This window comes from Magnolia sinica, chromosome 13 (genome assembly GCF_029962835.1).
Source record: "Magnolia sinica isolate HGM2019 chromosome 13, MsV1, whole genome shotgun sequence".
NCBI classification, from domain to species: domain Eukaryota; kingdom Viridiplantae; phylum Streptophyta; class Magnoliopsida; order Magnoliales; family Magnoliaceae; genus Magnolia; species Magnolia sinica.
Window position 1 is genome coordinate 1,521,330 of NC_080585.1, and position 72,089 is coordinate 1,593,418.

General features: G+C 40.2%; 3 protein-coding genes and 1 non-coding gene across 4 annotated transcripts; all 4 read right to left on the reverse strand.

The window, feature by feature from the left end:
* Positions 1-4,995: 4,995 nt before the first annotated feature.
* LOC131224473 (small nucleolar RNA R71) lies at positions 4,996-5,102 on the reverse strand. The gene has a single exon (XR_009160954.1). It is a non-coding gene; the product is annotated as a small nucleolar RNA R71 (small nucleolar RNA).
* Positions 5,103-26,720: 21,618 nt separating this feature from the next.
* LOC131222353 (uncharacterized) lies at positions 26,721-47,097 on the reverse strand. Its single transcript, XM_058217394.1, has 4 exons — positions 46,571-47,097; positions 46,393-46,467; positions 46,206-46,281; positions 26,721-27,093 (listed from the first exon to the last, which is right to left on the reverse strand). Exons 1-3 carry the CDS (start codon positions 46,733-46,735, stop codon positions 46,228-46,230), a joined length of 294 nt encoding a protein of 97 aa, XP_058073377.1. The 5' UTR covers positions 46,736-47,097; the 3' UTR covers positions 26,721-27,093; positions 46,206-46,227.
* Positions 32,476-33,561, reverse strand: LOC131223951 (uncharacterized). Its single transcript, XM_058219548.1, has one exon. It carries the CDS (start codon positions 33,559-33,561, stop codon positions 32,476-32,478), a length of 1,086 nt encoding a protein of 361 aa, XP_058075531.1.
* A 16,303-nt stretch (positions 47,098-63,400) lies between the features above and the next one.
* On the reverse strand, positions 63,401-69,309 carry LOC131222354 (3-hydroxy-3-methylglutaryl-coenzyme A reductase 1-like). Its single transcript, XM_058217395.1, has 4 exons — positions 68,298-69,309; positions 67,467-67,648; positions 66,357-66,703; positions 63,401-64,075 (listed from the first exon to the last, which is right to left on the reverse strand). Exons 1-4 carry the CDS (start codon positions 69,218-69,220, stop codon positions 63,833-63,835), a joined length of 1,695 nt encoding a protein of 564 aa, XP_058073378.1. The 5' UTR covers positions 69,221-69,309; the 3' UTR covers positions 63,401-63,832.
* Positions 69,310-72,089: the final 2,780 nt, after the last annotated feature.

A 72,089-nucleotide genomic window follows, 5' to 3' on the forward strand; every position in this document is an offset into this window, starting at 1 on the left:
TTTGAACCATACATGGAAAATATCATACCAGCAGGGTCGGTGTCGCACTCCGAGATTTGGGTCTCGGATCTTCTCTTCATCCTGATTAGTTATACCTAATTAACATGTTGGCCCACAAGAAAACTCATGGTTTTAATCCATCCCTATCGTTCCCTGTGGTGTGGCCCATTTCAGTCGTGGATCTGGATGAATTTTCTTTCTAGGGCCTAGGATCGAGGATGGAACCTGATGGGCAGAGTGGATTTATATATATACAATATACAACGTGGTCGGCTATCCTGATGGACGGAGTAGATGCCACGTGGACGTTGCAGTCGCCTCACAAAGCAAAGGGTTAAAGGGGCTACCGTTGACCCGGAAATTCACGTCCTAATCCAACAATCAAATGAGCATTAATTACTTTTGGTTCATGGCACATCTAATTAAAGTGTGACAAAAGATTTGTGCAGTTTGATTTAAATTACCTGTGGACCACAACTTGTAAGTGACTGTGTATCATCCGCACTGCCAGAGTATTAAAGCTTTTCCGGATATCATATATGAAAAGACACACATGCATGCACCTACACGAAAACATGAAGATGTTGATGTCTTCGCTTTGTCCTCAAAGTTTGCAGACGCCGCCGCGTGTGGACTGTTGCTCATACACCCACAATCACATGGCAAGTGTACATGAGATCTGAGCCTTCCATCATGTAGACTACACCTTTTTTGGGATCCTCCAGCGAAAATAACATGCCATTCGAGTCTAGTGGGCTGCAGTGTACAAAGAAAATTTATGGTTAGGAAAGAGTTGTTTGAACCGTCCGTTTGTTTTATATATTGTGGGTCCCATGAGGGACGAAGCATTGTGATCTTGGAGATAGAAAGGTCTAACCAGTCTGTCCCACCGGAAGGATAGCTCAAATGTGTCACACGTATGCCAGAGTAGTACACGTGCCTGCATGTTGATGGTCAGTTTTCCAGACGCGTGTGGACATAGCAATCTTCCGTTGTCCTGTCTTCTCTCTTGGACAAACCATCTCTTCTTTTGTCAAAGAGAAGCTTTGATACTCCAGCAGAGTGTGATGGATGATACGCAGTGACATAGAGATTACTTAGAAATTTCACACGTGGCATTACATAAGCAGTCAAATTAAACCAACCAAATAATGGTACATGTAGCATTAACTAGAAATCAAGCTTATTTTATCATCTGACCATCAGACTAGTGGACATTTATTGGATGGTTAAAAATGAAAAATATCCAACGGTCCTGTTTCCACAAACAAGTGTCCAGGAATCAGAGGTTAGCATGTTTAAACAATCTGATCTTTTGATTATGACTTGGGTACAGTGGGATGCACGATCTAGTCTGTTTTATTTGAGTTAATATGGGCCATGTTTACAATTTCTGAGTCCCGCATATCAAGTGTCACCGACAGCTTGAGTATCATATATAACTCTTACACATATACATACCTACTTTGCTCCTTTAATTATTGACCAGAGCCCTAGCTTTCCAAAGCTATGACCTAGGAGTCATTGGAAATTCTTTTTATATTAGATAGAGAAATGATCCTGTTACACAATAAGTTACAGTGCCCCAAGTTGCAATGCACCGAGACACTTGGACATTCAAATCAGTCGATCTTAACTGTCCATTAGGTGTCCCACTCATCTCATGGACTACCATGCAAAAATCACAGTGTTTGGATGGTCCAATCAAACCACAAGTTGGCCTTCGTTTTTCACAACCATCCATTAGGTGCGCCACATGAACATCGAGCAGGTCTCAATTTTCTTTTTCATTGGACTAGTTTTATTTAAATAATCTTGACCGTTATCTTGTGGCCTTTTGACTGGAGCCCACCACTCGACTCAATAAACAGCTGAGTTCGACAGACTCGAAGAGTAGAACTGAGTCTTTATTCAACTTGACTCGGTAATATATAAATCTAAAAACACTTCAAGAGTTGGTACTTAAACTGGGATAGAAGTATAAAAAATAGGTAAAGTCGTGAAACGGATAGGGCTTGGCTTGCCGGTGGCAGGCTTCATTTACACCTTATTAAAATAAATTCTCGCAGGCTAATGACTTGAGCCGAGTTGCTCCGAGGTGACTGAGTCATTCTTAGACTTGATGAGTCTTGCCAAGTCATGTTCACTAATGATTTTCCTTAAGACTCGGTTCAGATTCTTATTGAGTCCAATTGACTCACCCTAGTTTCCAGTTAAATAACCAAGTTCTAAAACCATGGATGGGAGGGCGTGCGATTTTGACATTGTAGCTCATGAAGCACTTAGGAGACCTATTGGACGGTCCAGATTCATTTACTGTGGAAAGAGAATGGGATTAAAGAGACCCATTCGACACTTCCCCCACAATCATGTGTTGAGACTCAAATATTGTATAATTTTCTCCATTTATATCTTGGTTTTATGAACATAAATCATCTTAATATTCTATTTTACTCATGTATGTGTTGCAAGGTGAATTTAAGAGCTTGGATTGAAAAATGGTGCTAAAAAGTAAGAATTTGATGCTCAAAAATCACTAAAGCAAGGGATGGATCTTAGGAGATCAAGATTGAAGAATTCACATGCCAAAGATCCAAGAAAACCAAACGAGGAATGAAGAGAATCGAATATTTGAAGTGAAGAATTCTGAAATCGTCCTGAAAAAGTGTATTCTGAAGCTGTGAAGTTTATTTTGAAAAACTGCGCAGCAGGAAGTCTATTTTAAACGAACTATGCAGCGAGAAGTCTATTTTGAAAAAATACATATATTTGAGGCGTTTTTTAGGGTTTTCTACTTTATACGAAAATTGGAGTTCCCTACTTATAAATAGGGCCTCCTAGGACATTCTTAAAGATCATTAGAAGCATTCAAGAGCAATATTTAGGGTTTTTAAAGAATTTTTAGTTTTATTAAAGCTTTATAAGTTATTTTTTTTATTTTAAATCCTTTCTATTTACATTTTTTTCTTCTTTCTTTCTTGTTGCTTTTTATTTTTGTAATTTAATTATGTTTTTCTAAGTTCCCTCTAGCCCAAGCTAGAAGGGAAGCACATGGGTTTATTATTTCTTTAAGATTATGATGATTGATTGTTTTAATGATGAGAAGAATGATGTATGCATGTTATCTATTATTTAGGTTTTATTTTTTATCCTCTTGTAAGATCCATATGTTTCCATCATATGAGATCCACATTGATGGATAAGCTTACCCTAGATCAATCAGATTTCCTAGATAGGAGATGTTCTCAACCTGTTATATTTCTTTGATATTCATTATCCTATAGATTTTGAATACTTAAAATCACTGGCCCTTGAGAATATATGTCAATGGTGCAAATTCATTATTTTCTAATCTTTTATATCATTTATTAAATATTTAAACTGTTTTATTTTTCGATTAGGCTGACCATAGTGCTCAGATCCTAATTGTGTTATCCAAGTCATCATGATTTTGGAACATTAACCTATGTGTGGAACTTTGAAGCTTGGGTGTTATTTTATTCAGTTGAATTACATCCATTCAAAAATTCCAAAATCAAATCATCAGATTAATTTTTATTACCTAGTTTGTTTTGCATTTGATTTTTTTTCTTCTCACAATTCATCTCCCTGTGGGATCGACCCTGTATTCACAGGATATTACTTATGAAGCTCTGCACTTGGAGGCAAGCAATCAAGTTTTTGGCGCCGTTGCCGGGGAAAGACTGAGATAGATCAGATCTGTGCAAGATAGCTAAGGTAAGTTTTCTATAAATTTTATTTTATTTATTTTATTTTTTTTCTTTCTTCTTTTCTTTTTCTTTGAAAATAAATTCAGTTGGGTCTTTCAAGCACTAACTATGACATAAGGTTGCCCTGCTTGGGATTTTATCACCCAAGTGTTATGGTTGTCCTATAGTTACTGTTTGATCACAAAGATCATCCGCTGAATCTATTTTTCAAATTATCATAATTTAATTTCTACATTAGTTTTACTTTTATTTATTTATTTTTATTTATTTTTATTTTTTTTGTGGACTGAACCCTCATGGTTGGCCCTACCACCTGGGTTGTTGATTTATTTTGCTTTGTGGACTGAACCCTCATGGTTAGCCCTGCCACATGGGTTGTTGATTTATTTTGCTTTATGAACTAAACCCTCATGGTTGGCTCTGCCACCTGGGTTATTGATTTATTTTACTTTGTGGACTGAACCCTCATGGTTGGCTCTGCCACCTGGGTTGTTGATTTATTTTGCTTTGTGGACTGAACCCTCATGGTCGGCTCTGCCACCTGGGTTGTTGATTTATTTTGCTTTGTGGACTGAACCCTCATGGTCGGCCCTGCCACCTGGGTTGTTGATTTAAGTTTTTATTTTTATTTTAAGTATCATACTTGGTATTTGAATTAGTGGTTTTTATTGTGTGGTGTGGATGGTTTATGTCCCGTTGAAGTAGGGATCAAAACAATCGACTCTCCTCTGAAGGAGGACTAGTTCCAGGCCTTGATCATTCACTTAGAAGAGGCACTCAACATCACTTGGATTCCATGACAAACCCAGTTGATAATCCAAATCCAAATCTGCCAGATCCAACTATAAATCAAAATAATCCTCCTCTTGAGGATGAAAATGAAGTTCATAGGAATGTGTTAAACCAACCACGGACTTTATGTGAACATTTACACCCTGAGAGATCAACTTTACCATCTTGCATAGTATTCCCTGCTCACACAGGGAACATTGATTTTAAACCAGGTGTGATTCAATTAATTCCTAAATTTCATGGCTTAGATTCTGAAAGCCCCTACTTGCACCTCAAGGACTTTGAGGAAGTAATTGCAACATTACAAGTAAACAATGACAATAAGGATGTACTTAAGCTTAGGTTATTTTCATTTTCTCTAAAGGATCGGGCCAAAGCATGGCTCAACTCTCTAAGACCTAATACCATCACTTCATGGCAAGCCTTAAGTAGAGAGTTTTTGAAAAAGTTCTTTCCCAAGTACAAAACAAATGCACTAAAACAAGAAATCATGTCATTCTCCCAAAAGGGGAATGAACTATTTTTTCAAGCTTGGGAGCGCTTCAAAGACATTCTAATTACTTGTCCACATCATGGTTATGAACCATGGCACGTGATTGATGCTTTTCGAAAGGGGCTCACCATGGATACCCGTCAGTTCATAGATATGATGTGTGGTAGAACCTTTCTTGACAAAGATCATAATGAGGCTTGGGATTCTCTAGATATGTTGGCATAGAATGCTCAGACATGGGATGTCTTTGTTAAATCAGACCAAACTAGACCCATTCCTAGAGAGAAAGCGGGAATGTATGTCCTAAGAGAGGAAGACGACTTTAATGCAAAATTCGCTGCATTGGCTAGAAAGGTCGAAGCCTTGGAAATTAGGAAGGTTGATATGGTTAAAGCAAACACTTCCTTAGGTAATTTTTGTAGCATTTGTGATGGTACAGACTATGACATAAAGGATTGTCCAATAATCTCAGTTGTACAAAATATCACGCATGAGCATGATCAAGCAAATGCTATAAATAATTATCAAAGGTCAGTTATGCAACCATTGGGAAACACGTACAATCCAAATTGGCGTAACCATCCTAATCTTAGTTGGAGGAATGGACCACAAATTAATGTGCCCAATGCACCTCAAATGCCTCCACAAAATAACTTATTTGAGGCACCTAACAATGCACCATATGTGCCCCCACCAAAGCGATCATCTGTGGAGGATGCATTGACTACATTCATGAACTCTCAAGCTCAAATGAATCAGTCTCTAATCCAATCAAATCAGGAATTAAAGACAGCTGTGGCTAGGATTGAGACTCAACTAAATGCTAGGAAAAAAGGCACCCTTCCTTCTCAACCTATGCCAAACCCTCGAAACACACATTTCATTGGAAACTCAAATCCAAGTGAGCTACATCATGAACAAGCTAAGGCCATCATTACCTTGAGAAGTAGAAAAGAGGTCGATAACAAGATAATGCAACCGGTAGAAATACTGGAGGATGAGCCACTGTCTCAAGAAAACGATGAACCGGCTATGGTTTAAGAGCCGCAACAGCAAAAGGATAAAGAGATTAAGTCATATGAGCCTCCAGTTCCGTTCCCATCTAGACTTCGAAATCCAACTGTCCCCATGAAATCTCAAGAGGTGTTGGATGTGCTCCAAAAGGTTACTGTCAATATTCCTCTACTTGATGCCATTAGACAAATTCCATCATATGCTAAATATCTCAAGGACTTGTGCACTATAAAGAGGAAATTAAATGTGTACAAAAAGGCCTTCCTTACTGAGAAAGTGAGCGCTATCATTCAACAAAGGATTGTACCCAAATACAAAGACCCGGGAAGTCCTACTATTTCTTGTATTATTGAAAATTTCGAAATTGAGCATGCTTTGCTAGATTTGGATGCAAGTGTCAACTTAGTGCCTTATTCAGTTTACAAACAAATGGGGTTAGGCGAGCTTAAACCAACCATGATTATACTCCAACTCGCTGACCGTTCTATTAAGGTACCAAGGGGAATTTTAGAGGACGTGGTAGTCCAAGTAAAGAAATTCTACTTCCCCGTGGATTTTATTGTACTAGACACTGAACCATGTGTAAATGCTAGCGCTCAAGTTCTCATCATTTTAGGCCGCCCATTCCTAGCAACTTCAAATGCAATCATAAATTGCAGGAATGAAATGATGAACTTGTCTTTTGGTAACATGACTCCAGAGCTAAATATTTTCAATCTATATAAGCAGCCCATTGATAATAATGAGATCCATGAGTTGAATTTCATGGACTGCTTGATAGAAGAAGAGGAATTAGAACCTAGTCTGACTAAGGAATTGATTCAAGTCATTGGAGACTTGAAAAATTCTGATTTAGAAAAAGTGCTTGCTGAAATTTCTGATGATAATGAGAGCACTACCACCCAGGACATTGGTATGTACCAATGGAGACCACGCACTCAAATCATATCTATCGAGGACTTGCGACCTCTGCCATCACCAACCAATGATCCAAAGCTTGATTTAAAACCACTACCAAATGAGCTTAAGTATGTATACTTAGGTGAAAATAAAACTTATCTTGTAGTGATCTCTTCATTTTTAAAGAATGATCAAGAGATTAAATTGTTGAAAGTTCTAAGGGACCACAAAGGAGCCTTGGGCTGGACCATTTCTGACATTAAAGGTATAAGCCCTTCCATATGCACCCATCGGATCTACCTCGATGATGACCCCAAACCAATTAGACAACCTCAAAGGCGTTTCAATCCAAACATGATGGAAGTTGTAAAAAATGAGGTGATCAAATTATTGGATGTGGGAATCATCTACCCAATATCCGATAGTGTTTGGTTGAGTCCAACTCAAGTAGTCCCAAAGAAATCTGGAATAACTATTGTGTAGAATTCTAATAATGAACTCATACCAACACGTGTCACCACTGGTTGGCGTGTTTGTATTGACTGTAGAAAATTGAACCAAGTCACAAAGAAGGATCATTTCCCTCTACCATTCATTGATCAAGTTTTAGAGAGGATAGCAAGTCACTCCTTTTATAGTTTTCTTGATGGATATTCTGGATATAACCAAATAGAGATAGCCCTGGAAGACCAAGAGAAAACCACGTTCACTTGTCCATTTGGCACGTTTGCTTTCAAACGGATGCCATTTGGATTGTGTAATGCCCCAGCAACTTTCCAACGGTGTATGTTAAGTATTTTTTCAAATATGGTTGGAAAGTTTCTTGAGGTTTTCATGGAGGACTTCTCTATATTTGGGAGTAGTTTTGAGGAATGCCTCAACAATTTATCTCTTGTCTTGTCTAGGTGTGAAGAGAAACACCTTGTCTTAAATTGGGAGAAATGTCATTTCATGGTTCAAAATGGAATTGTTTTGGGCCATGTTATCTCCAAAAATGGAATCGAAGTAGATCGCTCAAAACTCGACATTATAGCTAATCTACCTATCCCCCGAACTGTTAGAAATATTAGATCACTTATAGGGCATGCTGGTTTTTATACAAGATTCATCAAGGACTTTAGTGTCATTACTAGACCCTTGACTAATCTTCTTCAAAAGAATGTTCCGTTTAAGTGGACAGATGAGTGTGCAAGTGCCTTTAATAAAATTAAATCATCCTTTACCACTGCACCTATCATGCGTCCACCAGATTGGACACTTTCTTTTGAACTAATGTGCGATGCAAGTGATTATGCCATAGAGGCTGTTTTGGGCCAAAGGAAAGATAAACGGCCCTACGTTATTCACTATGCGAGTAAAACTCTAAACTCGGCCCAAGTGAACTACTCAACAACTGAAAAAGAGTTACTTGCAATAGTTTTTTCTTTGGATAAATTTAGGTCCTACTTACTGGGATCCAAAGTAGTAATTTTCACGGACCACTCGGCTTTGAAATATTTGTTATTTAAGAAGGATGCAAAGCCAAGACTTTTGAGATGGATCCTCCTACTCCAAGAATTTGACTTAGAGATAAAAGATAAGAAAGGAGTAGAAAACGTAGTGGCCGATCACCTTTCTAGATTGTTGTTAGATGATTCCACTGAGGAGATACATATCCAGGACACTTTCCCTGATGAACAATTATTTGTAATCTCTAAATTGCCTTGGTATGCGGATATAGTGAACTATCTTGTAACAGGAAAAATGCCATATCATTGGAAGTCACAAGATAGGAAGCGTTTTGAAACCGAGGTTAGGAACTTCTTCTAGGATGACCCGTATTTATATAAATATGAGACTAATCAAATTTTTAGACGTTGTGTCCCAGAGGATGAAGTTCGAAGTGTTATTTCTTTTTGTCACATGGAAGCATGTGGTGGCTATTTTTCTCCTAAGAAACTACTGCAAAAATCCTACAATGTGGTTTTTACTGGCCCACCATGTTTAAAGACACCCATGCTTTCTTTGTTGCTTGTGATAGATGTCAAAGGTTAGGAAGAGTCTCCCGGCGCAACATGATGCCTTTATCCCCAATTTTACCATTGGAGATTTTTGATTGTTGGGGTATTGATTTTATGGGTCCATTTCCATCTTCTTTTGGATTTCTTTATATATTGGTTAGTGTAGACCATGTCTCAAAGTAAATTGAGGCAGTTCCAAGTAGGACCAATGACAACAAAGTGGTCATACGATTCCTCAAGAAAAATATTTTTGCTAGATTTGGAACTCCAAAGGCTATCATTAGTGATGGCGGGTCTCACTTTTGCAATAGAACATTTGAGGCTTTGATGAAGAAATATGGCATCAAGCATAAAGTGAGCACCCCATACCACCCACAAACGAGTGGGCAAGCTGAGATTTCTAATCGAAAAATCAAACACATTTTAGAGAAAACTATAAGGCCAGATAGGAAGGATTGGTCCCTCAAACTATCCGACGCTTTATGGGCTTATAGGACTGCTTATAAGACCCCGATTGGAATGTCTCCATATAAATTGATGTATGGGAAGGCTTGTCACTTGCCTGTGGAATTGGAACATAGAGCCTACTAGGCATTAAAGAAATTAAACTTTAATATGGATCAAGTAAGTGGACAAAGAAAATTAGAGTTAAATGAATTAGAGGAGTTGAGGAGAGACTCCTATGAAAATTCTAAAATCTACAAAGAGAGGATCGAAGCTTTTCATGACAAAAATGTCCTAAGGAAGAATTTTGAACCTCAGCAAAAGGTCCTATTATACAATTCCCGTCTCCAGTTCTTTCCGAAAAAGTTAAGATCAAGATGGATAGGTCCCTTCATTGTGAAGAATGTTTATACTCATGGGGCTATTGAAATTGAGAATCCACGTAATGGCAATGTGTACAAGATTAATGGTCAGAGATTGAAGCCTTATGTGGAAAACTTTCATTTGGGAGAGGAGTCCGTCCCTCTTCGTGAGCCAGAATATTCACAATGATGCTCCTGGTCTGACGGAACATTTGTGTAGGATTTGTATCATATTCAATTTTTTTAGTGTTACATAGCAGGCGAGTTTTTCATGGCAGGTACTATCCACCCTTTCTTTTATTTTTATTGTTCTCTGCATTACATTATTATTACATTGGGGACAATGTAGATTTTAGGTTGGGGGGTGTGGATAGTCATCCATGTAAATTTTTATTTTTATTTTTTGGGTTTCAGTTTATTTTATTATTATTTTTATTATTTTTAGGTTTTAGTTAGGTTTAAGTTTATTTTTATTTTTAGGTTTATGAAAAAAAAAATTTCAACATTTTGAAAATAATATTTTTTTATACAAGAATGTGAACATGATATTTTGCGAATTCCAAAGGCAAATTTAATACTTAGTCTAGGTTGATAGTAGTCATAAATCTGACAATTGAAAATTATAAACTTGAGTTCAATTATCTAATCACTAGTTTAAAGTGAGTTGTAATTTGATGTACTGAATTCACAATACACCCTAGCTAACTAAGTGAGGAATATGATATGTGAACTAGAATGACAACTTTTGATTCAAACAAGGTTGAATGAACTAGTACCATTGATATATGTTTAAAAGAAAAAATATTAAAGGAAAAAAAAAAGTGATGGAAAAAGGAAATTTTTATTATAGAGCATGAATGCAATGACCATAACAATCGTGTCAGTAATCCGGAGTAAGGATACCTAAGTATCCATTACTGTTACCATTACAAGTACGATACCTTAGGTTATGAAGCAAACTCGATGGGAATCTTCATCTAAGGGTGGTCTATAATAATAAGGATATGATGATAAAAGAAGAAATGTCATAAAAAAATGAGATAACTAGAGATTTCATATTCTTGGGATGATTGAAAAGAGTCAGAATAGAGAACATGCATATTTCTCAAAGTTAGACTAGTGTCACAGAGCGCCTAAGGATATTGGATCATAATTATTCTAAATTTTGATTAGGTTTCTGAACTCAATGATGTAATGGATTAGGAAATTGAGATTCTAACTTCAAACTTAGAGTAAGTATTGTTTTGTTTTGAAATTCATATGATGAATGGAGGCATAATTGTATAAATTTCTGAGTGTTGAACTGTTTTTCATGTTTTCAATGTTTGTGGGTAACATTTCTGGAAACCCTCACGAGACTATAACTCCTCCACTAGGAGAAACCTAGGGGTTTAAAGGCTTGTTGCATATGCTAAATGCAATCGAGATTACTTGCGAAAGGGGTGTAGTTAGAATTTTGTTTTCATTTTAATTTTGTTTATAGAATTATTTCTTATTCTTATTCTTATTTTTCTTCGCTTATTTTGCTCGGGACCAGCAAAATGCTGGTTACAATCATGAAATGGTTAACTCCTTTTGGGTCTAATATATATATATATATATATATATATATATATAGAGAGAGAGAGAGAGAGAGAGAGAGAGAGAGAGAGAGAGAGAGAGAGAGAGAGAGAGAGAGAGAGAGAGAGAGAGAGAGAGATGCTTTCGTACTCTGGGAGGCTGTAATGGATGATAGGCATTCAGTCTCTGGGAGGGTGTAACGGATTATAGGCATTCAGTTAGAAATTACTGAGAAATTGCACACTTGGCATACAAGTAATTCAAACTAAACTATCCAAATTATGGGTACCACTATAGATGTGTAATGAGTAAAAAAATTAGGCTAATACAGTTACATAACCAAGAAATAGTTGGACATTTGTTGAATGATTATTAATGAAAAATATATTTTAATTAAAAAAAGTGTCCATGAATAAGAGATTACGTTGTTCAATGAATTTAATTTTCAAACCGTAGCACTGTAATAGTGGGTTCTGCAGTTTACTCACGGCACGTGTACCATCTACTTTTGCTTGTGTAACAAACATCACACACAGCCAGAGTATCAAATAAATCTTTTAGAATTAATGTATTTCTTTTACTTTTTTTAATGTGTGTAGAATTTACCGACTTCTTTTCATATAGTTTATAGCCACTTAAAGTCAAGGATCTGTGAAAAATGGTTCGATCAAACCACCCAATTAAATGACCATGTGATGTTACACCTAAAAATTAAACAGATAGTAAAACTATCATATGAGTCATCTATTGTTTCTCTATCTTTAGCATATTCTTGTGTGTAGCCCTACATTTCCCTTTGGCTCTCTTTCCTCTCCAAATACCTCTTTCTTTCTCTTACAAGCCCCTCCTAACTCCACATACATTGCACTTGCCATGTCACCTAGTTATTCTTTAAAATAAATCTCATTTCTTATATTTAATTTAAAGTCGACGAAAGAAATACCTTGTTCCAACATGCATGACAAGACTCACAATATCTCTCATCATATTAAAGGAGTTGATTGCTTGACTTCCAAAGTGCATTTGTTTTCCATTTTAAATGTTTAAACAGAGATATGGTTGTATTCAAATTGGACCACTAATTTACCATCCAATTAGTGGAAAAGATTAGCCCACTATAAAAATTACCTTATGTGGAAATCAGCCCAATTCACTTGCCAAGTAGGCCATACCTGTATTTTTATTATTTGAGCGGCTATATATTGTTTTCTATGGTATGGACTACGTGATGAGTGGATTAGGCCAATTTTCTGCATTATTAATCCTCGTGGTGTGGTCTAACCTTTTGGAAGGGTTGGATGTTGTGCATATTTCAATGAGTGGAGCTTGTCCGCTGGTTGGATGGCAATTGATTTATCAAGATGTTGGACCTGAGCATCATCATTTATATCTTTTATAGTAATAAATCACCTTTCGATGCGCTTCGGAGGCTACAAAAGGTAAAGACGATGTGAATATTAAATGGTAGGGAGTTAAAAGAATAGAAATGGGAAAAACATGGAGCTTGCTCATCAGTGCATATGGGTGCAGCTCTATACCCCACCAAATATGCCTGTGTGCTAGATGGATGTGAGATCAAATCAATTCATCAGGTGGGTCCTGCCGAGAAGATGTCCTGGCCCAAAATTCAATCCACTCCATTGATCAGGTGGGGTGCAGTTTATGAACAGATTTGAAAGGTAGAAACAATTGGTATTTTTTTTTTTTCAACAGCAGAGTTCTTGGGTTTGGAGCCCATCTTACCTGTGAAACAAACAAAAATATATGATTAAAAAAAAACAAAACAAAGTGGCCCTTGTGATGAGTGGAACAACCTGATTTTTTGGCTGGGAATTTCAACAGTGGGGCCCACATGATGGATGTTTTGGATCACTTACATGTGTGCTACTTGGCACATGTTGTGGCATGTAAATGGGTTAGCCTTACAGACCAGTGTGGGATTAGCAAAACTCAGAAGAACACATAAACTAACCCCTCTCTCTCTCTCTCTCTCTCTCTCTCTCTCTCTCTCTCTCTCTCTGGGTTTCAACCGTTCAAATCACTAGTTTAAAAAGTGGGATACTGTCCACCATTGATTGCATTTGAGAGTGGGACACTCGACTTTCTGATATTGCTACAACATACAACTCAATCATCCACCCATTTGTACGTATTTGCATTACGGGTTCCATGAAAATTGGTTCTATGTCTTTGCATGGAACACATTACTCTTATGTTTAAATTGCTTTAAAGCATGAAACGGAAGCTATGAATGCAGACTAGAGAATGAACGGGACTAGAGAATGAACGGCAAGGATCTGTTGCTAAGCGTTATCTTGGTCATCAAGCACTCAGTCTTGGCCAAGCATGCATATTCGAGATCTGGACCATACAGATCAGGGGCCTACCTTATGTAGGCCACGCACCAAAAAATACTCGTTTCACTGTTGGATGTTGGATTTTTTTTTTCTATTTAGTTGGCCTACTTGATTCAACAGTGTGGATTGGATCTATTATCGTTTGGCAATTGAATTTTATATATGGACAAAGCTGTGGGCTCCACTGCATTGTGATTAGTTAAGCAAAGAAAATAAGGGTGGAAACTCCACTACCGTGTTGACCGTCTACATAGTTTCTATGACATTTGCATGAAGTTTTTGATGCGCCTATGTCCTCTGCCACCATGAAGTTCCTGTAGGTGAAAGATCTGCGGGGCCCAGTACTGCAATGTCCTTGTCGAGCTCACATTAGGGCAGGAGTCTTAAGATGGGGCAGATCCAAACTCAAGTGGGCCATGCGACGGGAAACAGTAATGATGGAAATGCTCACCGTTGAAACCTTTCTAGGGCTCATCATGATGTTTAAATGTCATCCAAACCATTGATAAGGTTATTCCAACTGGGCCGATCTGAAGACCCAATATTCCTGAGCCAAATTAACCTTTTGTGGCCCCACAAAGGTTTCAATGGTGGTATTTCCATCTTACTATTTTCTGTTGTGTGGGTCCACTTTTCTTTTTTTTTTCAAGAGTGTGGGTCCACTTGAGTCTGGGATTTCGCTCATCTTTGGGATCTACCCTAATGTAAGCTCGCAAGGTGGAGCCAAGGAGAAGATATGTTGTTTATGATATAATCGTGCCCAAGCCCTAGTAAGGCCAACGAACAAATGGTCTATAGATCTTGCACATCTGTACTAGGTGGATGTAAGATATGGTATAGATACATTCCTAGCACAGTTGGACCTAAAGAAAGCTAAACAGAAGTGAAAGTAGTACGTTATATCTAGGCCTAGTCTTACCTAGGGCATGATGTAACTGGGACTCATGTGTCCGGTTTGGAGAAATTCAATCTGAAGTGTGAACCATAAATCAGTCATAATTAACTTTTGATCCATGTATTATTATGGGTCACACGACCAACCAATCTTTATGTAGCAGGCCATCCAGGATCAACCCACTCACATGGCGAATTGCATCCATTTCACAAGAAAATGTGCATTTTAGAATTTTAAATTTTTATCCTTTTAAATTTTAGAAGTAACTGGTGAATTAAAGGTTTTAATAACTTAAAGAAGACCTATCTGGCAAGCACAAGTGCCTATAATAAATGTAGATATTATCTTTGGCCTCATATACTTCCTGGACCTTCAAAGATTGGCTGAGGCCGCATGCGTCCACTCCACCAAATGTGCTAATAGCACACATGTAAGAGGGATCCAAGTTGTCCATCAGGGGGTGTTTGGCGCATGGGTTGAAAGGGGATTAGGTGGGAGTGGATTTTAATATCCTATGGATCATTGCAACGTCCTATTTGGGACCCGGTTGTGAAGCCTCTTCTTAGAATCCGTGCGGGATTTCTGCATTCCTACTTTGGTTGGTGTTATGTGGACCCCACCATGATATATGTGTTTTATCCATGCTGTCCATCCATTTTGAAATATAACTTTAGGTTTGATCCCAAAAATGAGGTAGACATAAAACTCAGGTGGACCACACCATGGAAAACAGTAGTGATTGAATTCCACCATTAAAAACCTCCCAGGGCAAACTGTAATAGTTATTTGACATCTAACCGGTTGATTAGGTCATAAAGACTTGGATGAAGGGAAAAATATATATCAGCTTGATCCAAAACTTTTGTGGCCCCCAAAAAGTTTTTAATGGTGGCCGTTCAATCAACACTGTGTGGTCCCCTTGAGATTTGGATCAAACTCATTTTTGGGTTCTTACCATAAAATGATCTAAAAGAATGGGTGAACGACACGGATGAAACACATACATCATGGTGGGGCCCACAGAGCACCAACCGGTTGTGGTAGGGTGATTTGCCAATCCGTTTCTATCCCAGGCGTCCAAGCCACGGGATTAAACAACAATCCCTGACACTAAGTAATTATTATATTTTCCTAATTCCATCCCACTTAAACCCATGTAATCCCATGCACCAAACACCCCCTCAGATAAGTTGCACACGTGTGGATTCCCTGGCCAATCCACCTATCAGGTGGGCCAAAGTTTAAACAGAAAACTTGGCAAAGCTTTTGTTTTTTAAATGATGCGCCTGTTTCCAGCTAACACGGTAGACTAGGCTACGTAATCGAACTGACCATTCCGACCTCATGATGAACGGCATGGATCTTGCATTTTGTGCCAAGGTGGTACGTGGGGCGGCATGTAGATGATATAATTATACACACGTGTGTCTTGGTAAACCTCTTCAGGTGGATGCTACAGAAAAGCTACATGCTCCTTGGCTTCGCGCAGAAATTGAGATGCTTGAGTCTAATGAATATCATTAAGCCGGTTGCACTGCGGATTTCACCTGGGGTCCACAGTAGTATGCGCATGGCATCCTACCTGTACATCTAGATTGCCTTACTATGAATTATTCATTATTTTCTTTGGTGTGGCCCACTTAATGATTGAATAAGCCTGATTTTTGGGGCATCTCATTATCATCATGTGGCTCACGTAATGTGCAGGTTGGATGTCATACACACAACATGGTGGGCCATAGATAGGCAATGTAATATAAGCAGGTGTATAATTTCTACACAAGTGAATAACTTGTAGAAATATTATTCTAACTTTCTAATGACTTGGAGTACTGAAATTGGCCTGCTAATGATATAAAAAAGAGTTGGCATATGGTAGAAGAGAATGTGATCTACTTCTAAGCATGCTTGGTTTAATATAAATGGTTAAATCATATCTTGAATAAAGATATAAAGATTATTGGTACATGTTTTTGCCCATTCTTAACGCTCATTGCAACTTATGCATCTAGATTCCTACTCTATGTAGCTAAGGAGTTTTTGAACTATGTCGAATTTCAGAAAACTACTTGTTATCACATAACTTCCCTTATGATAGAAGAATTAATCTTTTTATAGCAATCCTTGTAGATTATTTATTAGCCAATATTACCTATAGTATACTTCCTAATTACGTTAAATTTTTTTTACCATATCAAACTATTAGAAAAGATGATAGATTAAAGCACCATATCAACATAAAAACTTTAAAAAAAAGAAAAACAGGAATTTAAATATTGAATAATCGATTATTATTTTATTGAGAATAACTTTAAATTTATATAAGAAGAATGGCCTCAAAAGGAGAAATTTATAATTAATTACAAGCTATTCTCTCCATGATAAAATCTTGACTAAAAAGGATAAAAAAAATATAAGGAGAATGAAATCTATCCTAATATGGGAGAGAAATTATCATTTTTCTCAATATAAACTCGTTCAAACAAGCGTAGACATTTTCTCTTATAAACCACACGTGGATGTCTATTACCATCATATCTCATACTATCATAAACATATCATTTTATTACCATCATATCTCATACTATCATAAACATATCATTTTACATATGGCTTGAAGACTCATTATTATAAGGTTCACTATATCTCCATGATGGATCAATTCATTAAAAGCTTTGATTTTATAAAATCAGAGGGATGATATTTTGAAATGAATTGTTTAATAAAAATAATTACAAAAGCAAGTTTGGCCAACAATGTTATCAATCATTCCAATTTCTCGTATGAGATTAAAGCCATTAGGATGGTAGATTTTTTGTTGAGAATCATCATCCTTGAAGGAAACTTGATTGACCACTTCACTCACTGTGATCCACTTAAAAGGCTCACATGTTGGTAAATTAAAACAATCAATGAAATCTTCACTAGTGCCCAAATCCTTACAAATCTGGGGACAAGTGTAAGAAGCATAGGAAGACCATGCGCAGTGGCCTATAGATAAGCTACCTTGACTCGGTGTACATGTTGGCCCACTGATAAATTATTCCAACTTATCTTTTGGCGATGACAATGTTTTAAGTCCATGAAGAACTGAGCATGTTAGGCCTCATAATATATTTTATATAGGATTTGTCCTGTTTCTTTCCCTAAGGATACATGGACCTCATAAGTCTCGCATCTATAACTAGAGAAAAAAAGAAGTATCAATAGATAAAAGATATACTTCAATAGACTAGAATGGCGTACATTCCAACAATGTCATGCGAGAAATGCCGAGATGAGGTGATTTGTGGCTCGTGTGTTACTATTCCACATTTATGTGAGATCCCAACCACTCATCAGGTGGTGCCTACTATTGGAATTCCCTAGTCCGAAGAACAGTCTAGTCCGTTCATCAAGTGCTCACATTCTTGTGAGAAAAATGATGATTGCAAAAAAAAAAAAAAAAAAAACAAGAGGAAGAAGGAGAAGAAGGAGAAGAAAACACTCCTTGGAAAGCCATTAGTGTTTGTGCAAGGAATTACCTTGATCGTCCACACCTTACACATTTCAGGAAACCGTTTCAATGGCACTCAGTTTTCACATGTGTTGGTGAGGAGACCAAGACCGTAAACACAAAGGTAGGAAGAAGTTGAACACATTACAACTTTTTCCTTACTCAAAAGTCTCACACAGTTAAGAGTTTCATGGCTATTCAAATTGGTATAGATAGTAACACAGCATTAGCGTAACCATTCTAAACCAATCTTTAACAATCACACATATAGTAGAGCCCACTGGTATACTCATCATAGAAAACCAATCATACGATCTAGCCCCATGATTACGTGGAGAGCCCACAAATAGAGGTCCTACGAAAAGTTCTATATTCATCATACATGTGTGGCCCAATGGAGAGTGAATACTACTAGGTTTCGGAGTAGATGATCTAGACGTGCCACTCTTGGGTCTCACGCACCTATGCCACTTTGGCACATATGCCTTCAATGCAAAAGGAGATTCCATTAAGTCATCTCTCCTGAAAATGTGAGATATCATTGCCTTTATCCAATACCTTAAAAATAAATAAATGCATAAATAAATAAAGATTTATATAATAATAAACTAATTAATTAAATTAAAGAACTATTTAAATAATAAATACATAAAAATAAATAAAAGCACTGTGTTAAACAATCATATCAGTAAAATAAAAAGATGCCTAAACTATGCTTATTTTTAGAATCTTTAAAGAGGTATTATACAATGCTCCGCTTGTGCAAGTATATATTACCACTCGGGTTTTTGGTTAATTGATATGGGGCATGTGGATCATTGATCCAAACCGTTTATAACATGGGCCCACTAGAAATCCACAGATAGAAGAATATATAAATAAATAAATAAATAAAATCCTCAACCATTGAATAGACGCTCACAAAGAAACGGTTAAGAAGGAAATGTTCAACAATAAGAGGCCAAATATTCTGGAGCAAGGATCTACCAATCCAGGGGATTTTTTAATCCATGAGCCATCGAAGGTGGGCCCCACTAATTCCCAACATCACCTTCTGCCCTTGCATTGTATAATATCTCATCTTTTAAAATATATGTAAAAGTCAGGGAAGATGATGCTTACGCTCTTTGAGTACATTGCTAAGCTCAGGTTTCTCATCTTATTTTGAAAGCAAGATTCCAAAATGTGAAATGAAAGCTCCAAATATAAAACATCAATAAATACACACACATACAACCAATTTTGAATATTATAATATAAAAGAAGTTTGTGTGCTATATATATACCAAGAATTAGTGTACCCTAGCCTCCGATGGTACATGGGTGGTACCCTTAATAAGCATTTCAAAAATGGGGTTTGAAATTTCATTTCAAAATCCATTTTATGGTTTAGGGTTTAGAGTTCAAGGTTTGGTCACCATTAATATAATGAACCACAAACTATCAATCAATGCTAACTTCTCAATGCATTAATAAATTTTAAGAGAAAAGTACAAGGATTTTTCTTCACTTTCCATTCTCAACAGTTATACGACTTTTATAGATTTTATAAGAGTTCAAAAATGGAATTAGTTTCATCTCTTTACATCATTATTACATCTGATCATTGAATTTATCTCAATCTCTAATAGATATACAATATATGATCCTAACATGCATACTTTCTATCTGTGGGAATTCCTGATAAGCATTTTAAAAAATAAAAAATAAAAAATCCATCCTTTCTAATTTTATTTTCTTTGGTATGGTAGGGTTTCGAACCTGAGATGCCAATGTTAAAAGGCACTCTATCTATACTAATGCATTTCGATGTTGATTTTAAATTTAGAGTTCAGGGTTTAGGGCTTGGCTCACTGTCGAGCTTTAGGCATTCATCTAAAACTAGTAAACTCTATCTACCACTAAGGCATTTCGATGCTTGTTTTAAATTTAGGGTTTAGGTCTTTGCTAACCATCAAGGTTTAGGCATTTGTCTACAACAAGCAAACTCTATCCACCACCGAGGCATTTCAGTGACTGTTTTAAATTTAGGGTTCAGGGCTTAGGGCTTGGCTAACCGTTAAGGTTTAGACATTCATTTTAAAAAAATAAAAATAGCTAACTCTATCTACCACGAAGGCATTTCTATGTCTGTTTTAAATTTAGGATTTAGGGTTTAAGGCTTAGCTAACCATCATGGTTTAGACATTCGTCTAAAACTTGCAAGTATCTGTCTGATACATCACAATACAAGGCCATATCAATGGTAAATTTATGTGGTTGCACCACCCAATCAAATAGTGTTTGACTTTGGTAGGTCAGTGATTCTAACCACATCATACACAATACAATACCCATTACACTAATTTAAAACCTTGCACACCATCAATGAACCACAAGCAATTGGTGCATATCAACTTCTCCATATAGACTATTCACACAAAGTCACAAATATTATAATATGTTCACAAATGGACAGATTGAAGAGTTGGAAAGTGACCACAAAAATAATAATGCACATTGACATAGACAACTGTGTAAACCCAACATGACCTAATTATCAAATTAAAGCATAAGCAAGTTGTAGATCACTTTATTAATACCCGGTGCCGGTGCGTCACCCGTCAGCATGTGGGGCCCATGTGTCTGACATCGGCCGCCTTGTCGTCTTCCCCGTCGATAAAAAAAATGGATTGCATATGACACCAGACACAATCCCTAGTTTCAAGACCTTTAATTTGGATTTATTTAACCTAATCCCATGTATTATTTTAATTAATCTGTAGATGGCCATAGCAGGTTATGATTTCATCCTCTAATGTTGGTCCTTAGCCCATGATATGTGGGGGTGGGATACATGCCAGCACACTTCTTTTTTGTGCTAGCTGCTCGATCTGAGCCGTTCATTACACTCAGCCTACCCTGTCATTTATGTGGGGATAAAATTCAAGTTGGTTGAATTGTCCAATGGGCCTCACAAGTAAATTGTATGTGCTCACTGGCCATTTTACTCGACCATCCATTCCTTTCCAACACATATAGCCCACCTGATTATTAGATTAGCCTGAATTACGGAGAAAAACATCTACCTAATAGATGAGTGGCTGGGATCATGCACGTGTACCACGATGGCATATGGGAGCAGAGTATCACAAAGTGCAGCAGCGCGAGTCACTAGCGGGATTCGAGGGTGTTGTATCAAGGGTTTGAGGGGTTGTATATTGGAGAATTCTACGAGCGATTCGCGCGGGTAGAAAATCAGAGAGGTGAATTGCAGCTTGTTTGACATACGGCACCTGTATACTATATTTGCACAAATTAATGGCTGTGATCGACTACAAACATGCTCTGATTCATAAATCAGGTTAACCGACTGACCAGGTGGATCACGATTATATGACTTAAATGGATGGATAGAAAGAGATCTATACATTTACGTAACACACCTGATGAGCGGACGACCTCGATTTTTGGATAGGGCATGTTTACAGTGCGCCCCACTGGTCAATGGCCCGGATCTTCCACACGTGTGCCAATTTGCACGTGTGACACGGTTCATCTCTTCAGTCACTCCTAGATTAGTGTTATTTCCCAATCGGATTGCGTACTGAGTAAACTCAGTTAGGCCCCACCTTGAATGTATGTGGTCTATCCAAGCCGTCCATCCGATTTTTCATCTAATTTAATGGGTTGAGCCCAAAATTGAAGCATATCCAAAGATCAAGGTGATCATACCACTGGAAACAGTAGGGATAATGATTTCCACCGTTGAAACCTTTCTAGGCCCCTCATTGATGTTTATTTGTCATCCAACCTATTCATAATATCATAAAGACATGGATAAAGGGAAAAAAAATATATAAGATTGATCCAAAACTTCTGTGGCCCTCAAGAATTCTTCAACGGGAGACGTTCAATTCAACTCTTTCCTGTGGTGTGGTCCATTTGAACATTGGATATGACTCATTTTTGGTTTTAAGCCCTAAACTTATCTGTTAAAATGGATGGACGGAGCGGATAAATTATAAAAATCATGATGGACCTCGAAGAGTTTACTCAGTACGTGAGTTACTCACTACGCAATCCGCTTCTTGTTAGCTCGACCAAAAAGGGAATCGGCTTTGAATCCTTAACCGTTGAAACATTAGAAACTCGAAGCAGACGTTGGAGCTTACGTGGGTCCCACAAAAAGAACAAGGGAGATGGGAGGACGCGATCGCCACAAGGGCAAGGCAACACATGCGTTCACGTGAAGGGCAAGCCACGTGGATGGCAGTCACGTGAAGCAATCTCCAGGTGGATCGGGGCCGATGTGCTATAGTCCACTAAAGCCATTCCCTCGATCTTGCAGTGGGCCCATGTCCATGTGATGGTGTTGGGCCAGTGGGGCCCAGTACATGAATGGCAACGAAAAGCCACGTGATATGTTCTTTTTTCCCCCTCTTCTCTTTCAAGCAACGCTAAGAATAGTTATGGGATCAACCTGATTGGACCATATGATCAAATGGTCCAAGATGGATTATTTATATATGTGGACCCAACCCATGTTTAGGTGGACCAATGTGCACGTGTTTGGATCATTTAATGTGAAGAAAGTTGAGGAGTGGGGAATCACATGAGCGGCTGAGTGCGCCGTCGCTTACTTTCAGAAAGATAGGCATTAAGATAAGCATGAATAATCATTCTCATCGTAAGCATGTACCTTACTCTTGTGGCCACATGTGTACGCCGCACGTGTAGGGGTGGCAATAGGTCGGGTAGGACCGGAGGCTAACTGTCTGACTCACTTCTTTTACGGGTCTAGGCCAAGTTAAATGGATAGTAGGTCAGTTTGGGTTAGAAAATGTGACACGTTTAAGTAAATGGGTCAGGGTCGGGTTGAACCCTAGTCAACGTGATCTCTCCATATCTCTGTCAATGGGAACGGTGGCAATGGGCCAGCTAACCTTCTCGATCCGATGAGCTCGACCCAGCTGCAGGCTGGGCTCGAACCTTTTATCTATGGCCCGATCAATTTTTGGCGGGCTTGGTCTCAAACGGCTTGGCCCAGCCCAGCTTGACCCAACTTTATATGTTCATGTGTTATGTCGGGAAACGGATTGGCTACTCCCCCTACCGCCAGCTCTGTGGGCCCCACCATGATGTATGTGTTTCATCCATTCTGTTCATCCATTTTTACAGATCCTTTTATGTCTTGATCCCAAAAATGAGAGGGATATAAATATCACCACACCACATGAAAACAATAGTGATTGGATATCCACCATTAAAATCCTCCTAAGGCCCACTATAATGTTTATTGGAAATCCAATCTGTTGATTAGGTAATACAGGCCCAGATGAAGAGAAAAAACAAAGATCAGCTTGATCCAAAGCTTTTATGGCCCCCAAAATGTTTTTAATGGTCGAACCTCATTCAACACTGTTTCCTGTAATGTGGTCCACTTGAGATTTTGATAAACCTCATTTTTGGACTCGTACTGTAAAATTATCTCTAAAAATAGATGGATGGCATGGATGAAACACATACATCATGGTGGGGCCCACTTAGCACCGACCATCAGCCATTGGCTGGTGTCAGGGGGAGTAGCCAATCCGTTTCCGTTATGTCCTAGAAATATGCAATTCAAATTCAGTTAGGCAGCTCATCCATCATCCTGTTCGTTTCTTTGTGTGTGGGGCCCACTTGATCAATAGATGGATTTGGAAGATTCAAGCTTTCAGACTGGGCGGATCAGGTTAGGTCAGAGCTAAGCTCATCCAATTTTTTCTGGCCCAAGCTTGGGCATGTTATGCTAGGCCAATGGGGCTTAGGTTGGGCTCGGGCCTTGGGTCCCCCAAACCCAGACCATTGCCACCCTAATCAAAGGTTGGGTCATATGACTGGACCTGACTCGACCCAAAATCCATACCACAAGAAACAGTCGTGAGTGAATCCCCATCATTAAAAAATTTCATGGACTTCACTGGAATGTTTATTTACCCATCCAACCTGTTGATAAGGTTACAAACACCTGGATGAAGAGATCACACAAATATCATCTTGATCCAAAACTTTTGTAGCCCACAAAAAGATTTTAATAGTTAATCACCAGTGTTTCATGTACTATGGTACACCTGAGATTTGAAACTGCTTCATTTTTTGGATCTTGCTCTAAAATGAGCTTTCAATATGGATGGAAGTAATAGTTAAATACATCACAGTGGGTGCCACAGTCAGGGGTCCTACCAACATTGGTGGATCCGGGGTCTCACCTAATCTGCTCCCAATTAAATTAGGTTTTTCCCCAGCCGATGAGCTGGACCAATCAAATCTCACCAAGTCAGGGCCTCACCGAACTCGGTATTTTCCCGGCCTAATCGAATCTGGTTCCAGAAATTGGTTGCTTTAGTTAAAGTGGGCATGAAATCAGTTTTACTATAAAGGAGAATAATTGAGGAGAGTATATGTACTCTGATTGCATATGATACTTGATACACATGGTATATATGAACTCAAATTAACCTATTAAAATGTGGAGCCCAGTGTCACTGAATTACAATCCAAAATTCAGATTGGGTTAGCAATCCTGACCTGTGACTCGTGGACACTTCTTTGATGAGATAAGACCATTGGAATTTTTCATTTTCAACCTTCCAGTAAATGCCACCAATCTAATATATAAGCTTCTTCTTTTCTTTTCTTTTTCCTTTTTTAAATCACCATGCATAATACCCGATAAATGAGTCAGATCTATGATGATTGTGTCATAGGCACGAATTTCTATCACATGTGTCACCCACCCATGTGGAGGGATGTTTACCGGATTCACGAGAGCATTTTACCCCATTTGTAAACAGAAGCGATCTATAACATCCAATTGAAAATTGCGCACGTGTGACCAATCTGGGCTAATCATCATACCAGTAAATGTCAAGGTAAGGCACTCATTGGGTGAGCCGCAAAATTTTCTTTTCATTTTAGTCCCTCTGAATATATATTTTTAGGGTCCTGTGGATGGCCGATCGCGCTCAAGCGAGACAATTAATTGGTTTTGGATTTCGGGTCGAGTCAGGTCCAGTCATACGACCCAACCATCGATTAGGGGTGGCAATGGTCTGGGTTTGGGGGACCCAAGGGGCGAGCCCAACCCAAGCTGGACGCGGATTGGATACTGACAGGTTGAGTAGCGAGTCAGCTACTGAAGTGACGTCACCAAGTTATGTGGGCCCCAACTATGATGTAAGTATTGTATCCACACCGTCCATCCATTTTGAGATATCATTTTAGGGCATGAGGCAAAGAATAAGTCAGATAAAAATCTGTAGTAGACCCCACCATAGAAAACAGTGGGGAGAGGGATTCCCACCGTTGAAACTATCCTAAGGCCCACCATAATGTTTATTTGAAATCCAACCCGTTCAAAAGTTAAAAAAGACATGAAAGAAGGTAAAACACAAATATCAGCTTGATCTAAAACTTTTGTGGCCTTTGGAAGTTTTTAATGGTGGGTGTCACTGTCCCCACTGTATTCTGTGCTGGGATCCACTGGAGCTTTGGATTTAACTCGTTCTTTGGATCTTGCCCTAAAATTATCTCTCCAAATGGATGGAAGGCGTGGATACAAAACATACATCATGGTGGGGCCCACGGAACATGGTGACGTCACTTCAGTAGCGAGTCTTGCTACTCAACCTGTCAGTAGCTAATCCGCGCCCCATTTTAAGTAGTTACGTAGACTATTAAAACTATCTGTTAGTAGGCTGCGTTTGGGCCCCACCATGATGTATGGTCCCTGTCCAATCTGGCCATTAGGTGAGACCCTTCAAATCCACGCTTTAAAAAAATTAAATAGAGGTAGATCATCATAGCAGTGGGAATAGTTGCAATACACACCATTAAAAAATTTGAGACTGCTTGGGGCCACAGTCTTCTGTATCATCTAAATTCTTGGAATCTCAGATTATGGACGGATTGGATTCTCTGAAAACATTATAAAAGACCCCATACACTATGTTGTATGTTAAGCTTAATCTACAAATGTTATGGAGGCGTTGCAAAGGCAGACAGAGAGAGAGCTGCACGGGGCTAAGGAGTGACACGCGTCAGAAATGTGTGCATATCCTGGCCATCCGTAATGGGTACACTGCCAAAATATCTTTCTACCAAAAATTCAAGCAGTAAACTAGTCAAGTGGGCCCTACAGTAAAATTAAAAAATTAAAAAATTAAGCCACTAGAGATTTGGATCAAACTGATATTTGTTTTCGCCTCTGAGTCCAGGTTTGTGTGACCATATCAACAGGCCAAATCTTTTGTGGCCTACAAAAATTTTTTAATGATCAATCACCTGAGATTGGATCTGCTTCATTTTCAGGCTCATGCCCTAACATGATCTGGAAAAACAGATGGACAGTATGGATGTAGAATACCCACGTCAAGGCAGGCCGCACCCGTCTGTATCCCTGCCTTTAACTCATCGAAGTAGAGATGGAGATTGAGGCCACACCGCATGGCTATTTCCACTCGTATCATCCTTTCGCTGCATTCAGTAGGCACAGAAAGGTTCTCTCCTTCCATATGAATTACTGTTGTGTGCGCATGAGCGCATGCACGTTCAACTGCTGCAGCATATTCCAAAGTAACCTTTCATCCTAAGGAACTACAAGGGGTGATCTCCCTAACAATATTAGAAGAAAGTAATAACACCGTCGATGAATGAATTTCAAAAAATAAACAATGCCCATTTTCGGTAACTAGTGAAAGAGTTGCCAGGAACACAAAGTTATCTTCTTCTGCTTACCTGTAACATAAGCTATACTATACACTATCAGCAGTTTGCATTTATATCCTTTATCTATTTAACTGAATATCTTAGTTGAAAGTTGATCAGCTACATATAATCCTTCTTCAGATCTGCTCCCGACAATGACTGCAGTTGGGGGGGTAGCATGAACAGCCCAAAACATGAAAAGAAGACAGATGAACCACTCCGCTCTGGTGAAGTCCCATCTTGGTAACATGACAATGGTTTCTTTATCCAAATCCATCTTTTTAAGGTGTGTAACCATAAAGCTGATTGATATGCCAACCTAACATGGAAATAGCATAGTGAAAAATCATGAACTTAAAATCACAAAGTCAATAAAATATACTGAAGCCGTAACGCGAGGGGGGGTTGGAAAGATAGATCTAGGCACTGTTAGCAAACCAAGGCTCAAGACTCAGCTTGTGACTCGATAACTCACTGGATCGAGTCAACCCAACGACTCCCAAGTCAACCTGATGGCTTATTGTATAATCTTCTTCTCCTACTGAAATTTATCTACGTGTCCTTTCTGAGTTTCAAGTTTACCCAGGAAAACAAGGCTGAGTTACTTGCAAACCAGGGCCTGCCTGGTTTAACCGACCCGTCAACCAGGCCCCCGACCTGGCCAGGTTGACTCAGGTGAGTCCCTAGTTGCCGTGCCTGGCTTGCAAACTATGGATCTAGAATAAAGAAAATAGCAATGGCCAAATGAAAAGGATAACAAAAGAGTGGATGGCTCAATGCATAACAGCTAAAATCATTACTAAGCCAAGAAAATAGCAGTCCCAAATGAAGAAAACAAAAGAAGGTTCTCAATTAATGAATTACTGTCCATTGTTAGTGCCCCATAATTCAAATGAATCAAACTTATATGGTGTGAACCATACTTGAATCAATGTTAGGTGGCAAGAAAACAATGATGATACAAAAAGCATGGAGAGAGGGAGAGTGGGGGTACAAGCAGCCAAATATAAGATGGGCTGAGTTGGTTGAAGTCCACCTTCGTTAAGGTGATTGATAAAATCCAGACCATTTCAAAGAAAATCTGTGTTTATGGATGTTGGTAAGAATGAATCTACTCTGTTTGAGAGAGAGAGAGAGAGAGAGAGAGAGAGAGAGAGAGAGATGATAATACAAAAGCATGCAGAGAGAGAGAGAAATGATAATACAAAAGCATGCAGAGAGAGAGAGAGAGAGCAACAACATTCACAGGAACGGATCTCCTATGGTTTTGTGTTGTGTGTGTGAGTGTATGAGAGAGAGAGAGAGAGAGAGAGAGAGAGAGAGACATGGGTACAGATCTCCTATGGTTGTGAAGAGAGCAACAAAGTCACAAGAATGGATCCCCAAGGACACCAAATGGCAACTTAGAAATTTCCTCGTGCTTAGGGAGACAACTACTCAACAGGTTTGGCCTGGCCCATGTCAGGTTAAGTCTGCACCCAACCAGAAAATACAAGACCTGAACCGAACCCGAACCCAAAATGGGCAAATTTTTGCGGCCCAAGCCGGACCCAATTAGAAATTTGTTGAGCCAGAGCAGGGCCTGTTAAGCAATTCTACACGGATAGTCGAATATAAATGGTATGTAATACGTATATACAGCTAAATGCATTACTACTACAATGGCTAGGACCAGCCCCAGTTCCAACCAACCTGATGAACCAATGAGCTTGACTGAGCCCAGTATTAGCTAAATGCGTTATTATTACAATGGCTTAGGCTGGCCCCAGCCACCTAACCTGAAGGGCAAATGAGCTAGAGTTGAGCCCATTGCCATCCAGATACTTATGTTTTCGAAATGCAGTGCCTGGAAAATCCAATCAGTCAAGTTACGAGGCTTGGCAAGGACAGCAAAGTCCTGGAAACCAGTTTTAAAGGGATTTTAGAATTGCCAGCTAACTTGGCCAATACATTTCATTAACTTGGTTTAGGGTGTGTTTGGGCACAGCATAGAAACAGTCAAAATGGGTTTCTTATACGAAACCCTCGTTTTAATCTGAAACAAGGGTTTCATAGCCCGTATCAAAACCATCCCACAAATGTTGGTTTGATTCCTCACTTGTCAAAGTAGGCACTGAAAAGCCTGCTCACCAAAAATCATTCAACGAGTCAACTGATTCTTTCGACACAGAAGTCGCGGGAAAACCCTTTTTGGGTGTTGCGTCCAAACGGGTCCGCAGTATACAAAAGAGGAACCGAAATATATGTTTCAGCTTCTATTCCCTCTCTCAATATGTTTCGGCTTCCATTCCCTTCCTCCCTCTAGGACTATTTTGAACATCAGTTTAAAGAAAAATAAAAATAAAAAAATGTTGAAACAAGTAGATTAGTTTAAGAAAGGCTTTAGCTATCAAGACCGATGGTTAAAATTTATTGTATGCATGTTCATATTATGTCTGTTGAGCCACAATTTTATGAAAAGGAAAAAAGAGATGAGTAAGATTTTGCAGCAACAACCACACCAATGGAAGACATTTCACCAAGGTAGAATTTTGTGTTGCTGTGCAATCATTGCTGCATAGCAAATGCATGAGCATCATCCATTAGACGTGGACTGGTATAATATTTGAACTGCGGCAATCAGAACCTGCTGTCATCAAATTCCTTGAGATGGAGGTCCAATGTGGAGACCAGTTCAGAATGTGAAAGGTAACAACGGATACTTTTGTAAGAGCCTCACTTCAAGATTTAAATTGGAAAAGCCAAAATATGAAAATCATGAGAAGAATTCAGAAACATTCAGAAAAAGGAACAGAATCACAAGGAAGTGGCAATGTCATAACAAGCCAATATTAGAGTGGAATGCAATGTTGTCATATTTGAAGGCCAACCCCAATGCCAATGCTAGCTGGAGTCATTGAGGAATTTTTCTAGTTAAACAAAAGGAAGAAAAAGAAAAAGACTAGAAAATAGGAAAAAAAAAAAAAGCTGGTTGGGGGGGACCTATACCTCTAGTTGTCAAACAATCTCCGATCCCATGCCCAAATACATTGTTGCTTCACTTCAAGCAATTTTATTTATACCTCTTATCTGCTGTGTTTCATTAGCCATGGTATTCAGTAACAGTAACAGCCAGCGTAATGGCCGGCTGTCTGACCTTTACAATATGAGCTGTAACAGCCTTAATTTTTTTAAGGAAAAAAAAAAAAAAAGGTAAAGGCTGTTACAAGCCCATTAGGGCCATTTTTCTCAAATCGGATAACAGGTACCACCATTACCTATGGCCATTACATAACCGTGTTTTTTAAAAAAAAAAAAAATTTAAAGAAGCAACGAGATTCTATTAAAAAAGAAAGAGAAACAACAGGGGGCTGCCGAGGTGACAGGACCAAAAGGAAAGCTAAGAGCCTAAAAACAGGAAATTGAAATTCTTAAGAGATGAAACATTAGCTGCCCATTCAATAAGCAATTTTTACGCCATAGATCACAACTTGAGCCGAGGATTGAGAGTTGTTGAAGCATCTTTCATTCCTCTCCTTCCACACCACCCACCAGATTGCGACTATAGCCATTCTCCAAACCCTGGATCTGATTTTACCCAACTTGAATCCATGCCAGTATGCCAACAAGTGGGAGGCCAGCACGCACCCGCTGACATTAAATCTGGAAGAGAAATCCACCCGAATGTGGGAAATAAAGGGACAATGTACCAGCAGGTGATCAACGGACTCCTCGCTGGCCATACAGCAAAGGCATATATTGGGAAGCTGCATGCCTTTCTTTTTCAAGTTGTCGATCGTGAGGATCCGATTCTTAGACGCAAGCCAGGAGAAGCAGATGAACTTTGGGGGGGGATATTTCCAGATAAAAGGAGAGGCTAAGGAAGCAGGGGTAGGGATGGGGGCAAGAACAGCGTACAAGGATTTAACCGAGAAGTGGGAAGATTTATCTCTAGACCAGATGATTCTATCAGGCTTGGCCAGGTTCGGGTACACTCTGAAAAGACAATAGAGTAAGTCGGCGTAATCACCGATCTCCCAATCGTGAAGATTCCTGCGACAAGAGGTGTCCCAAACAATGCCTAACTCAAAGAGGGCATAGAAGGTGGCGAAAGGACTTTCCTTTTTGACGGCGAGGCGGTAGATGGATGGGAATCTGTCTTTCAGTCTCGACTCCCCCAGCCAGTGATCCTCCCATAATCGAATCGCAGCTCCATTCCCCAGATTGAAATCAGAATTTTCAACAACAGTTTTTTTGTAGCGCATGATACCTTTCCAAATGTGAGAGGCTCTGTAAGCCGAAGAATCCTTTGTCCACCATCCCCCCGGGGAGGACCCATATTTTCCTTTGACAACAGTACACCATAAGGCATCCGGTTCCGACCCCAACCTCCAAGACCATTTACCCAAAAGAGCCCTGATCATTATCTTCAGCCTTTTGATGCTCGCACCGCCATCCTAGAAGTGGCTACAAACTTCTTGCCAATCAAGGAGATGAAACTTCTTCTAGTTATCCTTGCCGCACCACAAGAAATCTCTTCTCGGCTTATCGATCCGACGTAGAACTGAAGGGGGGCGTTTTAGAAGAGACATGAAATAAATGGGGATGTTGAATACGGCGGCTTTTATAAGGGTGAGTCTGCCCCCCATGGACAAATGCCTACATTTCCATCTGGCCAGCATCTTCTGAAATTTATCCACCACCTTGTCCCACATCGATTTCGGAGGGGGGGGTGGGACCAATGGAGGAACTGGGCTGTCGTGTAGCCCAGGGACTCAGCGAAAGAAGAAAGGTCCTGCTCCGGAATATTAACCCCAAAAACCTTAGACCTGGCCATGTTTATTCTTAGCCTAGAGACTGCTTCAAAGCATCTGAGAGTCGTGTAGAGATTTTTGATGTCTTCAGCCTCCGCTTCTACCATGATGAGGATGTCGTCTGCGAATTGAATATGGGAGATTGGCGTAAGGACGCCTGGCATAGAGATCCCACGGAAGAGCCCGAAACTTTGACCCTTGAGCAGCATCTGAGAGAGGGCCTCACCAATCATGAGAAAAAGAAGAGGAGAGAGAGGGTCCCCTTGACGAAGACCTCTTGTACTGGGGAAGAAGCCTTTCGAAACGCCATTGAGTTGGATCGAAAAATGAGCCGATTCGACGCAAGGCCTAATCCACTTCCTCTATTTTTGTCCAAAACCCATACGGAGAAGCATGTAGTGTAAGAACCCCCAATCGACATGGTCATATGGTATCTCAACGTCGAGCTGGCAAAATAAGTTTTTCTTTCCCGACCTGTTGCAGGTGTGAAGGATTTCATTAGCTATCAGAGCACCGTCAATAATCTGCCTGCCCCTTATGAAGGCATTCTGGTACTTCGAGATCAGTTTCCCCATCAGAGTCGATAATCTATTGGCCAGAATTTTTGCCAGGATCTTGTACGAGCTACCAATCAAGCTGATGGGTCTGAAATCCGAAAACGTGTTAGCACCATCTACTTTGGGGATGAGGGCAATGAAGGAGGCACCGATACCCTTGGATAACTTGCCTCTGGAGTAGAATTCATGAAGGAAATTCATGACATCTGGACAAATGGTGTCCCAAAAAGTTTGAAAGAAGGTGATGGGAAACCCATCAGGCCCTGGAGATTTGTCACCTTCCATCGCAACTATAGCCGTTTTAGCTTCCTCTTTCGAAAACAGAGCCTCCAGCAGATCTGCATCCGACCTCTACAGAGAGAGGAAAGGGATCCCGTGCAATCGAGGCCTGGGCCATCCCTCGGAGGAGAGAACTGATCTGAAGTGGACCACTGCTATTTCAGAAATCTCGTCTCTGTCATCAACCTGAATACTGTCTTTAGAAATGCTAAGGATAGCTTTTGTCCAAGCCCTCATGTTGGCCATGCAGTGAAAATATTTAGTGTTTTTATCGCCTTCCGAGATCCACCTAGTCCTTGATTTCAGCCTCCAAGATAGTTCGTCTTCAAGAGATCTGGACGACAAAGATTGAATGATGTGAATGCGCCTGGAAAGAACGTCCATTGGGAGGTCTTTACCTTCAACCGAAGAGTCGATCTGATGGAATTCAGCAAATAAGGCTTCAGTCTCGATCTCTCTCTTCCAATATTCTTCTTCCTTCCATTCTTTTAGCTTCTCCTTAATGAATCTGAGTCTACAACACAACCTATGACTAGCAAATCCATCCACCTGGGGAGAGGGCCACCACTCCACAATTTTCTGCTTGAAGCCGTTGATGCCAAGCCAGGCGGAGTTGAATTTGAAGGGTTTGGGACCCCAATTAACGTCAACCACCGAGAGAAGGATAGGGCAGTGATCAGATGTCGTTCTGGGAAGGGCAATCTGATTAACTGAGGGGAATTCCTCGATCCAATCCGTGGATAGGAGGAATCTATCCAATCTGGATTGAATCTGAGATTTTCGCCCGTTGGTCCAAGTAAATTTAGCGCCTGCCAGAGGAAGATCCACCAGCTCCTGATCCTGAATCCAATCGGAGAAAGATTGCATGGCATGGGTAGTTCTCCTTATGCGAGAATACTCCTCTGCAAAACGGATCACGTTGAAGTCACCCACGAAACAACAAGGGCCTGAAAAGGACTGTCTAATGGAAGTCAGCTCGTCCCAAAAGTTGAGCCTTAAAGAGTCTTCACTAGGACCATAAACAGAGATAACTATACAGCAAAAGTTGGATAACTTATCTTTGAGAATGACCGCTTTCGAGAAGGACCCCGTCAGCGAACTATGCAAGTCCCACTTGGAGGCAGGCGATAAGGATGCCTCCTGCAGACCCGACGGCATCTAAGGATACAAACTTCTCGTCTTGAACTGCCCAGAGTATGGCCAGAAGAGATTCAGAAAACAAGGGACTTTAGTTTCCTTAAGGCAGATGACGTCCGGATTTTTTCCCTTGATAGATCTTTTGATTAGGCTCCGTTTCTGCTTGGAGCCGACACCCCTAACATTCCAAGAGAGAATGATCATTGGGGAACTGAACTACGCCAAGAACCCTTTCGTCCACGTCTAACAAAAGACATAGAGGCTGATGCCGGAGAAGGTTGAAGCCTGAGAAGCTCTCTGTTGCTCGCTGACCGGGTTACTTGTTTGGCAGGGGTCTTTGTCGACGGGAGGGGTCTGCCCCTGTTTTCGATGAACTGAAAGAGGCCAGTATAATCTTCAGTTCTGTTGCCAAATGAGAGGCCCAGCGAACGGCCCACACAACCCACTGCATCTCTGATCCATTTTTTATTTCGGATTTCTTCAAAGATTTCTTCTCTCTTTTTGCCTTCCATTGACCCCGCAAGGTTTTGATCCTGTTGCTGATGAGGGAACTCTGCGCACATCTGTAGAGGTTCTGCCATAATCACGTCGCTGGAAATCTCCTCCTGAAACAAGGTTAAGGGTCCCAGATCTGCCCAATCTCTGCTGTGGGACGCAGAATTAACTGGAGATGAAGGGACGGACGATGCAAACCTGGATTCGAATAGCAGGATTTCTGACATATCTCCTCCTAAGGTGTCGTCGCCCAGAGCCGAGCATGGGAGATTACGGGAATAGGATGTTGGGACTGAGAAGTGAGTTTGGGAGCGGATAGTGGCTATATGAAAATCGGGTCTAAGGGTCTGTTGAGAATAGAGCTTGACAAGGACGAATTCGGGTATTTTAATGGAGCCCCATTTACTATGAGGCAACCAGATACGGGTCGAGAGCGAACCCGCTTCAATGGACCCTAACTCGATGAGGGACGTCAGCCTTGGAGAGCACGCCCGCTCATCCCTGTGGTTGGTTCGGCTACCGTCGATAGTGGAGGACGACACACGTCGAGATCCTGCGATAGACGCAGTGTCGTCATTAATGACCCTTTGATTTTGCTGATGCGGGAAGCCACGTGTCTGCACGATCTCCATCCGACACGGCGAAGCCTCCTCGATCCGAGCAGGAGCGACCGACTCCGAGATACGTGGAGTGATCTCCGTGACCATCGATATCTTCCCGCCGTAAGCAGAGATCTCTTCTGGCAGGCGTCATACGGGAGCAGAAGGCAAGTTGCCACGTACCCCCTGAGAAAGCTGATCACCGTCCTGACTGGTGATAGCAGCAGGTGAGCAAACGGCCCGATGCACCAGTGGTCCACTGGAGCATGGGACCTGTGCTCCTTCCCTCGATCTCTCCTACGACTGTGCCGGGAGAGGATCCGATGTCTCCCTAGCACTCCACACATCTCCCCATCTAGGTTGATAAGATTTCGAGTGTTCCTTCTGCACCAGAAGAATGATGGTCCGGTTGTCCACCTTGATGCGAAGGTGGGTCGGGAAAGGGGATCCCCTCGTTCTTCTCACCCGAGCCCTGGTAACACCAAGTTCCACCCCCAATTGTGTTTTAGAGTCGATTTCAAGAATGAAACCAAGACGAGATGCTGCTTTAATAAGGAAATCATCATATCAGCACTCCATCGGGATGTCCCAGATAAGAATCCAGATGTTTTCTTTCCCAAAGAAAGAATATTCATCCCACGCCATGACTTTTATAACCGGTCCAAAGGCATGAAGATGACCCACCATGGTTAACATATCTGGATTAAGGCCTAGACAAACTCTAACCCAAAGAGCATTATAACCAAGGGGCTTGATATCGGAGTTGCCGTATTGGAAGACTATGCAATCTCTAATCCATTCCCTGACTGCCGAGATTTAAGCACCCTCTCGTGTTAAGATCACCACAGTTTTAGCCAGCTCAGTTTGATTTTTGACGAAAATCTCCTGATCCAATGTGACCATGAAGTCCGACAAATCATCTGAGTCATCATTGCAGGCGGACTTCGTCGGGGCCTTGGGGATCTCGTCCGGCACCCTTTCGACTGGGACAGGTCCTTTTAGGCCATGTAACAGAACATCTCTGAAAGTAATGTCCTCTGAGCAGACAGGAGGCATATTAGCCAGACCTATGGGGGTATTCTGATGCTCCGAAATTTTGGAAGATTGTGGGGAGGGTTGTTTTAGATAAGATGAGGCGGGTAAAGTTTCTAGACCGAAGCGAGCTCTTTGGACTAGCATTTTTTTTCCGTCGTAACTAACCCTGTGCAGCATGGCCACCGCCCTGGCCAATTCAGCTTCACTGCTCATGCGGACAAGAGCGAAGTCGCGATAAGCACCGCTCTCTCTATCTTTAGGCATAACTACATCCATAACCGCGCCCACCTGCCCGAAGATTTTCTCTAGGTTGATAGGGGCCGAACCATGAGGGTATCCTTTGACGTAGAGGGTGGGATATGATGTGTATTTCCTGCGACTATTGCCCACCATGTTCCGATTCCGTCATCTCGGTTCGACCAGGTTCCAGTCCCTGTCATCCTTACCAAGGGCCTCACTTGCAACAGAATGAAGACCCTTCCCGTTTGATCTGGCGAGAGCCAGATTTTCCAACGTTATAGATTCGACTCCATTATTTTTACTGTACGTGGACATAGCTTGAGTAGATTGTCACGTCTCACAATGTCTCCCCTGCCTGATCGTCGTCGTCGTCGTCGTCTCACGTCGTCTGAATCTTGATGGTAGGCTGAATACCTTGCTCCTTACTATACCGTCTATATTGTAATAACCTGAATTCGTGTTAGGTGATTACACACACTTGTAAGCACACAAATCCTACACATGTGAAACGTAGTGAACACTTGGTCATACCAATGATCAGAGAAGAGTATCCTCGCCCATTCACACAATGGGTGCGATTGAATTTTGAGGAAGGAATTCTTGTAAGAGGTGTAGAATGTAACGACCCAGGGTTTTGATGCGCATACGTACATGTGCATACATGTACACTTGCATTCATCTAAAAGCATACATGCATAGATCCATCCATTCATCCATGCATGGACACATTCAAAATTTGTGCAATGTGTGGCTATTAATATGTGTGATAGATTTATGTAATTAGCAATTATATGTTTGGTGTGTATAATATATGCATATAAACATACATGTGCACTCTCACCACTCAAACCTACAAGACCACCCGTGACTCTAAACCGTCTACCCATTCTATTTCTTACCCTTGCATGATCACTCCCCACAATTGAATTTAAATCTAATGGCTATAGGTATATCCACCGATCATCTATGAATTTTCACGTTATACGCATTCCTACCCATACACAATTCTCAAAAACCTACTTGTAGGTATCCGATCATAACAGAAATTTCAAATTTTCATCATAGGGTACTCGATTTAATTGAATCACACATCTTTAACCTCCTCACCTAAGTCACGATATTCGGCCATCCATCAACATTTTTCATTATATCAGCTAGATAGCCCACCCAAAAATCAAATAAAAATTACCATGATGATCCTTACATGTTTCTTAACAATCCTTACATGGTAATTTTTATTCGATTTTTGGGTGGGCCATCTAGCTAATATGATGAAAAGTGTTGATGGACGGTCGAATATCGTGACTTAGGTGGGGAGTTTAAAGATGTGTGATTCAATTAAATCGGGTAACCTATGGTGAAATTTCTACTACGATCAGATACCTACAGGTAAGGTTTTGAGAATTGTGTATGGGTAGGAATGCGTACGCCGTGAAAATTCATGGATGATCGGTGGATATACCTATAGCCATTAGAATTAAAATTCAACTATGGAGAATGATCATGCAAGGGTGAGAAATAGAATGGACAGATGGTTTAGAATCACGGATGAACAAGTGGTCTTGTGGGTGTGAGTGGCAAGAGTGTACGTGTACATGTATATACATATATAATACACACCAAACATATAATTACTAATTACATAAATCTATTATAGAATGGACAGATGGTTTAGAATCACGGATGAACAGGTGGTCTTGTGGGTGTGAGTGGCAAGAGTGTACGTGTACATGTATATACATATATTATACACACCAAACATATAATTACTAATTACATAAATCTACAGTTAAATCTATCACACGTATCAATAGCCACACATTTCACAAATTTTGAATATGTCTATGCATGAATGCATGGATGAATGGATGGATCTATGCTTGTATGCTTAAACGAATGTAAGTGTACACGTATGCACGTGTAAGTATGCACATCAAAACCCCAGGTCGTTACATATATCCTCCAGGCCATAGCTACCTCCATCAATCCCGCCAGAAATCCAGTCCCTTTCAACCCTTGAATACTGCAAAATAGCCATCCTTCCCACCCAAGCGCTCAAACCGTTCAGTCCAATCCTCCCCTAACTGTACAAGTACCCATCAACAAATCTGTCTATGCTCATCTTACATCCAGGCCCCTCCATGCAGAGCCCTCTGACACCATACAACCAGTTTATAGCATATCCAATCCACCTTTCTCCCATCCAATCTCACATTTAGATTCTAGCTCACCCATCCCACCATATTGTTCACAAGTGTCAGTTCAACCAATCCATGGTCCAATCCAGCCCATCTATACCCTATCCTTTCCAGCTTTTACCATCACATTGTCACCAAGATATTGCAGACAAGGACGTGGTTACACCGGTCCAACAAAGGAAGAACCAGATGCTGACTCCGTGATGATGAGTACATACCTTTACAAGTGCAAGTTAAAGAATCGACCAAGCGCTTAGTGTAACTTCAGGCTCCACCTCATGATGTGCAAGAACAAGAGTCCAAGGATGAACATGATGTCGTGCCCAGGACTTTTCATAGCCATGCTCTGCATTGAGAACTGTATGGATGGGATGATCTCAAAGGGAGTGTTGATTTTGGTGTCGAGATCAAGATACCTGACGTTCAAGATGTTTTGAGGGAGTTTATCGACCGTATGAGCACAATCAAGCATAACTTCAAGTTTGGAGATGTGCCATTACCAAAAGAGTGACGCTTGCTGCCATCAAATTCAAGAGGCACACATCAGCATGGTGGGAAGAATTGAAGACGATGCATGATCATTGAACTATGTCCAAAATCACTTCCTGGGTCAAGATGAAGAAGGTTCTTCTTGAAACCTTCTCGCCGTCTAATTATGTCCATCCATGTACTAGCAGTTGAACTCTCCTCATCAACGAGAGTGAATGGTAGATATTATACAGAAGAATTCAATTACTTAATCACTCAAAATGTTCTCTTAGAGAGTGAAAAGTAATTGGCTCACTAAACCAACAGCTTGAAGCCCTCTATTAGACACATTTTGATGCTATGATCCCTGTTGACCATAGAGGAAGCCTACCAACGCATCTTGTGGTGAAAGAATAATAATAATAATAATAATTTAGAGAGAGAGAGAGAGAGGGGGGGGGGGGGGGGGGCTTGGAAATACTTGGGCCTACCTAATCAAGTGGCCGCCAAAGGGGTAGCTATTGGGGAGTTGACGCCCAAGGAGGGGCGTCCACTCCACTCGTGGGGATTCCACAGGAGGTCTTCCCATGACCACATCAGGCTCCATCGACTCAGGGGTTGGTGTACGTCAAACATGCAATGAGTTGACTTTTTGTGGCTTCAGGTGTAGCGACCATGACCATGACAAAGGAAAGGAGGAACCACCAAAGTCAGAAATGGACAGATGGATTTGGAGGGAAGAGACAAATGATGTCCCCATGGCTTAAATACAACAGAAAGTAGTTGACAACTTGCTGGAATCCCTAGATTTCAGCTATGTAGTCTTCGTTAAGCCGGGCACATCTCCAGCAACTCTCTCACAATGGATTAACCAGATCTGCAACTTAGAAGAAGATGACGTTGCGGTCAAACTTCTCAATGACGAACATGCTCTAGTCTCCGTCAGCTCAGAATCAGAGGCAAATAGCTTATTCATGTCTTGCAATTTGTATAGAGATGATACAGTAAGGGAAATATAGAAATGGGAGTTCTTGTTAGTGTTAGGATGGGAGGTATGGGTGCGGATATGGCACCTACCTCTAGAACTTTGGATCAACGAAGTGTTCTTGGAAATAGGGGCTTCCATCGGTACAAATGTGGAGATCAACCCGAAGTCTGAGAGCTATGATGAACTTCGATTCGCCTGAATCCACATTTGGAAGAAGAAACTCAACCAAATTCCAGAGTTCATCAGAATCAAGGTGGGCAATAGCTCTTTCATGGTTTGGCTGCAGCAAGAGTTTCCGGCTTCACCCCCTTGTGTCGCAATGGAAAAGCAAAACCCACACTGGCGGTGCTAGAGTTAGAAGCTAAAGGAGCACCTTGCAAATACTCCAGCGGAGCATCAAAAGCACTATCGATGAGTTATCACCAAGCGAGAGGAGAGACTGGAGGCGGCATTGACGCTTGGGCTGAAATCTCGACATGTGGCAACCCTCCCTGTCCACAACAGTCTCTAGCAGAAAACACAACACTCGAGGTAGGAGAGTAGTCTTCTTGATAAGGACATCTGACCATTCAATGTACCAGTGAAGGAAAATAGCGACGCAGCTTTCTTTGTGGCTAGATGAGTATTACATGGGGCCTATGGGGTCCAGATCGCATCCCTAGCCATCGTAGAAAACCTTACGTGCATGGTTTGTGCATATTTGAAGACTCCACACTGGGAAGATGCACATGGGTTACGTATTGTGAAGTTCCGGACTATTGGATCGAGTGCACAAGTCAATCGAACCGTTGGATCACACGTATCGGGTTGTTTACCCATTTTTAATCGTGGCTTGCCTCGATCATAGACACTTTAGGACTTAGGGGTCTTTGTTTTATTTCTTACTTTATTAGGATTTAGTTTATTTTGTGGTTTTATTTTGTTTTATGCATTGAAGGACATATTTTAGATATTAGGGGAAGTTTTTTAAGAAATCTTTCCTAAGAGCATCTTTTTGTAAAAACGAATTTATGAGAATATAAAAGGGAGGGGGAGGGGGAAGAGGCGTGTGGGGCTCTCTACATGCTATTGCTTCTCAAAAACTTCAAAGCTTCTCCTTTCTTCATATGATTTGAAGGATTCTCCATGGGATCCGGAGATTAAGATTGGTGAGAGGCCATTCCTATTCGACAGAGGTGCGAGGCTTCCACTTATTTTCTATTTTCTTCCTTTTTCTCCATCAAAGAGGTATTTCTTTCAAGTGTCCATCTTTTCTTCTTCCCCTTAGCCCAAAACCCACCAAAATCCCTTCCTTTCTTCCTCTTTACATTCTCCCGTATAAACCCAACCCTTGAAACCCCAAACATAGCCAAAATAACCCACACGTGTGAACCCCTATAGCTAGCCACATGGGCCACCCTTCCTCCTTGTGATTCCTTCTTGCTTCCACATAAAAACCCCCCTTGAATCCCATACCTTAATCCCAAGCTAAACCCTAGATCTCCAAATATCCAAGTTTTCCTAAATCACCAAGACCCTAGATTCCCAATTTCCCTAATTGGCCTTAAATTCCAAACTTTCAGCCATCCAAATCCCCAATTCATTTCTATTAAGATCTGAAGCCTCAAATCCTTTTACCAATTAAGCAACATAAGCCTTAATTTCATTTTTTTCGCCAAATCCCATGAACCCTGGGTTGGCCTAAACCCTGATGGAGCAAACCCTAGGTAGTATTAGCTTTCCCTTTTTGAAATTAAACTATTTCTTATCCTAAATCCATAAGATCCCATCTTTTAGTATTTAATGGTTATGCATTGCATAGTTTGATATATGTGGCCTGAACTTCTCATTGTTACATGCTTGATTCTTGATATATTTGATGATTTAGCGTAGTTTGTGAATTTTGATTATTTAGATTAAGTTGCTGATTGATCTCACTTATTATTTAGTCGCATGCATGCGTCCTGCATTACTTCTCCTTTGAAAAAGGATGTTGCACGTGGCAGGTGCTTTAATGAGCAGTGAGATTTAAACAGTTGTCCAGTTGGTGTCATCTCTCCTCATTCAAATAAAACAAGCAGGCTAGTACGATTTCAACACACGGGCTTCCAGCACGTATTGATAATGTATGCATGTAATTCTAAGCTCGCATGTGCGAGACATACATGTGTTTTGGGCTGTGAATATGAGTATTAATGGTAGTATCGCCATGTGCCTTAGCAACTCTTTCAACATGCCTTTGGCATGCCTTTTTTTGTTCTTTTTCGACTACACTACTCTAGAGAACAGTATGCACTTGCAAATCAAGTCTTCCAATCGGCTCACCCACTCAAACAACCTTCATGAGGAAGAATATGATCGGCATCTGCCTGACTCACCCAGCAAACCTTTAGTACATAATTATGAACCCATCTCTCAGACGATATCCGAAGTCGCTGGGGAAGTGGACTCAAACACGCTAGAGTTTGCGGTGGTGTCGAAAGACCTAGAAGCGACTTCGAATCAACAAGGAAAAGTATCCGGAACAGGGGAACATGAAGCTTCGGAAGTGGCGTCCGACAAGCAAGTTGCACTCCGTAAAATTTCTTTGGTCCGAGGTATGAAACAAGTCAAGAAAGTGATATTGAAGTTTGCCCACTTGGTGGGTGTCACTTTCAGGGACAGACCTGAAGAATACGCAGCACTATTCCAATTCGTCGAAGAGAATGGTAGATTGGAACATGTATCGGAACAAGCACCTCAATAGAAGCATTATAAATAGGTCAAAGGAACGAGGGCCAGTTTTGTTTCCTCATGGAGATACTTAGTTGGAATGCGCGCGATCGAGGTTGTTCACAAAAAAGGGTTCGGATAAAGGACATCTGTGAACGATATAAGGCTGGAATAGTGACTCTGCAGGAAACAAAAATTCAGTCAATGGATTAGAGCACCATGGATTCATTGTGGGCGGGCACCAAGAAAGACTGAGTGGCACTTGATGCTAGTGGGAATTCAGGTGGCATCAATCTAATATGGAACACAACTCTCTGGACTAAAATTTAAAAGCATGCTTGTTTTTTACGATAGCCCAAAAGATAGGCTGATGGATGAACGGTCTCTTTTCCCACCACTTATCTCGGACTACCATTATGCCTACGTAAATCATGCAAGCTTATTTGGGATAAAGTAATCGAAAGGCTTGAGAGGAAACTATCCTGTTGGAACCGCAGACACCTATCAATGGGAAGCAGGTTAGCGCTCGTCAAAGCATCTATGTCCAACCTTCCAGTTTATTTCGCGTCTCTTTTCAAGTGCCCAAAACCCTTTCCGAACAGATTGGAAAGAATTAGACAGGACTTCTTATGGGAAGGGGCGAGCAATAAACATAAATTTCACCTTTTGAATTGGGAGGAGATATGCAAGCCACAAAGGCCAGAGGGAGCCGGTCTTTGTTTATTGATGGACATGAACTTCACTTTTGGGAAAATGGGTCTGGCGGTTCAGGGTGTAAAAGGATAACTTATGGAGGATAGTGGTGGAAAAGAAATACAAGGTGCAAGAAAGATCGTGGTGGACAAAAGACTCATCATTGTACAGGGCTTCGTTCATATCAAAAGTTGTGGTTGCACTCAAATCTAAGGTGCGGGAAATGGTTGAGAGAGAGTTTTCCAAGGCTAGCAAGTATTGCGGCAAATACAAATGTGAAAGTGGCTAGATGCTTCTCTATTATTGGAGAGGAGGTTGTGTGGTCCTCCCCATGCAAAAGAAACATGAAAGAAGCGGAGATAACAGAATTTTTGGAGATGTTGTGCTTGCTTGGCAGTTTTTACCCATGGCTTTTGGAAGGGATTCCTTGAGATGGTTAGCAGATAAATCTAGGTCTTTCTCGATGAAATCTTTCTATATTAAAATTTCTAGTGCAACATCGACCCCATCGATCGCTCATACTACTTTTGTTTGGAGTTAAGGCGCTCCACCCAAGGCGGCAGCCTTAGCTTGGTAGGTGGGGAAAAACAGGGTTCTCACTATATACAACTTGCAAAAGAGAAAAATGATTCTCCCAACCGTGGGCCTCTTATGCCTCCAGAACGGGGAATCAGTGTACCATCTCTTCATACATCGTCCTTTTTCCAGGAAGATATGGGAGTTTTTCCTCAACAAGATTGGGATTCAATGGATCTTGCCAATATCCATTTGCTTGATGCTAATGTCATGGCATGAAGGTGGGATAGGGAAGGCAGGGAAGAAGATTTGGCATTTATGCTTGTTTGCGGGTTTGTGGTCAATCTGGCGGGGAAGGAATCGGCAATGCTTTAAGAACAAGTCTAGCAACATTTTAGAGGTTTGCAACCTTGCAGTGGCCTAGTTTGGGATTGGGTGGCTGACCCCTCAGCTTTCGCTCAGTTCTATTCTGCTTGGGCTTTGTATATAGCTTTTCTTTCCTTTTTATTTCTTTTCTCTGTGTTTTTTCAGCTTTGGCCTTTTGATAAAATTACCGCCTCTCATTTTTATTTTTTTATTTTTTTAAAGGGTGTAGCGACCATAGGATGTCATAAAGACCATTACAAGACTGTAAAGGCCGTTACATAAAGGTAACGATGGCAACCATTACACATTACAGGGTTGCAACGGCCGTAACAGCCATTATAGAAAAGGTGACTCGTAACTGTCATTAACAACCCATTACGCCCATTGTAAAGGTCATAATAGCCCTGTAATGGTTTGTTATGGGACGGATACAATTTTTATTTTTTATTTTTAAATCAACATTACAAGCCAGATATAGGTTTTTCAAGTTTTTTTCTTCAATAATAATTTAAAGGGGGGGGGGGGGGAGGGAGAGAGAGAGAGGGAGAGAGAGAGACCATAATGGCCGTTAGGGGGGATTGTAATAGGCCGTTACAACTTGTATCGTAAAGGTAACGGTGGTGGTCGTAACAGCCACCGTTACTATTACAAAAATACCTTGGTAGCGACCCAAACCATTGTGCTTCTGAGTGCCATTGAGATCCAAGGTTACTAAGCCTAACCAAGAAACTGATGATTGAGGCAAACAAACTTGCCGATGAGCAAGAAGTCAAAGGGAATGTCATTTACGATGAGTCACCTAGGGACAATGAGGCATGGATGTCTAAGCCAATGACGGAGAAGCTCTAGTTGTTGGAAAGACCTTCCTCCTCCCAAAACAAGAGCCTTTGGGAGATTCACTTTGCATGAATATCTTCAACACTACACGTATTATCGGAGGGAATATATGTAGGGTCCTTATCAACAATGGAAGTCATAAGATGTGATTTCAAAAGACATACTAACAAGATGAAATTGAGAGTGCAAAAGCACCCACGGCCATGGTATTAAAAACCCGGTTATATAACAGCCAACACGTAAACGAAATGATCATCCCTGATACACGATACCAGTGTGAATTGGTCCGTTATGAAGAAAATGGGGCCAATCGGCAGCATTATGGAGCCCATTTTGAATTTATTTCTTTTATTTTCAATTTCTCTCATTTTTCTTATTCATTCTTCCTTTCAACCATTAAGCAAGCTTAGAAACTACTTTTAAACTAGACTTAGGCCTATTTTGAGGATCAAAACATAAAATTTGAGTAGGATTCAATGAATTGAAGTGGAGTGGACCTTTTTGGGAAATATCGGACAAAGAGGAAAACCATCCCCTTTTTCTTCATTTTTCCCTTTTCTTTTCTTTTTTTTTTCTTTTTTATTTTCTTTTTGTGTGTGTGTTCATATGTAACGGGCCCTAATCCACTAAATCATGCTTGATTTGTGTTTGATTAGGGCATCTTTAGTCAGGCTCTCAGCAAGTCAAGTTGACACTGCCAGACAGATAGCATTCTTATAAAAAAAAATGGCTACACGTCCAAAACAAGAAAAGAACATATATTGGGGAATGGGGATCTAAAAAATTTTCTTTTAATTTTACAAAATTTTCAAGATTTTTTCAACCAAAAAAAAAAAAGGCCAATACGACCCATATCATATCAGCCAGAAATCAAGCCAATGCGCCAAGTGATACTGTTACTAATTCATTGCTATGACCATACAAGCTACCAAGGCTCCACAAGGACAAAAAAGTAGCTGTTTCCAAAACAACACTTAATTTTGTTCTCAATTGGGAAAATTTGTTAAGATGATGTGTAGTGTGATTGTCAGACAATTGTCATCACTTTGTGTTTGGTTAAGGCCTATTTGGTTAAACTGAATACATGTAAAACCATTAAAGGATAGGTTCCTGTGTTCTACATTTTTTTTTTCCTATATTCCTGGTAATTTTTTAAAATCTTTTGGCCCAACCAAAAGAACAAAAACAAATCAGCTGATATGGATCCGGTAGAGTTCAAACTCCCTGTTTTCTGTCATATCATTTTTGGGCCCGACGCGGATCCGGTAGAGTTCAAACTCCCTGTTTTCTGTCGCATCATTTTTGGGTCCGACGAATACACTGCCCAATACCCATATTCAAAATCCATGTTAGGTTTGAAAATGCAAGCTTTTATTGTGCGAATTCACCAATATCACCAATATCAACTCTCTCTCTCTCAAATAAAACCCAAATTCCGACAAAATATATTAGCCAGCCAGCAACATAAATCAGGGAATGCTCGACTGAAATTTCGAAATCAATAACAAAAACATTGAAAGCAAACAAAACCCAACTCACAAATCAACAAATTAGGTTTCATTCAATCATCTGATTTCTTGGCTTCTCTCCGCTTCCCATATATCAAACCAGTTTCCTACAAACAAATGCATTAAAAAACACAACATAATTATTTAAAAGAAAAAAAGAAAAAAAGCCATAATTGAACATAAAATCACAACTTTTTCAAAGAAAAACGTGAAATTACCTGAGGATCTGGAATGGGTTTTCTTTTCTCGATGTAACGATAAGGATCTGAAGCTGCCGCCAGTGCTGCCTTTTCCTGAAACCAAAAAAAAAAAAACCAAAAAAATATATAATGAAGTGAGAATTAAATCTAACAATTGATAGAGAATTCGACCGAATTAGATTGAAATTAACTTCACCTGTTGCTCTCTCTTGAGTTCTTGAGCGGGTTTAACCCAAAGAAAATACGCCAGCGTACCGGCAACGGCCCACGAAGCAACATTGCTTCCGCCTCGCAGGCCTCCAAGGGAATTGCCGACGAAAGATCGGACGTTCCCGAGAGTTCTTCTCCAACTGCTCGACATTTTTCAGCAGAGATTTGTTTTCCTTTTCTGTTTTCCCGGGGTATTGATTTCTGCCTTTTCAAGGATTTTGGTTTCTGGGATTTTGAAATTCTACGTCCGCCTTCGATTTTGAATGATTCCCTTTGTGGGTTTTGTGCTTGAGGGGATTTGGAATCTGGGTTTTGGATTTCTCAGGGAGAGAAGGGGTTTTGAAAGGAATCAGGGATCGCAGCCAAGGTGAAGTAACAGAGACTGCTGATTTATAAATGGGCATCGAAGTAGGAGCAGATAGAAGACGTGTGCAAGATCAGTACCGTTCGTCCTACTGCCCCCACCATGAACTGGCCACGGCAGAAAAATCAGGTTAATTAGACGATCCTAGCCGCTGATACGTGGTATAGTGTCAAAATGGACGGTGGATATATATTTTCCTCAACTGAATGATCGGGTTCTTCTGTTCAGCCCTAAATTTTGGTCAATGGCCTGACATTTGTGGGCCCGATGGATGAACGATCCGGTTTGCTACATGGACCAACGCAGACTCGTTCGTAGAGCTATCAACCGGGCCTGCGATTCATTTGGGCCCGATTCTGAACTATTCGGGCCAGTTCTAACGGGCCAGCCCAAAATTTTGATTTTGTCTGACCCAAGCCTGGCCCATTGTACCATCTATTAGCTATACTGTACACGTGGTATATGTCTATGATGATCCGAACCGTTCATGCACTCCTACTGCTTGATCCCAGGCCCCACCCTGCTCGTTTGGAAAATGTGCGGGGATTAGGTGAGTCCAGGGTAACATCTTAGTGGGTGAGTCCCTGACTGCCGAGCCCACCTTGATCCATTTGTTCTATGTCCGCTGTGTCCGTCCGTTTTTACAACTCATTTCAGAGCATGGTCTCAAAAACACGGGAGATACTCCTGGTCGTTGAATGCCCATCATTAAAAACTTTTTAGTATTTATTTGCCATTCAACTTATTTATAAGAACACACAAACCTGAAAGAGGAAAAAGCACAAATATCTAATTGATCCAAAACTTGTGTAACCCACGTGAGGTTTTTAATGATCAAACACCGGTCTTTATTGGTGTGGTCCACCTAAGATTTGGATCTACTTCATTTTTAGCACATGCTCTAAAATGAGATGTCAAAATAAATGAATAACACAAATATACAACACATATATATAATAAAATAGGCTACGCAATCAGGGAGTCACCCACTAAGTTGTTGACAGGAACTCAATCCACGCCCTTAGGATTAAATCCTTATTTCTCGGTAGCAAATGAGCTTGGAGTGATAGCTTAGTGTAGACATCTCACCCAGGCCAGCAATTTGATAAGGCATTGATGATTATTAAAAATTAAACCTGAACCCCACACCCTATCTAAAACCATAATCGTTCTCCAAACCTGATCCAAACCCTAGCCGAACCCAAGTCCTTCCGTTACTATAAATCCTAACTTAACTCGAGCCATCACCCAATCCAGAGCATGCCCAAAATCGATCCATTTCTCGGGCCATTTTCAGGTCATAATCAAACTAATTTCGAGCCATTTTGAGCCAAATATCTATATAAAAAAAAAAAAAAAAAAACTTTGAGCCACTCTCCGGGTCCGAAATAGGTCCACTGGTCAAACTGCGGGAGCAACTGTACCTGGGCAGTAAACTGACTACTGCGGGCAGTAATTGAACTACTGCCCCCTCTCGAAAAATGTGTGCGGAGTCAAGCGATAATCCGATTACCGCCCTGCCTCGACAAATGTGCCCTCTAAGCACACAGTTGTTCCTCCCTCCCAAAGTCAATTCTCTCATATAATTAACCTCAAAACTTACCTTATTTACCATCCTACCAAGCTCAAGAGCTTATAAGAGAATGTCATGTGGCATTACCATTCTCTCAACCAATCACAAGACACCACATCACCCTTCATTTCTCTTCATTTCTAACCAACAATCAACTATCAATCCACCGAGAGAGAGAGAGAGAGAGAGAGAGAGAGAGAGAGCGCACAAGTGAGTGAGAGTGAGAGGGAGTGCTTGAGTTCTCAAGCTCTCATTTTTTCAGCCCCTTGTAGCCTCCTCCAGCCATCTCTTAGCCTTACAAGCCTACTTGGATTTATCATTCTCAACTATGGTGCATCCAAACATCCAAGTCATTTCAAGTGCAAACCAAAGATCATGCTATCATTATTAGCATTTATACTTCATCAATCGCATCATTACTTCCCTTCTCAATCCTCTTGTTTCTCTAAGTTGTCATTGAATGTGTGCACTGTGACTTGCCAAACACCTGTCACATCAGAAACTCATAGTAGCTTAATCCTCTTTTAATGATATTTTAGCATAATTATATCTGTTCAAAAACTCCTCTAGACATTCTTTGGACATATGTTCTGCGGCTGGCCAGAATTTCAAACCTTGCCGCATTAGAAATCCAAGTCTGTCTAGTCTCATTTCAATCTTATCATCTTAAGATCATCTTACCACACAAAGTAAAGACCATACACTCGTACGGGCAGAAAGGGTACCTAACACCTTCCTTCTTTGTAACTGAGGTCCCTTACTCAGAATCTCAGGTCGCATATTAAGAGTCAACTTAAAGTAAGAGAGTCTTCGGATTCTCTAGCTTTTACAGATTCTGAAGGTTCTAGCCGATTGCAGGATTTTGAGCTAATCAGCTAGTGGCGATTCCAAGTTTACATCTACAATCTAAATTAGCCCACATCACACCAAAACAAACATAAATCTACGTGGGCACCAATTTCCATTGTTCACACTTAGTGAGTGAGTTTATGTCAATGAGGCTCACCTAGATATATACATTGCATATCCACTTTGTTCATTAGTTTTTTGAACTCATCTTAGAGAATGATCCAAAAAATGAAGCAAATTCAAATCTTAGGTGGACCACACCATAAGAAATAGTGGTAATTGAATGCACACCATTAAAAAATAATAATAAATAAATAAATAAATAGATCTGAGAGCCATAAAAGTTTTGGATCAAGCCCGTGTTTATGTTTTCCCTTCTTGTCAAGAGGTTGGATGGCAAATAAAACATTAGTGGTTATGCAACACATACATCAAGTTTGGGCAACTCACCCACTGAGCTATTACCCCAATTCAAGACAGTAAGGCTATGAGGTGGCAGGGTTTGATGGGCCACTATCGTGTCAGAAATGAAGCCTTGCAGAGCCCATTTGAAAGTGATTTAGTAGAGAATGAGCTTGCAAAGCATGTTTGAAAGTAGTTTGGTTCAGACACACATTAGAGAGTGCTGGACCAGTCAAATACCATCACAATTAGGACCTCATGAATGCCTCACCAGGCCTCACCAATCCACTCCCATATTTCTTAGTGGGAATGTTCCTAACCATCTGATTGATGAAGTGGGCCGCACATGCAAAACAAAATAAACATTTGAAAAGGAGTTATGTGATACTCAGGCAGCATGACTCTTGAGGCTTGACATGCATGCAGTAAAAAAACTGTACATGAACTCAAGTTGAACCATTTAAACTTGGAACTGGTTGTCACTGAGTCAAAATCTGAAAATTAGATATTCTTTGGCTGACAATTGTTTGTGGAAACGGGCCATTGGATTATTTTATTTATTTTTTCATTTTTCACTCTCCAATAGATGTCCACCAATCCTCCGGTCAAGCACATCATTCATCAGACTGTCGTAGCTTTTCTTTTAAGGCCTATCAGGAAACCAAGACAAGAAAATGATGGAAAAGTTACAAAGATGAAATGTATTTATTTTACGTTAAAATGTTAGGAAATGAAAATTGTTCTATTCTTTTTAATCTTTTATCAAAAAATTAAAAATAAATTTAGACATCTATTTGTGCCTTCCACTAAAACCACCACAACACCTTTAATTTGGACCATCCATCATCAAGGAAACCACCTTTTGTTTAATGATCTATCCTAAAAATTACTTTGATTGGATGATCCTAACCATAGGATTCGTAAACACCCAATTCCAAATAGCAAAGTAATCGATTAGGCCCATTTAGGCCTAATCGAGGGGACCACTTCACACGTGGAAATCATATCCCATACATGTCCATATAAGTCCATCCAAATCAATTCCAATGTGACCCTAAACCAACTTAGACCCTAATCCAATTCATTCAAACTCCAAAACAAGCCCAAAATTGGTCACTTGGTAGAAGCAGAGATCCAAAATTTACTTCCGCCTTTTCTTTTCCAGACGTTGCTAAGTGTTCCCACAACCAATAGCTAATTAATCATATTTCAGGATTTGGTCAAATATATAGAGTGAAAATTGAATTTCTATTCTTTCCTTTTTTTTTTTTTAATGGCCTACTTATGGCAACATTTCTTCATTTTTTTTTTAGTTTCTTATCATCCCCATTTCATAAGTTGTTTTTTAATTCCTTTGTCAAAAATCCTTTAAAAGAAAAATTATACATCTTTAATCATAAATTTTACCCAAATTACCAAACAAACTACTCCAAATCACTCGATAAGGAGGTGTCATATGTCTAAGAGCTTCCAAAAGCCATTCACATCGTGAGATTAAGGATTTGATGGTGCACAAAAGATGATCAATCATTAGATCTAAGGGCATGTCTAGGTCTTGGATCTTCATTGGTTAACTTTGCCTCATCTTATGGGGCTTTCCAAATACCACTAAAAGTAGGTGATGTTGGGTACATTTATCATACTTCATTGATTTTACCACTAGCCATAGTGTTTATATCCATTTTTGGCATACTCTTACGAACTAATGAGATATTACCACATGTTGGTACTACATGCAAAATAACGAACAAAATCCTACTCGCGTATCGAGAATATTGTTAATACCTAGCCTGTCGCAGTCAAATCAAATGATACAAAAGACGCCGTGTGGCAGTCATGCCATATGTGGTGTAGATCAGTTTCAAGAGGAGTTAGACATGTGCACATGGGAGAGCATTAAATACTAGAGTTCTATAAAAAGTATTCTCTTGAAAAGCAAGTGTCTCATTAAAAAGAATCTTTCTCTCAGCATTAAATGTCAAAATCTTATTAAAGTATAAAGAGTCATGCCAAAAACAACTTTTTTTGGATGACAAAGTCAAGTGATGTGAGGACCACAACAACTTTCCAATATAGGAGTCTAGAGACATGAAGACTTCAACCGACACATGCGAGAGTATATCTCTTGTACACGTGATCATACGTAATAGGTTACGCTAGTGTGGAAGAATCAAGGAGATTTTCATAACCGATCGTCCAAATCATTCACGATGTTGAAGACCATGCAAGTCCACGGCCTCTTAAAAGCCTGTAAAAGGAGTAATCAATGAGGAGCTCTAGGCTTACATCAAAAGCAATTTATCTATAGTCTTACTTTTATCCCAGCATAACTTAGCATAGTTCTAGTTTAGGTATGCTAGTATCTAGCATCAATCGCTACAGTACAGTAGGGAATAGATTAAATGTCCTCAACCTTCCGTTGTTGAATCTCGATCATCTGAGTTCTTACTTGGGAGATTAAACATTCTGATCACATCTTGTTGACCAATCCGCCTCGATTGTCTGTCCATATAGACGATTCAGGTATGTATCTTTTATTTCTTTGCTTATCTATTTGCTAATTGCACTGAGCTTCAAATGCAAATCAATAAAATCGGCATTATTAGTATTTAGTTTTAATATGCTTTCTCATCATTGTTCTATTAAGAAATATGAGGCCTACAATCACCATTGAAAGAAAAAGTCCTTAACACAAGGCAAAATGAATCTATCAGGAAGGACTCACCCCTATCCTTTCGCAAATTACATGATCACTGATTACAACCAGTGGTTGACTTGACAACTGGATTTTCAAACTTGGTCTTACTTAGTTGTTTCAGCATGAGGGTCACCAGTGTTCAATCAAACATTAAGTCAACTACGACTCTAGCACACCCGCACTTTCTAATCACACACATAAACGAAATGCAAGCCCTCGATCACATGTGCGGCCTTGTGTTAGATTGAATTGCGTGAACATACAGCACTTAAAAAAATTTAATAGTTTAACAAAGGTTTTCAAAATTAAAGTTTTGTTTTAACTGTTAAAACTTGTGCAAGAAAGAAAAAGAAGAAGTGTATGTGTGACTTCTTCCTTCATTTTTTAATCTTCTTCACACGTATAGTGTGTATTCCACCTTGTGAATATTTTATATCATCTTTGTCCCCTATCAGAAAATTAGATGTTGACACTCTCAGATTTTTTATTTGCAATAGATCAAGAAGAAACCTCATCAATTAGAGGATCGACATCAGAATTTACATAGAGGAAAAGGCATCCTGTGATTCATCCAGTATGTAAGATTTGAACATTTAATCACAGTATTTGATCTTGCTAAGATAATCACACACATGGGAGAGGGGCACAAAAAAAAAAAAAAAAAAAGCCTTGGATGCCCAAACCCTCAGGGTGTCACCACATTAGAGAGAGAGGCTTAGACACCAAAATCCCTGAAGCATCACCACATTAGAGAGAGAGAGAGAGAGAGAGAGAGAGAGAGAGAGAAGAGAATTGTCTCTCCTCTTTCCCTCAATCTGCACACTCACCTATATGAGGCCCTTTGTCCATGCATTTCCTTTATGCTATCTCAGCCCTACTCTAGGGTCAGTATATTGGTTTTCCTCCTTTACTCATTTGAGATAGATCCTTCTATTTGAAAGTGTGGTAGTTGCAATTAAACAGTATTTAATAACAACAATAGAAAATGTATATTTGAATGTTGATCTCTAATTAATTTTCTTTGAAAAATAAATATCTAAAAAGTGATCTATAAAACTTAATCTATTAATTTAAACTTTGAAAAAAAAAAAAAAAAACATTTTCTATTGTTGTTATACCATATTTTTGTCCATTCTGAGGAAAGCCAATAGGAGGGTGAATGAAGAGATCTTAAAGATATTTAGAGCGCTTTTTACGGAATCATACCTGGCGTAAATCCGATTTTACATGTTAGTGAATAGTTGACGGAATGATATAGTCGAGTTATCTAAAAGTTTAACGAGCGAAGAGAAAAATATCATCGAAGTAGTTCGAGATATAAAATGCAATCAAGAGGAACAAAGTTTGATCGATATAAGAGGAATAGTGAAAAAAAAAGGAAACGTAACAAAAGAAGGATCTTAAAAAAGATTTTTCAACTACTATAATCGTTGCAGTAATGGAAGAAAGATTGGAAAGAATAAGCCATGCAATAGAACTCTATAAATAGCAAATGAATCCACTAGAAAATCATCTCCAATCCAACAACAATCAATCATATACAAATAAAACAAATTTATCTTTTATCTCAGCTCATCCTAATAGTAGTGGTAATTCTTAGTTATAATTTTTAGTTGTAATCCAAATCTACGCTCATATATTGGATTTGTTCTCTATCCAATATCATGCAGTTCTTTCAAAACACGCATTCATGCAGTCGCTCTTAGTGACTGATTGTGAATTTTTCCTTTTGTTTGATTACACCGGTATTTTGAAAGGCCTTTCTTGTGAAAGGCAAAGTAACCTATCTTCGAAGGAAGAACCCCACCCTCCGATTATCACCTAATCATTATAAAATTTTATAAGTATCTGAGTAAGCGACCAATCTTCTCATAATCCGATCATATACGTTTGTATTGGATGTATCTGCTTATTTCAGCGCATGGGGTTGAAGTTGATTAATTTGGATTCAACCACTTTATTGATTCTGGCAGGCCCATACAGATTACACATGACAGAAAACAAATTACTAGACCGCCAACATTTTTGGCACGCTCGATAGGACTCAAAAAACTACTTAGTTGTCATCAATATTCATTTTGCACCAACTATGCAAAAAGAACACATTTGACAGAAGTACAATTACCATTGTAGTAATTTCTCAGAATCATGAGTTGAAGAGATAGTCGTAATGCCTCAACAACTGTTGTTAATGCAATTATAGCCAACAAGCCTCATGCTCATGAAGAGGACTTGCAAGTTCAATATGTGCCTAAGGAAATTCACCACCTAGTTCAGTGCCTATTCCACCAAATCCAAATAAATCATCAACATTGTGTATTGAAAAGCTTGAGATTATGTCGGTTAAGATGGTTGATTGCAAAGGGGGATTCAACATATTGTGGAATTATCGCAAGTTCAGACTAAACACTCACGAGTTCAGACTAAGGCCTTTAATAAGTGGATGGTCGGACATACCGAGAGCATGAATCGGTTGGTGGCTTTGTTTGTTGAAAGAGCACATGTTGCACCTTAACAACAAGTCGATGCTAATTATGTTGGGTATCTGGTAAAAGGACAAAATATTGTTTGGTTGAATGAATTATTTCATTACTCTTTGTGATATATATACACACATGTTTACAGATTTTTCAGAATCAATCAAATATTATCCTAACTAAATATAGTTACAGATAAGCATGGAAGAGATTTTACAGAACCAATCAAATATTATCCTAACTAAATATAGTTACAGATAAGCATGGAAGAGATTTGTTGCTAGTTGGACTGATTTGTTATGTTGGACAGAATCTTCGATGGCGTATTCTCTACATACGCCCGCAAGATGGTGCTCCCGTTGGAGACATCAATCTTGGACTGAAGAAGAGATAACTGTTGGCGAGACAGTGGTTTGGTGAGAGCATCGGCAAGCTGATCAGCGGTGGCAACATGAGCAACACGAAGGAGGCCTTGAGATACTTTGTCACGAATAAAGTGAAAGTCGATAGCAATATGTTTCATGCGAGAGTGAAAAACTGGGTTTGCGCACACATAATTTACCCCCACATTATCACAATAGATGACTGGTAATTGAGAGACTGGAACTTTGAGTTCATGTAGAAGCGATTGAATCCAAGTGAGTTCAGCAGAAGTGGAGGCTATGACACGATACTCGGCTTCGGTGGAGGAGCAAGCAGCTGAACGTTGTTTGTGAGAGCTCCATGAAATGACATTGCCACCAAGATAAACAATATACACGATGGTGGATGTGCGATCATTAAGATTGTCAGCCCAGTCAGCATCCGAGTAGGTATAGAGAGAGTTGGGCATGTTCCGCCGAAGGAATAAACCATGAAAAATAGTACCTTTGAGATAGTGCAGTAAGCGCTTGGTTGCTATCCAATATAAATCTGTGGGATTATGCATAAATTGAGAGAGTTTGTTGACGGCAAAACATATGTCCGGACGAGTGAGAGTGAGATATTGTAATGCCCCTATGACACTACGATATTGGGTAGCATCGGCCAAAGGAGAACCATCACGAAGTGTATGTGAACTAATGGTTGGAAGAGGTGTGCTAACGTCCTTGGCTCCATCCATATGAGTCTGAATAAGAAGATCACGAGTAGTGTGAGTAACCTCAATCCCGAGAAAGTAGTGAAGTGACCCCAAATCTTTGACAGAGAACCGTTGGGAGAGAGCATCAATAAAGTTAGAGACAAGGCTTGCATTACTACCTGTAACTAGTAAATCATCAACGTATACAAGAAAATATATGATAGCACCATTGCAAGTATAAATGAAGAGTGAGGTGTCTGATTTGGCATTGGTAAATCCAAAGGAGAGCAAAAAGGAACTAAGCTCTTGGTACCAAGCACGTGGGGCTTGCTTGAGGCCATAGACTGCGCACTGAAGCTTACAAACATGGGAGGGAAGTGTTGGATCAGTGAACCCCGGTGGTTGAGACATATAAACCTCCTCGGAGAGTGAGCCATGAAGGAATGCATTATTTACATCAAGTTGATGTATTTTCCAACTGTGGTGAAGGGCAAGGCTAAGTACAATCTGAATAGTAGTGGATTTTACAACCAGACTGAAAGTCTCAGTGTAGTCAATGCCCGGACGTTGGTGGAAGCCTTTGGCGACGAGGTGAGCTTTGTAGCGATCAATGGAACCATCTGGGCTGTGTTTGATACGAAACACCCATTTGCAGCCAATAAGATTTTGAGAGGAGTGAGAGGGAACAAGATCCCACATGCCATTGTGGAGCAAGGCATTAAATTCGTTGAACATGGCACGTCACCAGTGGGGTGCACGAAGAGCCTGTGTGATACAAGTGGGCTCAAGTGATTCTGGCACGCTATGCTTGGTGGTGACATTAAGGAACTTGGGATTGAGTTTGAAAATATTGTGTTGGGCACGAGTGGTCATGGAATGAGTGCGAGGTGGGGAGAGATAGGGCTCAACCACGGGTTGAGATACGGGTTGAAATAGGGTAGGCTCAGATGCAGGGTGGTTGAGAGGGATTGGGTTAGATGAATCAAGAGGCATTGAGGGTGATGTAGGAGCAACACATGGAGGAGATAAGTCCGCAGCACTAATAAGTGGAGGTGTGGGGTCTGAAGGCATAGAGGTATTAGGGATAGGCAGCCATGAGTTGAGGAACCATGCAAGACGGGTACACGGATAATAGGTGCTGATGTCGTATCATGATGAGGAAGCCAAACAGTGGATGGAGTTGATGAAGATGGGTTGGAGGAAGAAAAGGAAGGATATGGAAAAATAGATTCATCAAAGATGACATGACGTGAGATAAATAGGCGGTTGGTGGAAGGATCAAAACATTTATATGCACTTTGAGTGAGAGAATACCCAAGGAACACACATGGGTGAGAACGAGGGTCAAGTTCATGGCGAGAGTAGGGGCGGAGCCATAGATAACATAGACAACCAAACACATGCAACTTGCAATAATTGGGGGTGTCACCAAAGAGAGTAGTGAAGGGGGAGTTATTATGAAGAATAGGTGTGGGAAGGCGATTTATTAGGTAGGCTACAGCTTGAAAAGCATAAGACCAAAATGAAAGTGGTAGGGAGGAATGATGAAGTAGGGAGAGTCCGGTTTCAACAAGCTGGCGGTGTCGACGCTTAGCAGGGCTATTGTGTTGAGACGTGTGGGGTGGAGTAGTTAAGTGTGTGATGCCATAACTAGAGAGAAGAAAGCCGAGTTTTTTATACTCACCCCCGCCATCGAAGTAAATGGAGACAATTTTAGTTTTAAAATAATTTTCAACTGTAGCTTTAAATGTTGGAAAAAGAGAATAAATATCCGATTTATTTTTGAGAGGATACAGCCACACATATTTGGTAAAATGATTAACAAAAATAATATAATATTTAAAATTATCCATTGATTCAATCGGAGTTGGTCCCCCATACATCAGTGTAAATGAGATCAAACGGACCACGACTTTTAAGAAAAGATGCATGAACAGAAGTTTATGGCTCTTAAAACATTGACAGGAGGAACATAAGGTAGAGATAGTAGACGAAGATGACAAGGGTAAAGAAAACTGCTTGACAAGATATTGAAGGGTGCGAGATGATGAATGACCAAGTCGTTTGTGCCAGTCTTGGAGGGGAGCCTTGACACCACTCATGGTGAAGGGCTGAGCAGCAGAAATGTGCACACTCGTAGGCCATTCATACACATCGTTTTTATTCGGGCCGCAGATGAGAATCTCCCCCGTGCGCAGGTCCTTGACAAAAAAATGAGGGGAAAAAAATTCATTAGATGTAAAATTAGTTTTACAAAATTGAGAGACAGAGATAAGATTTTTTTGCATGGAAGGAACACACAAGGTATTAAATAAAGTAAAGGATTTGGAAGGACTAGAGACAGATGTAGATCCAGAGTGAGTAATACGTAAATCTGAGCCATCACCAATAACAATATTGTCGGGTCCATCATAGGGGGAGTGAAGGGATAAACTTTGTAAGTCAGAGGTGACATGGTTTATTGCAGCAGAGTCAACAAGCCAAGGTTGAAAGACAGAAAATCCGGTGGCTGTGTAGTTGGTTGTTGGTTCTAGATGGGAGAAATGACGAGCCTGAGGGCATCGTTTGGCAGTGTGGCCCTGTTGATCACATAGTTGACAGAACCCTTTGTAGCCACAGCCTTGAGAGAGGTTGGTCCGCTGATTTGGATTGTATGAGTTCCCTTGATTGGTATGATTCGAGAAGGGATTGGAACGATTGGAGTTGTATGGAGAGCCTTGATTAGCAGGGAACCGAAATTGTTGGGATCGACCACGAGTACCACCGCGATTGGTAGGAAAATGGTGAGGAGAATTGTTGCTTGTACGGTGAGTTGCATTGGCGGAAAGCACTGGGGATTCACTGCGGACTTCTTATCATTTGAGATAGGCTTCATAATCAACAAGTTTATCATGTAGATCTTCAAAGGAGATGGGATTTTCTCAAGCACGAATGTCGGCAGTGATTTTTTTGAATTCATCACCAACTCCATTGAGGATGTGAATAACAAGATCATCATCAAGTAGAGGAATATCAATGAGAGCTAACTCATCAGAGATGGCCTTAAGGGTTTGTAGGTATTCAGTAATGGACTTACCATCATGGGGTCGAGTGAGTTGTTCCTTGAGACTCATAACACGTGAGCAAGAGCAATTTGCATAGAGGCCTTTGAGTTTGTCCCATGCTTCTTTGGAGGATTTTCTAGATACAATGATGGTCACAATCAAGTCAGAGACTGAGATACGAATAACATGTAACAGAAGTTAATCTTGGCGCTTCCAAATAATTGATGTAATTGAGTTGTCAGAAGGACATGGTTTTGAGCCATCTATGTAGTCTATTAGGTCATAACCAATCAAGAGAGAATCAAATTGGGCACGCCATGTTGGATAGTTTAAGGGCGTGAGTTTGAGAGGGAGTTGTGCATTAGCAATGGCGATCAATGACGCGTTTGAATCAAAGGAAGCTACAACGGATGTAACCATGGGAATTGTGATGATTGATTCTTGTGCAACCATTGATGAAGGATCAAGGTTTCTCGTTGGAGATGAAGGCTCTGATACCATAAAAGGACAAAATATTGTTTGGCTGAATGAATTATTTCATTACTCTCTATATATATATATATATATATATATATATATATATAGACACACACACGTGTTTACCGATTTTTTAGAATCAATCAAATATTATCCTAACTAAATATAGTTACAGATAAGCATGGAAGAGATTTGTTGCTAGCTAGACGGAATCTTCGATGGTGTATTCTCTACATCTGGCACCTATACCACCAGCCCAGCCAGTGCCACAGACACTTCCCTTATAGCGAAATACACAACATATTCTTATCCCTAGTCCAATCCAAGATGTGTGAAATTCATCGATACCGGTAGATTTCAGGCATCTTGAACCTGGGAATATGAACTTAATCCCTGAAGAGCAATATCAAGTTCGTTCATAAATATCACCAGTTGATGCACAACAATGTCGGGAGCATAACCAAATTGTTCAACTGGTTCAGGAAGTAGCAGGCCAAGTTCTTGGCCGAACTATTACTTTGGTTTATCATAAGCCATATCTTGACTAGATTGATCGGGAATATCCATTACTGATGAATTATCGATCTAACTTTACGTTCTTTACAGGTGATACAGGTCAATCGACCGTAAAACACGTAGTTCGATTTGCCATAAAATGTGGAGAGTTAACCAATAATGATTATTATAAATTACAACTATTTTGTTATTCACTCACTAAGGTAGGTTTCACATAATACTCCAATTTGCCAAAAAACTACATATAAAATTGAAAAGAAATAGAAGAAAAGTTTCATACTCAGTTCCTGTATAAGGACGAAGAAATTGCAATGGCCGATATTATTCGTCTTTGAAGTAACTTTAGCTAAGGCACTACTTATTAGAATTAATTACTTCATTTAATGCATATATAGTTAGTTGCACTAATTTGAATAGTCCAACTAATTGTGTGTGAGCATTTATCTATAAAAAAAAATTAATAACAATAATACTAATTAATTTTCTTCTTAGCGTGAGCATTTATCTATATAAAAAAATTAATAACAATAATACTAATTAATTTTCTTCTTAGCGATTGGTCCCTTGGCATTTAAATGCATGGAGGTAGGACTAGCAACCCGACCCTAGACGAGGTTGGGCCTTAGATTGACTGAGGTTGGATCGTACTTCAACCTTACCTGACCCGACCGGGCTAGCCAATCCGCAAACCCAGGCTCAGCTTATGGCTTTGTTGTAGTTTTTCGCCTTCTATATTCTCCATTTCATTTTGAGAACCTGAACCGAGACAGTCCATTTCTTGTCTTGCCTGCATGGAATCGCATGCGGTTTGCAGATCTCAATGGGATCTACCATGTGGGCTGTTTGGGCGTCTGTATGCGGATTTGATGGATTTGAGATGAATGTGGCGTGGTTATCATCATCACTCGACGTGCACGTCTGGGATTATTATTTTCGTGCTTACTATTATAAGTATATGATAATGAATGACAGATTGTAGTTGGATTGTTTTAATTAATGGCAGATTGTAGTTGGATTATTTTAAATTTACCGGTTGGTACACCTGCATAAGATCTTCTAAGGCCCACCATGAAGATGACCGTTGGATCAATCAAATCGTTCTCATTGGGTGGGCCATCCATCCATTTGCTTTTCTCATACACATATGGCCCACATGATTAGTGGATTACCCTAATTTTTTTTGCTAGAGCATGTACATGGCACGTTCCGTTCAACGAAGGGCCTGGATTTCGTGAATCATGTTGGCACGTGTGCTCAAAACACCTTAACTACTTTGCCATCCATGCTCCATGTGCATGGCACGTGAAGTTGGGTTAGCGGTCGATTGGCTGGCTAACGTAGCCTAATCCCTTTGGCTTCTAGCATATGGCCTATCCACAGTGGCCCACCAGATCGATAGTCCGGATCACACACACATGCCCACTTAGTGTACTTATTACTTGCTTATTTATTGGCATTTTGGTGCCCAAGCATGTGATTGGTTGTACTAAAGCACATATTCTGTATGTGCACATGTGACGGACGGACAACAGCATGATAAGTTGTACGGATGAGATAACACAAATGAGAAACCACTTGTTTCAGATTATTTGGGTCTTCATAGGAAACGTAAGGTATTGCATGCCTTTCAAGATTTGTGGTAGGTATTGTATGGGGTCCCATCTAAGCACATGGATGGGCCATCAAGTTCACATGTGATTGCTGAGTGAAAATAAAATAAAATAAAATAAAATAGGAAAGCAAAGCTGAAATGGTCCTTCTGTCAATGCCCCACCCCTCACATGGTAAAAGGGCCATGCATGCCCAACCCCCCTTAGCTGTTTGTTAGATTTCATTTGGAATCTTTAGGGATTATGGCCCACATTAACCTAATAAGGGATCGATATCTTAAAAAAAAAAAAAAAAGAATTATAATAAATAAAATAAATTATTTACTCCAATTCCATACGGTATAATAATAGTTTCTTTCTTTCTTTCTTTTTTTTTCAAAGAATGATAATCCTAGCCACACGATTAGAGGCCCAGATGGGTTTTCATAGCCATCCAAACGGCGGCCTAGTTTTTTTTTTTTTTTTTTGTTCTTATCTTTTTTAAAATAGCTGCCACTATCAATAAACCAAACCATATTCACTGAAATAATTTCAAGGGTCCTAAACCAACATTATGAAGTTATAGGTACAGCTAATTCATCAAGTGTCACCAAACAACAAGCAGCTTCTTCTTACAGCTAATAAGGTTGCACAGACTCCCCACGTGTACCACAGCAACGGTACATTGCATTATCTTTGGGTGCAAACATACGAATAAGGTCCAGAGCCCAGTCACATTTTGGGACACGAGCACTGGTCCGATGGACCCCATCGGTGGTTACTAACTAGATTATTACCATAGGGGAATCTCCCTCTCGAGGGGCACTGGTGGTTTACTTCACAGCACGTATGCAAGACGGCATGCGTGCGACGTCCATGCCATTCTTCACGTGGTGCTCAGAGCAAGCATGCCATGCCCTTCACCACATTAGGTGGGTAACGTGGGTGGCACAGATCACGTGCACTGTGACCCACTGTCACGTGCTTGCACGATGTACATAGAAGATGAATATTTCTGAAAAATGGGCAACCACATGGGAGCGGATCAGGTGTTACCCGCGGGTGTTTGCCTGACCGTGGGGCCCATCTTGATGTAGTTTGTTGTATATCCACGCTGTCCATCAGTTACTCCAGCTTATTTTAGGACATGGTCCCAAGAACGAAGCAGATCCAATTCTCAAGTGGACCACACCACTTGTAATTGACCATTAAAAACTTCCTAGGGCCCACCACAGTGTTTATTTGCCAAACAACCTGTTGATAAAGGTTACACAGACCTGGATGAAGAGAAAACACAAATATCATCTTGATCCAAAGCTTTGTGGGCCCCAAGAAGTTTTTAATGTTCGATCACCACTGTTTCCTGTGGTGTGGCCTGCTTGATATTTGGATCTGCTTTATTTTTTGGACGATTCCCTAAAATGAGCTGGAAAAACTTGTGGACGGCGTGGATATACAACAAAGACTTCAAGGTAGGCCCCACGGTCAGGGAAACACCCACAACAGTGTTATCTGATGCGCTCCCCAACCACATAGTCGAATCATGTTTTTATTTATTTATTTATTATTATTATTTTTTTTTATTCTTCTTCTTCTTCACCAACGTTTTTTTAATTTTATTTTTTCGGTTCTCCTCCTAACAAAATATAAGATGCATCGTTTTAAAACACAGAAAGAAAAGCAACAAGTAAATAAAAGAAAATTAAATATAGGGAGTTAGATCTCTCTCTTTCTCTCTCTTTTTCTAGTCAAACAAAGCCAGGAAACAAGGTGAACAACCGAATGCCTGAAAGTGGTCATGTACAAGATGATAACAGAACAGCCACCAAAACCTTTTTGAAAAGCTGAGAAATCCATTGACTGGTTTTCTTCCTAACTAAACATCTAACCAACATAGGAAAACAGAAAAAGAAAGGTTTAAAAAAAAGGGAGGGGGATTAATACTCACATGGAAACAAGGGACAACAAGACGAAGACTGGCCTCGAATGAGAGAGGAGAGGCTCTGCATCTGCCAAGTGGCAAATAAAGATACAGACATCAACAACCTTGTCTTACCCTCCTTCACTGAGAAGGCAAGGCTCTGCCACTGGGAGGAGAAAGGCCCACATGGTTTCTCTTGAAATTGGTTGTTTTAGGGGCTCCTTCAATAATTTTCTTCTTTTTCCTTGGATGATTCCTTCTCCAGACGGATTGTCTCCTCAGCAGGCAGCTTGGGTTACATCCTTGCTTGATCTGTTGTATTTCATGTGGCTCTTAACAAGCTGGCCTGCTGCAAGAGCAGACATGAGGGAGAGCTCTCCAGCTAGTACGGAACCGGCAATGATGGTGGCCAAGAGCCTGGAATTGGCTCCTGGTGTTTCCATGCTTGCACCCTTCACACCAAGTAGATTTAGGCAAGCTGACTGAGAAGCTAGTTGGGTCCCACCTCCAACAGTACCCACCTGAAAATACAAAACAGAACAGGAGAAAGAAAAAGGAGAAGCTGAGCCTGATGCATGTCTGAAATACATTTCAAGACAAATGAGAAATACAATGAAAGATATCATAGTCAGGTCCTGATTTTGGAAAGCCTAGTAGAGTTAAAAATCCACTACCCAATAAATTATGAATTATTTTTTCACACAGCTCGCATTTAAAACAGCCATAACTTGGAAAAAAATCAGATTGATATTTACGCTCTCTAGAACTGTTAATTCCACACTCACTACGGTTAACTATAGATATCAAAAGATTCAAAAACAGACATCACTAATAGGCTGCAGATCAGGTTGGTCAACTCTGGACTCGCCGGGTTGGATAGACCAGGTCGTTCAGTGGTTACTAGGTCAGAAAAACCAGGCTTGTCTTGGGCTTAGTGGAACTCGGCCTGGTTTTCCTGATTTCAGAGTGAATCGACCAGATTTCCCTGGTTGACTCAGAAAATGCTTGACCATTCTAAGAGAAGAAAAGGGTGTAATTCTTTATTTTTCACAATTTAGTACTTTTTATTAGATAATTTATACAATAAAAAGGTCATTTTTTAACCACTAAGTCTCTGGACCTGACCCAACGACTCAGTGTGTGCGAAGTCCTGATTTGCAACTATGAATCAAATGATCCCTATTGGTTGGAAAAACTAAACATAAATTGTGGAACCCAAATTGCTCCGAGGAGTTCAAGGCATTTTGTCATTTTAAAATTTTCCTAGGCTTTGCAAAGATCGGCAACAACAAGCTGACAAATGAGCTTATATTTTACCTGGCATCATTTGGGAAAAAAACAGTACAACTGACTGATTCTTTTGGAGATCCGTGAAATACAAAAACTATTCGTAATTTCAGAAACCCAGTTTTTTTGGGAAAGAGATGGGTCTAAAAGAAGACAAAGCCCTTTTGTCATTTCTTGTTATTTTACAAAACACCAATTTGCAACTATGTCTCTGGTCAACCTGACCCAACGACTCAGTGTGTGCGAAGTCCTGATTTGCAACTATGAATCAAATGATCCCTATTGGTTGGAAAAACTAAACATAAATTGTGGAACCCAAATTGCTCCGAGGAGTTCAAGGCATTTTGTCATTTTAAAATTTTCCTAGGCTTTGCAAAGATCGGCAACAACAAGCTGACAAATGAGCTTATATTTTACCTGGCATCATTTGGGAAAAAAACAGTACAACTGACTGATTCTTTTGGAGATCCGTGAAATACAAAAACTATTCGTAATTTCAGAAACCCAGTTTTTTTGGGAAAGAGATGGGTCTAAAAGAAGACAAAGCCCTTTTGTCATTTCTTGTTATTTTACAAAACACCAATTTTTTTTGGGACGAGGGGAAAAAAGAACACCCCCATCAAGCAGCCATAAAATTACAAATAGAAAAAGAGAAAAACACAGGAAGCCATGAATCACACAATATGGGCAGCACCATCTTTCCAAGTTCTGGTTTAGGATTTATGGAATGTGATCCAGGTTTCAGACCTACCAAATTGTGGGTCCATTGTGGATGGAGCCTAGAATGAAATTGACACTGATTGAATGCAACAATCTTATTTTACTTGCTAAATTTGGAACCCCAACCATTCTAGTCTGAACATCCATTTGATAGCCCACTAATTCTCTGTGCCCACTAATTCTATGGTTGGCTATGTTCAATCCAGAGTTGAGCCCTATGGTTTGGACAGATCATGTGACACCACAAATTAAAAGATCATCATCACGATGATCCTACTTTCAAATTCTGTTCTATTATACATTTATATTTGATAACAGCTTACGAATGAAAATTACACATGAAAGAAGGAAAAGCATTGAATATGATCGGTGCAACTCAAACATCCAAGGGAAAAAAGCCTAACCTTTGAAAATTCTAATGAAAGAACCTAAGTTAGTAAACTTAAAAGGGTAGGAGAACAAAGTGGAGGGAAACACCAAAACCCAGAAATACGACCACAAATACTAGAAAACATAAGAAATTGGTGTAACCAAAAAAAAAAGATGGAGGATCTTTACTAGTTCGCAGAATCTTGCAAATTGGAATTAAATGTATGGAAGTGAAAACCCATCACTCAGATAAGACTTCAAATATCAATTAAAAAAAAAAAAAAAAAAGCCAATTGAATTTCTGCAAATTCCGATGGAAGCAATGCATACAAGAGCAAAAACAATCCTGTGAACTCACCACAGCAACAGATTCTATGAGGAATGAGAAAGTGGATTGCTGATGAGGAAGAGAAGGAACCGAGTTACCTCAATGGAAGGCATGGTTACAGAAACATGGAGATCTTTTCCACCATGAACAGCTTCCATCATGGTGATGCAGTGAGAGCTCTCAACATTCTGCGCGGGATCCTGGCCAGTGGCGAGGAAGATTGCAGAGACAATGTTGCTGGCATGCGCATTGTAACCCCCCAGGGATCCAGCCACAGCTGATCCAGCGAGGTTCTTGAGCACGTTCAGCTCCACAAGTGCAGAGACACTGGTCTTCAGGACACTCCTCACCACCTCCTCGTTGATGATCGCCTCACAAACAACCGATTTTCCACGCCCTTCGATCCAATTGACAGCGGCTGGTTTCTTGTCTGAACAGAAGTTGCCTGTCCATTCAAGAGAACACAGAGAACTCGATGAGAGCATGCCACCAATGTACAAAAACCAGACCGAGGCAAAATACATAGAAACATAACACATAATCGTTACTCGACTTTGAGAATAACTACCTTTTTAGGTATGAATACTTATTAATAAATAAAGGGGAAAAAAGACGGTCAAAACTGAGCTTTCACCAACTAAGCAAAAGAAAAAGGTTCCTAACAATGAACCAATCCAAAAGAGTAATTCCTAAAAGAAGCTTTGAAGAAACAATCGAGGAAAATCCTCTTGCAATTGAGAGTTAATGACAAGAAAAATGACATATTTAGGCATAATTCGTTAATGAGAACTTCAGAACCCTGCTTTTTGGCAATTATAGAGAAGGGCATTGTCCTTGATTGCCGAACCTTACTAAATGAGAATTACAGCAAAGCTAAAACCAAGGGAAAGGGGAGAGACCAAAATGAAGATTTCTTGAAGAGGAGGGTTTATAACGAATTGAGCTGAAGAAAAAAGGAGCATTGATAAAGAAAGGCTCAAGTGTCATAGTCAGAAAAGAAGATGAAAGAAAGAAAGAGCCTTTTTTTTAAAAGAGCTTTTAGCTGATGCTTTCCTATGAAACCATGTAAGAAAGATAAAAATGGATTCAATATATTTGTGCAATGAATAATAGATAACACAAAATCAATGATACTACCTAAATATATACATTTGAATTCAAACACCTAAATATGGACATTTGAATTTTAGAGGCATAAGCTATCTGACCCGAGATGCTGATCACATCCATGTCCGGGAAATCAGCCTGCAAGAAATCCAAGACATTTTGCACGCCTTTGGATACCATGTTCATCCCCATCGCATCTCCAGTGCTACACGTGAATCTCATGTAGAGATTCTTCCCTGCCATTGAGCATTGAATCCATTGAAGTCTGGCGAATCTGCTAGACCTGCAGCACACAAAACAAGATTAAAAAGAAGAAAAAGAAGTAGAAGAACAACTGAAAAGATTAATACCAGAAGAGTCTATCAAAGAGATGGAAAACACAGAGATATGCACACACACAAAATAATAAAAAAATAAAAAATAAAAAATAAAGGCCATAATCTAAGAAAATAAAGGCCATAATCTAAGAAAAAGGGACAGAAGAACCGATAAGAGAATTGAACTCATTTAAAACAAACAACATGGAAAAGGACCAAAACATAACATCAGAATCTCCATTTATCCACCAAAACAGATGAATTCAAAACATCCAATCAGCATTCAAAAACTTTAAAAATAACAAAGAAAAAAATACACATTTGAAATTATCGAAACCAACTAATGTCCCAAGATCTTCACATACATGCATACAAGCGACCAACCATGAAAACCCCAATACCAAGAGGGGGGGAAAAAAAAACCATATCTCTCGCGAAAGAGATGAACCTAAATTTCCGAGGAAGAAACAAAATTACAAGAGAGAGAGAGAGAGAGAGAGAGAGAGAGAGAGAGAGAGAGAGAGAGAGAGAGACCGCAATCCAAAAATAAAAGTAATAATAATAATTTTTTTTTTTAATTAGAAATGCAAAAGAAATTAAGGATCTGATTACCACCTGTTGAAGATGACGGCCAGCGTGTCAAAATTGACTGGATCCTCCAAGAAGAACTTCAACTCAGAGGCCCTCTTTGCGGTCGCGAACCTCACCACAGGAGCCCTTGTCATCCCATCCTTTGTCAGCACGCTCGTTGCCCCTCCCGACATATAAATCGCCTTACACCCCCTATTCGTGCTCGCCACCAGGCAACCCTCCGTAGTCGCCATTGGCACAGAGAACTCCCTCCCATCAAGCAACAGCGGCCCAGCGATCCCCACCGGGATCTGCACATACCCAACCGGCATCTCGCAGCACTGCCCTAGGATCGACTCGTAGTCAAACCCGTCGACCGGCAGCCCGTCCAGCGACCGCCCAGACATCTGCTCGAGCGCGCAGCGCCGTACCACAGCGGCCCGCTTGCAATCCCCGAGCCTCGACTCAAGGGAATACGAGGGGATCGCACCAGAGACGACGGCGGTGACAATGTCAGCGTCATCGGCAGGGATGTGATGCTGGGGTTTGGGAGGGAGAGGCGGTGATGTTGTCGTTGCCGGCGGCAGAGGCTTCGGGGGCATGAAGTTCGCGACGACGTCATCGTCGTCGGGCGTGCGGCCGATGAAGTTCTGGACGATGATAATGCCGAAGAAGCCCACGAGATAGACGATTGATGCGACGAGACCGACTGTTGAGAGGATTTCGCCGGAGGTGAGGATGTGCAGAGGGGTCGACGTGCGGTTCTTCTCGCGCCACCGCCCAAGGAGGAAAGCGACGGCGACGGAGAAGAGAAGACAGAAGAAGATGTTGGTGAAACGGAGGGGGATGAGGAAGGCGTCCGATGCCTGGGCCGACCGAGGATGGGAATGGACCGCGGGGCAGAAGGAGAGGGAGAATCTACGGCGGAGATCGGAGGGAAGATCTGGATCGCGTTTGGGTGGCCCCATGGTTACTCTCTCTCCCCCTCTCGAGAGTTTGGGATAGAGAGAAGAAAGGGGGAAATGCAAAGAGAGCAGACTCTCATCCGCTATCTTTGAATGCGGAGGGCTTTTATAGGGGGAGAGAAGAGAGGAGCGCGGAACGAGGGTATCACACGTACGGCCAACATAACACGTACTTCCAGTTTCTTTCGTTTGGCCCGCGACGGACAGAGGCACTCGTAACAACTCGACGTCCGTGTGAAACCAAGGAAGATCAAGGACACAAGTAATCCCTACCACAGAAAATAGTGTGGATGAAAAGCCCACCGTTGAAATTTTTCTATGACTTGCAGTGATGCTTATATGTCATTCAACACATTCACGCGAAAATAGAAAATGAGAAACGTTTGACTTCATACACTCAACTCGACAAGGTTTGAATGGTTTCTTGTGACGTGGGCTCATTGTAGTTTTGAATCTACGAGCTAATCGAGACAGTGAAGTTTAAACGGATACTCCAGTGTCTTATAGAGCTTATGTCTCAGCAACTCCCTCTTAACAGGTGTAACAGGAACTATGTGTGATGAGGAAGGCAGAGGATCCGGTGCATCCAAGTAGCAGGCAGCGTCTTGGATGGCCTATGTTTCAAGGATTTAAAAAAATAACTAATAATAGAGCAACTGTAGACATAATTCTTTACATCTATTTTAAAATTTATCGCTTTAAATGTAATTAGATGAGCTAATTATTATTGAGTTGTAAGGGTGACAATGACCCCGGCTAACGCAAGCTAAGGGGTCGTCTGGCACCATGGATTTGAGGGTATTTTAAATCGTCTAATTGTTTGGCAGCATAAAGTAACCGCAGGTTCCACGAAGAGGGGGTTTCAAATTCATGGTTAGAGCTTGGATTATACATAAAAATCTTTTCAATAGTTGCATGTGTAACATGTGTGTCACCATACTATTATTCTATTAGACACATGGCCCACTAATGATATCCAAAAACAAATAAACTATCAATTGCATCACTATAATTACTTTAATATGATTATTAGCACCGTCCAAACATTGTGCATGTAAACCAATGGTTAAAAATCTTTAGTTAGTCACTCGGACATGATCTTGTGCTTGTGGCTTAACCGAGACTTGAAATTTCATCATTATTAGGCAAAGCATATATTTCAACAGGCTTATTACAAACATTGTGTCAAACATTACATACGTCACTAGTTAAAGATATTAAAGTTGATTTAGTAATTAAATTCAAACTCTTGTAAATATACCATGCATAATTACTTTTAGATTAAAGTTGATTCTTAATCTATGGTGCCAAAGACAATGGGAGGGCTTCAAATCCAAGGATTCCAAATCCAAGGGATTTCAATTCCACGCTCCCAAACAGTCCCTAAGGTTGGTCCTTGCCGACCTTAAGGGACATTTGGATTGTATGTCACTTTAGTTAAGCCATTTACGCCACAAGTAACTTATCTTTATTTCTACTTATTAAGTTAATAAGCATGTTTGATAAATAATATATTTGACTGCTTAAAAGTAAAATAACATGTTTTATTTCAAATATTATAGGTATTTATACTTTAAATTTTTTTAGTCCATCTTCATATTCAACATCTATCATGCAAATGCACCTTTGATGTAAATTGTTTATTGTATGGGCCTTAATTTTAATGTAGACCATGAGAGAAAACCTCCTTATTCGAAATAACTCACTAATCTATTGCTGTAAATAGAAAGAGTAACTTATTTGGTGGTATCCAAATGGGTCCTTAATGACTAAAGTTCTAACTTAGAGAGGCAGTCCCATAAGTTAAAAATAGTCATATTATGCTACATGTATAATTGGTATGTAATTGATAAATATTTATTTATAACCCAACTTGCTCTTTTTAAAAATTAATTTTTTTTTTCCTGATATGTTTGTGACAAATAAGAGTATTTGTCAACTAAGCACATGGTCTATTAAATTATCCACAATACACATGAATAAATATTAATAATTTATTCAATATTTTAAAGGGAGGTGCACACTTTAAATAATTAATTAAATACGGTGTATTATTAATCAAACTTTCTTAAAATATCAAAGTTCTTCATTCACTATATACACTTGGCACGTAGGTATTATACGTATCTACCCTTGAGTATACGCTCATAAAATAGGGAAGAAATGGATCTTAGATTTCAAGCCCTCAAGGGCTGGGTCAGGTGACCAGCCCCATCCATCCTACTGGGTTAGTAGGCATGGCTGTATAGGACGCCTATTAGCTACTGGGAGGTTGAATAGCGAGGACGCGGATTTCCTGCGAAAGCCTTTCCCAGGAAGTTCCTGCGCTGGAAACTTGGGTGGGGTCCAACGTGATGTTTTTGAGAAATCCACCCCGTACATCCGTTTTCTGAGCTCATGTTAGGCCTTGAGACAAAAATTGAGAAGGATCGAAGACTCAAGTGGGCCGCACTAGAGTAAAAGGTGGGTAGGAAAATTCTTACCGTTGAAAACTTTCTGGGCTAGAAAGTGATGTTTACATGACATCCATACCGTTAATAACGTCATTCCTACTTGGATGAACTTAAAACACAAATATTAGCCTGATTCAAAACTTCTGTGGCCCACGAATATTTCAACTGTGTACGTTCAATACTCACATTTCAGGTCCACTTGAGTATTGGATACCGATCATTTTCGGCCTACTACCCTAAAACTATCTCAGAAAACGGATGGCCGGGGTGGATTTCTCAAAAACATCAAGTTGGGCCCCACCCAGGTTTCCAGCGCAGGGACTTCCTGCGAAAGCCTTTCGCAATAAATCCGCGTCCGAATAGCGAGAGTAGCTATTGGTAGGCTCCAATATAATGTATATGCTGTATCTACATCATTT

What these genes read in the sequence shown, in the direction of transcription:
- LOC131223951 (XM_058219548.1), bottom strand. Translation starts at nt 33,561, where the DNA reads ATGCCGTCGGGTCTGCAGGAGGCATCCTTATCGCCTGCCTCCAAGTGG.
- LOC131222353 (XM_058217394.1), bottom strand. Translation starts at nt 46,735, where the DNA reads ATGTCGAGCAGTTGGAGAAGAACTCTCGGGAACGTCCGATCTTTCGTC. An exon ending in AACTCAAGAGAGAGCAACAG is followed by an intron (nt 46,468 to 46,570) that starts GTGAAGTTAATT and finishes TTTTGGTTTCAG; the next exon opens with GAAAAGGCAGCACTGGCGGC. An exon ending in AACCCATTCCAGATCCTCAG is followed by an intron (nt 46,282 to 46,392) that starts GTAATTTCACGT and finishes ATTTGTTTGTAG; the next exon opens with GAAACTGGTTTGATATATGG.
- LOC131222354 (XM_058217395.1), bottom strand. Translation starts at nt 69,220, where the DNA reads ATGGGGCCACCCAAACGCGATCCAGATCTTCCCTCCGATCTCCGCCGT. An exon ending in GGATGTGATCAGCATCTCGG is followed by an intron (nt 66,704 to 67,466) that starts GTCAGATAGCTT and finishes TTGAATGGACAG; the next exon opens with GCAACTTCTGTTCAGACAAG. An exon ending in TAACCATGCCTTCCATTGAG is followed by an intron (nt 64,076 to 66,356) that starts GTAACTCGGTTC and finishes TTGTATTTTCAG; the next exon opens with GTGGGTACTGTTGGAGGTGG.